The sequence below is a fragment of the Labrus bergylta genome, chromosome 8 (assembly GCF_963930695.1).
Source record: "Labrus bergylta chromosome 8, fLabBer1.1, whole genome shotgun sequence".
In the NCBI taxonomy this organism is placed as follows: domain Eukaryota; kingdom Metazoa; phylum Chordata; class Actinopteri; order Labriformes; family Labridae; genus Labrus; species Labrus bergylta.
In genome coordinates this window covers 29,314,412-29,383,190 of record NC_089202.1, presented here as the reverse complement: position 1 = coordinate 29,383,190, position 68,779 = coordinate 29,314,412, and the positions used below count along the sequence as shown (strand labels likewise).

General features: G+C 40.8%; 3 protein-coding genes across 4 annotated transcripts in view; 1 reads left to right on the top strand and 2 right to left on the bottom strand.

Moving 5' to 3' along the window:
• Positions 1 to 7,921, bottom strand: part of LOC110002388 (blood vessel epicardial substance) — an 18,745-nt gene extending 10,824 nt beyond the window's left edge. Inside the window, exons 1-4 of the mRNA XM_065957954.1 lie at positions 6,717 to 7,921; positions 5,028 to 5,136; positions 3,992 to 4,264; positions 1,549 to 1,649 (exon numbers count right to left, since the gene is read on the bottom strand). Of these exons, the coding sequence (XP_065814026.1) occupies positions 1,549 to 1,649; positions 3,992 to 4,264; positions 5,028 to 5,136; positions 6,717 to 7,222 (989 nt within the window). The 5' untranslated portion in view covers positions 7,223 to 7,921. The remainder of the gene's footprint in view (positions 1 to 1,548; positions 1,650 to 3,991; positions 4,265 to 5,027; positions 5,137 to 6,716) is intronic.
• Positions 7,922 to 16,685: 8,764 nt separating this feature from the next.
• LOC110003475 (syntaxin-12) lies at positions 16,686 to 26,852 on the bottom strand. Of its 2 annotated transcripts, none has more exons than XM_020658983.2 (10): positions 26,657 to 26,852; positions 24,548 to 24,680; positions 24,378 to 24,447; positions 24,136 to 24,235; positions 20,523 to 20,660; positions 20,379 to 20,422; positions 19,227 to 19,332; positions 19,076 to 19,148; positions 18,900 to 18,982; positions 16,686 to 17,826 (listed from the first exon to the last, which is right to left on the bottom strand). In XM_020658983.2, exons 2-10 carry the CDS (start codon positions 24,645 to 24,647, stop codon positions 17,734 to 17,736), a joined length of 807 nt encoding a protein of 268 aa, XP_020514639.1. In that variant the 5' UTR covers positions 24,648 to 24,680; positions 26,657 to 26,852; the 3' UTR covers positions 16,686 to 17,733. The 2 variants fall into 2 exon arrangements, with proteins under 2 accessions (XP_020514639.1, XP_020514638.1); XM_020658982.3 differs by having other exon boundaries at positions 26,662 to 26,847.
• Positions 26,853 to 34,085: 7,233 nt separating this feature from the next.
• On the top strand, positions 34,086 to 68,561 carry LOC110003474 (IgGFc-binding protein). The gene is made up of 36 exons (XM_065957870.1): positions 34,086 to 34,141; positions 36,029 to 36,079; positions 36,175 to 36,311; positions 37,365 to 38,023; positions 39,330 to 39,766; positions 39,942 to 40,105; positions 41,534 to 41,710; positions 41,897 to 42,122; positions 42,813 to 43,058; positions 44,105 to 44,206; positions 44,553 to 44,700; positions 45,464 to 45,584; positions 45,920 to 46,252; positions 47,155 to 47,326; positions 47,463 to 47,560; positions 49,212 to 49,342; positions 50,159 to 50,328; positions 51,050 to 51,264; positions 51,563 to 51,754; positions 51,868 to 52,056; positions 53,274 to 53,713; positions 54,811 to 54,929; positions 55,967 to 56,163; positions 56,961 to 57,099; positions 57,285 to 57,467; positions 57,988 to 58,133; positions 59,376 to 59,722; positions 61,093 to 61,316; positions 62,356 to 62,497; positions 63,396 to 63,732; positions 64,568 to 64,684; positions 65,264 to 65,365; positions 65,811 to 66,006; positions 66,217 to 66,480; positions 67,371 to 67,513; positions 67,703 to 68,561. Exons 2-36 carry the CDS (start codon positions 36,031 to 36,033, stop codon positions 67,892 to 67,894), a joined length of 7,254 nt encoding a protein of 2,417 aa, XP_065813942.1. The 5' UTR covers positions 34,086 to 34,141; positions 36,029 to 36,030; the 3' UTR covers positions 67,895 to 68,561.
• The last annotated feature ends 218 nt before the right edge of the window (positions 68,562 to 68,779 follow it).

The following is a 68,779-nucleotide window of genomic DNA, read 5'->3' as shown; positions in this document are numbered from 1 at the left end:
ATTTATCTATCCCTACAGATAGAATATAGATCTATAAAAAGATATCGGCCGATATATTGGTATCTGATTTTTTCCCCTAACATCGGTATCGGACCCAAAAATCACATATCGGTCGGCCCTCGTACACATCGTAATATAGCCATGATCAGACTGTAAAGTGACATAACTTATTGTTACATAACGTATGGAACTTATATTTTCTTAAACAGCGGGGTTGTCACGTCTGATATACGACCTACAGCAGCAGCATTAGCATTAATTAAGCGCTGTGTTTGTGTCTGACCCGTGCATGAAACTCATTCTTCTTTTTTAACCATCATGCTTTTTTACTACACCAAAAAATATCTGGCTGTTAAGTTGCAAATTTCCTATTTTTGCAGCATTTATGCAAAAGTCAGAAACACCAAAAGGATGGGAAATTATCTCCCTTCCAAGATTATAATGTTTTGTAAAGATGTTAAAGCTTTTTCAAACAGACGGCAGCATTCTTATTATTTAGATAAATGGATTAAACTGGAGTTAAAACTGCAGCCACAGGTTTGTTCCCACACTGATGCTTTTGTTACACACAGGTGAGAGACATTATAAGGTGTCTTGCCACTTAAATTCTAGCTACACGGCTGCTGTTTACAACTCCTACATTTATGATTATTAATTAGAAGAATGTTACATCTGTCTGCATGATGTAACTGTCTGTCTGTCAGTGTTGTTTGCTGCAGAAAACGATAACTTACCAGCGACTTAACATCTCTGCAGAGTAGACAGAAAGTGCAAGAAACTTTTATAATTCTATCACATAAATAGCAGCTTCACCTTTTCTTTTTAACCCTTTTTAAAACAACCTTTATGCTGATGGAAAAGTCAAAGATGGGCTCAAGTTAAACAGTCAATCTTTCAAATTAAGTGCAGGAAATGCACAAAAAGTAATATGCAGATTTGCAATGAAAGAAAATAAAAAAGACTTGAAAATGTCAACGATTTTTCTGTATGAGCACACCACTGTTTGGATCTTTATTAGCTTGTAGCTTTATAGATACGCTCTCTACTGCACTCTCTACCCTTAAAAGATCTTAAACTTTTACATGTTTTTGTTTTTCTCTGTGATTTCAGATTTCTATGTTTTTCCACATTACAGTTCTGAGTATAATCTGTGTGCTTGTCACAAGTTGCACGTAAAAAATCAGAGTTTAATCAGAGCTTGTTTTCATGTTTGTCAAGTTGTGTTTCTGGAGAGCAGCTGATGTTAAAATGTCACAGAACATCCTGTGTCATGTCACATCAGGCAGCACAGGAAATATCCAGTATAAATATTAGACTGGATCTGTTCTTCAGAGATGAATTACAGCATAAGGACAATATTCACATGTAATAAAGGACATGATACCAGTATGAGGTGTGAGAGCTTCTCTGTCAGCCTGATGTTGTGCAGCTCTGAGGGGCTCTCATGTAAAAATAGAAAGAAGGGGACACATGCAGGAATCTCTCACTGCTGCCCAACTTTCTAACTGCTCGTCAAAGTATACCGAGAGGAAACATGCCGGTACTCACCGATCAGCAGCGGCAGAAGGCGGAATGAACTCAGACCGGCGAGGAAGAAGAAGAAGAAGAAGAAGAAGAAGAGGAAGAGGAGGAGTGATTCCAGTGAAAGACTTCAGGCAACAGAGGAGACCGTAAACTGGACCCTCTGATGGAGGGGGGGCTGCACAATATGCGTCGCACATTCCTCACAGCTGACAGGGACAGACTAAAATGGGCAGGAAGGCGTGAGCAGATCAACCTGCAGTGACGCAGAGCTCCGACAGGGGGAGACAGAGCACAGAGTACCACCCGGGCGTTATGAAGAGCCTGTTCTTTGGGGATATTTGAGTGAATATCAACAAAGTTATTTAATTATAATACTTTAAGATTCCCAGAAGTTTTTTTTTTCTCTTGTGAGCAGAATTTATCAATCAAACTAATAACTTGTTTCTTTATAAAGGCTTTATATGTGATTATTTTACACTTAAATGTAATATAAATCAAGTATATCCTCTGAAAATCACTCTGTGAGTCATGACTGTCTACAATGGGCGTAACACCCGAGTCCCACTGTCTGTGATGTTTTCAGAGTTTCTATCTGTCTGTGATGTTTTCAGAGTTCTGAGTCCTATCTTCACTTTGTTTACATCGCCCCGACGGCCGGCTGACTCCTCCCCTCGTGTATAAAAGTTGTTTAATTGAGGGACTAGAGAAAAGAAGAATAACATACTGTACTCACTGCTTAACTGTGTTTCTAGATCACGCTCATTTCAGGTAAATTTACATGCAGTGTGAAGATATCAGCATAATAAAGATCACTAGCATTAGCATGCTAACACAACAATGCAGCGCGAGTTGTTTTGGTTTCATGCTGGTGCTCAAGGGCGACATCTGCTGGATCAAAAAATCACATATAAAGCCTTTAAGCTGAAACAATAACTGTGCTAGCTTACGCCCTGAAGTTAAGACTATTTTCAGACTTCATGGTTCATAACTATACTGTAGTTGATTTATCATTTATCAGTTTTACAACAGCTGGTGTCATATTGTTCTTTAATGAGACATTTCACAAAGAAATCACGACTTCACTGATGCACAGAATAGTAGAAAAACAACAACTAGCCAATTAAATCAGTTCTGATTTATTATAGCACAGTATTGACATATTAGCGTATTTACATTTGAATTTTACATTTGCACAATGTTACATTCACAAGAGGCACTGATCTAATCTGACATCTTAACGATGCACATTTAGAAAAAAGACATCTGCAACAACCTTCACCTTTTACATTCATTATATATAAATACATTCAAGCATCACATCACCATGTTTCTCTAACTCTAACATGTGTCTCTAGTCCGTCTATAAACCCCCCAATGATGAGAAAAGTCCATCCTCTCCGTCTTTCACCTGCTCCACTTTTCAGAAAATGTGTGCTCAAACAGGCAGTTTGGAGATTTTCCCTTCATGACATCACAAAGGGCAGTAGCCCCTCCCCCAGGTGGGTGACACTCCCACAGCTAGGTGTTTGTTCTGCCCTCTGATAGGGCAGAACAATAGGACATGGAGCGAGAAATCCTGAGTACACCCGAGCCCTTCCAGAGAGGGGGCGTGGTCAGACACAGCTCATTTACATATTTAAAGGTACAGAAACAGCCTGTTCTGAGCAGGGCTGACATAGAGGGGTTTATAGACATGATCAAATACAGGATCAGAGTGGATTTAGAACAAGAAACTTCACACACATGTTTTGAGGAGCTCTGAGACTTATTTCAACTGGTTGAAGAGGAGGAGGATATGTGACCTTAAAATGAAAGCATGATCTAATATTTAATAAAAGTCATAACAGTTTAAGAGCACATTAGTAACTGTCATGAGTGGACAGCTGTTTGCACACACACAGAACTTTTTCAGACGCATCAGCTCCTCAGTCAAAGTACGACTGTGATGTTTGAAAGGTAGACTCACAGTACCGAGGTAGACAAACACAAACATGGCAAAAAGACGCCCATCTGTGAAGTAGTGAACAGCTCCTTAATGAAATGACAACATCTTTCCTCCGTTTTTTACTCCGCCTGGCAACCAGCAAGCTCATGTTTTATTTGACGGACAGATTTCAGGTCGAGCCAATCACCAATATGTCTCTACTGAGGGAAGTTTAAGCGCACCTTTAAGGCGTTTACTAAACAGATCAAGTTGGAGGCTGTTCCCGTGGAATCATGTTTGGTGACAAGTCTGTTATCTCCTCTTAAATCCATATTCGGTGATAATTCAGGCAGATTTAGTACTTGTTATGACAGATTTATTCACTGCTTGGATCAGATCGTGGCTTACTTTGCCCCTAACTGCTGCATGAAGTGAGTCGGTCCAGCTTGAAGTAGGGCAGCCAGTGTGTGTGTGTGTGTGTGTGTGTGTGTGTGTGTGTGTGTATGTGTGTGTGTGTGTGTGTGTGTGTGTGTGTGTTCAGGCCGTCCTTTCTCCCTGCGTCGGGACTTGCAAGAAGACATCTGTTTTTTCTAAGTCCGTCGTGGCCATATGACAGAAGCTGGGTAAGCGGAGATCGTAGCGGTGTCCCGAGCTGTCGAAGGCTTTGTCGTTCAGAGAGAACAACTTCTCTGCAATGTCGTTACGCACAACCAGGGCGAAGATCTTCGCTATGTAGCGATGCTTCGCAAACAGCAGATAAAGTTTCTTCCTCCTCCACGACACGTATCTGCAGGGGTTATCAGCACGCAGGGTCACCTGAGGAGGACAGAAGATTAGAAGCTTTGAGGGAACAAAGTGGCATTCATGATGTCAGTTAAAATATTATTACAGTTTATTACAACTTTAGGATAATCATGAAGGTTTAACACATTAAATATAGGTGCTGATTTCCAGAGCGGAGGAACAAAAAACTTAAAGGAGCAAACAAGTAAGATATCTATTGACTGAAATGATAAAGTGATCTTACTATCTGATCAGAGATTAAGGAAACATGCTATGGCTTCTCTGACAACAATGCAGCAGCCACTATGTCCTCCTTCAGCTCTCTATGATGTTAAGAATTTAGACTGCAGTACCCATTTTAAACACTGTCAGAGTTACATACTGCTCCTTTAAGTTAAAAACTAAATACCTACTTTAGTTTTTTTTTTTATGTCTGATAGGTTAGCAACTTAGCTTTGAAGTCTGAAATTAATGTTTGCATTTCAGACGTTAAACGCACCGTGATAAGGAATGAAGATAATATATCAAACATGGTGATGATGAAAAAATATATTTTCTCGTTTTTAAGATTTATGATTTATGGATGCTGTGTTGATGCAGGGTTCAGTGAATTCCTCCTGAGGTATTACAGTCTAAAAGGTTTTTTTTTTTTTGCAATTCTCTTTTTATTGAGACAGACTTGAAACATACATACATGACATTTTAGCATCTCTACATGTTATCAAACCTGTTCTCCCTTTTTTTTTTTTTTTTTAAGTCTGAAAGGTTTTTGAACATGCAGGTGAGATGGAGCCACCTGGAATATTCCCTCCTCTGACGGTCTGAGGGAGTCCCACTCAGGTGAGTCCAGGAACTGGAACGGGTAGATGTAATGAAGAAACTCTCCGTTTACCGTCACACTGATTCTGAAGGAGAACGAAGGGAAACATTTGAGACTTATGTTGGCTCCTGAGGGTTTACACAATCACTAAAGTAGAAAAAAAAAATAAAGAAATGAATCTGCACCACAGCCGGTGTTCAGTGTATAGTCAAACATCAGCTGTGACATCATGGCTTGGGGCGTGGCTTAAAGGAGACTTCCAGTAAGGGACCATATTTTATCATATTTTGGGCTGTAAACTCATAAGAATAAAAAGATAGCAACAAATGTTCTTAATCTGTTAGCCTTGTTCCACCTGTTCTTTGTAGAAAGCCCTGATAAAAAAATGACCCACATCAAAGCGGTAATAAAAGTGCAAACGAGACAAATCCAAACCAAGGAGCAGGGCGGAGAAGACCACATTTCCTGTCTGCCACTATCACAAGATCTCAAAGCAGCTGTGATGTCTAACAATGTTTTTAAAGACGATGATAGAAAACAACGACCAAGGAAACAGCAACCACCGTGCAAAAACATACGAAGCAAAGTAGCTAATGCGTTCAAAAAGAAATCGCTACAAGCGTTACAACGTTTGTATTCCAGGCCAGCAGGGGGCCGTGATTCATATTTATTTGATGTATCAGTTATTTAACCAGGAGAGAAACTCGTTGAGACTAAAAATATATTTTTCAGGAGCGTCCAAGCCGAGACTAACAACGTTTCTGACAGACAATTTGAAGCAGTACAAACTTACAAAGATAATCAAAGATACATTAATACTTTAAAAGACATGAAACAGCAAATACATCTCAAAACTGACAACAATAGTAAAAATATCAGACAGAACATCTACAGCCAGGTGTGACGGCCTCCGAGTAGTTATACATCCTCTTGTCCATCGAGAGAGGCCAGGCAGGAAATGTGATTCATTTCATCACTTATTAGGGAAAAAAAAGATGGACCCACTGAAGCAGAAAGTTTTTGGGGTCCATGTCTAACTGACTGAAAAGCATGGTCCTTCATGTCTGCACCTGCGCGTGGACCACTGAATAAACAGAACATGTAATGATGTGTTTCAACTACTAAAGACAATAAATCCTCTCCGCACTTAGGTGGAAAAATACATGTGAGTATTTTGGTTTCAACTGTCTGAATAAAATAGTTATCAGCATATCGGATATCAGCAAATATCTAATATGGTGCATGATGCGTCCTGTCAATTTGTCTTCACACAGGTGTTGCAGCAGTTTTCAAAGAAGGTACGGACTTCCAATATGACTGCTGCATCCTCGAACAGACTAGAGTTATATTAAGCAATAATTTCATCTCACACTTTCATGAAGCAGCTGTTGGACCATCCCTACAGGGGTCAAATGTGGACAATGACAGTTACACTAAAGTTAGGTGCACAAACGTCACCCTCTTACGTTGTGTTAAAGCCTAATTATAACTATCTTAGTTGTGTTTCAGTAAATGTTATTGGTGCCGAATTATCAAGAATTTGCAGAAAGTCATGTGTTTATTAGTTTCTTTAAACTTGGTTTCACATTTGAGCCTTTAGCAGAACAATTACCAGATTTCAACATGAGGTTTGGTGTGAGACGCTGTCGGAGCTGCTGTATTCACCTGCCTGACAGGAGCACGGACAGCTTGTCTATGGCCGTTTTCCCCTCCACGGCGAAGCAGTGGTCCTTCTCTAAGCTCTGGACCTCTGCGTCACAGCAGGCCACGATCTTCCCGAAGTGCGTGAGCGACACCCCGAGCTTTTTGAACACGCAGGCGTACAGCTCCTGGAAGTCCTTCTCGAAGGAGACGCTCCTCAGCCGGTAGGAGACGTGCAGCAGCTGACCCAAACACGCACCGAACAGCGCGAAGGTCCACAGGAACGAGTCCGTGGTGCAGGAGTCGGACCAAGCCCACAGCGTGGAGCAGAAGAAGCCCACGGTCAGGAAGCTGAACAGGTACAGGACTCCGTAGAAGCCGCTGCCCCCCATGAAGCCGAGGAAGAGGAGGATGTTGGAGAGGTGGAACACGGCACCCTCCGCGCCCTCCTTCCACCCCTCACACAGAGGGTAACCCGGCGGACCCGGATCCACCGTGAAGTTCATAGCCTCAAAGTCCGGAGGCTCCATGTTTCTCTACACAGCGTTAAATGAAGCAGAAGACCATGACACATAAAATCCTGCAGAGTCCTTCAGAGTGTGAGGGAGGAGGACTCACTGAGATCATGAGAGAGAGGAACTGACACCTGAGAGAGTGAAGGGGATCACATTCATCACCGGAAATAGACTGAATATAAACACAAAACCCCAAAGAGGTTATTTGAGTTAAGAGCAGCTTCAGACGTGGAATTTAATCAGTAGATTATAAATACATCCAAAAAGTATTTTTATTACATTTTTTAAATCAGATTCAGATTCGTGTTTCTGCGAAGTTCCTTTCTACGGAAGTCCCAAGAGGACATTCATCCATACATTTTATTTTACTCTGTTTTCCTGAAATAATGAGTAAGCCTACATTTCAGTTTTTTTCTTGAGATCTTTTTTAAGTGAATTTCTCAAGATCTCGAGAACACGAATGAAATGAAATGAAATTAACCAGAGCAGTAAAAGATTCTTCAAAATGAATCAAGATAAAACCCCTAAAAAAATCAATACTTTATTACGACGAATCACATTTTTAATCACGTTTGACGTTTCATTATTTTGCATTTCATGAAATGTATGACAACGGTCTTAAGACAAGTGCACTTAACTTCCTGTTTGGACACAACCTGCTTTTATTTTGAAAAAAAAGAAAGAGACTTGTGTTACAGGAAGCCCTACATGTATGTGGTGATAATTCCAATTAAAATATAATTGGAGCAGCTTGTGGTGTGCGGTCTTTCTCTGTCTTTGGATGTCTTATGTCCAGCACCCAGTACTCAACTTTTTGGATGTGACTGCTGTTTGATATTTTTGTATATTATTAAATTGACCACAGAAAAAAAGGAACTTGTTATGGATCGAAAAGTACCGTAAATGAAAACAGCCTAAGAGGTAAAAAAGTTACGAGATAGATTTGACTTTTGACTCGTTGACTAATGGAGTCTGGGAGTTTTTTTTTTTAAGGTGTCATTCTTTTCCATCACTCTGTACCTACTGGGAGATACGGCTGTCTGGGCAGTGGCTTGCCACGTTGCGCCTAAATGCACAAAATAGCACACAATCATTGCGATTTAAAAAGATCAATGTATTTATTCGGGAACTTTAATTGCAAAAAAAAGTGAAATGACCTCATTATTGCAGGAAAACCATCGCCGTTATCCTGAGTTAACAAGATAAAAGAGTGGTCAGCAGGAAAACAGTAAATTAAATATATAAAATATGTAATAAATAAAATACAATGTATTGATGAATGTCCTTTTAGTGCTTCCGTACATAACAATTAAAAACATGACGTAACAAAATAGGAAACAGTGGTTGGTGGTACTCCTTCTGCTACAAAATAAAATAAGATAAATAAACACTAGAAAAAAATAAATAAATACATGTGTTGACCTAAAGATAAAATGTTACATTAGATGTTCTGTAGTGAAGTGCAAATCTAAACATATAAAAGTGAGAGATGAACGCTTTTGGAGTGAATCTATAAAGAAAGTTTTACTCCCTCAGTAATCAGAGCGTTGAAGGTTATGAAGGTGTGAGATCTTTGCAGACCAGAATAGCTGCAGCTCTCCCCCTTAAAGAGTGTGTGTGTGTGTGTGTGTGTGTGTGTGTGTGTGTGTGTGTGTGTGTGTGTGTGTGTGTGTGTGTGTGTGTGTGTGTGTGTGTGTGTGTGTTTGTGTGTGTGTGTGTGTGTGTGTGTGTGCTGAAGGTGACTTTGTCTGTTTCCTGGATGGCAAAATGTGTGTGTGTGTGTGTGTTTGTGATGTATCTGGGGCAGCAGTGACAGACGCAGACCCCCGGGTGTATTTCACATCTTTTCTGACATACTGAGCGTGTGCAGGAACATTTTCACCGAGTCTGTCCCTGGATTTTTTTTTAGAAAGCTTAATGAAGAAGAAGAAGAAGAAGAAGAAGAGAAATCAGACTTAGTGATGGAACATGTTGTGTATGTGTGCATGCATGAGGTTCACATTAAAGAATTTATCTCCCTGCAGATACCCAACACCTGCTATTTTTAGAGACCCTGGACAGTGTGTGTGTGTGTGTGTGTGTGTGTGTGTGTGCATACCTGCTTTAAGAGTGTAAAACTGAGAGCTCAGATAGCCACACATGAAAAAGAGCCAATTAACACAAATTATGCAAGGAATCAAATCTGCATGGACGGAGCAGATGTGTCCAATCAGACGTCCGAGACACACAACAATAATTAATCTCCTTCAGCAGAGCTGTGGTGTTATCTGAACAGTTGGCGTGCCCTTATTTTTAGACCGCCCCGGGGTACTCTAACTCCTCGCCAGGACGAGGAGAAAGAATCTGCAGGGAGGTTTCGATTTCAATCTCACAAATATCAACTGTCAGTGTGGGAAACTGAACATCAAGTTTGACTTTATCATTCTTACTGTAGCACCAAAAGTACTTTTTGTTCGCATTTTTGGGGTCAAGGTGACTAATATATAAAAATAAAACATAAAAATATGTTTGAATTTCTCCAGTATGACTCTTTAGCCTATACACGTTTTAATATTTAGGTTGAAGTTGTCTTTAGGTCCTGACAGAAATTAATAACTCAGTTTCTCTGAAAAAGGAACAAAGAAAATCTATCATCTGTATCAGTTTGTAAGTCTGTAAAAACTTCGACCAATGTCTGCTACGAGGTACCAATCTGATGAACCAATCGCACGCCTCCCTGTCTCCCTGCTCGTTCTCTACCTCTTGCATGCTCTAGCTCACACTCAAAGCATGAGCTGAGGTCCGCTTCTGGACCAATGGGGTGGGTGCAGACGGAGCACTGAGGGAATTCTTCTTTCTAAATCAAGCTAATTTTCAAAATTAACAACCCTGCCTTTAAGTTCTTGTTTCTGTCACTGACAGGTTCAGATTGTTATTCTAAGTGTCTGACAACATTACAGAGAGGATCCTTCAGAGATAGAGACTGCTATATTCATCTTTTCAAAGACACCAGACTCCATTACAGCCTGTGTCACTCAGTAGGGTTACATGGCGCTAGATATTCAAATTTCTGATCGAATCAGATGCTGTTTGGACTTTTTAAATGCATGTAAACATCTTAGTCTGACCTACATCGGACCAAAACGGACATCTCATAATCGGAAAAGAACACCTCAATGAGTCGTTCATAGTCGGCAAACTAACGGCGTGTAAACTCAGCCATCGTATCGTAAACGGATTTCTTGTTCTGCGCATGCTCGAGAATTTCCGCCGGGGCTTTCACCCGGAAGTGGAACGAGATGACATAATAAATAGTAGTGTTGTTGCCGGAAACGGCGTCCTTCTGCTGTGATCGCCGTAGCCAAAAGATCCGTAGTTCTTCTAGTATGCATTGTTAGAATGTAAATAATGTACGTAGCTGTAGCGTCGTCCATCTCCTCGTGCGCCATCTTTGTTTGAATGCCGCCAGATAGTTTGTTGTTGCTGTGACGTTTAGGTCAACAGGAAGTGGCTCTGTAACCACGTGTTGAAAGGGGTACAGCGCCACATAGCGTAGCGGAGTCAGCCATGCCCCGGCCATTTATACGATTCTCTGATCGGCGTATATACTCAGACAAGTGGCGGCTGTCCGTTCGAGTAGCAAATCGGTATCTGGCTTAATCCTATCAAGCTATCCCATGTAAACACACTGACTGCTGCAGGCTGAAGAATCAAAAACTTTGTTCCTATCAGTCATGTTGACCCCGCAATCATTTGACCTCACAGAGCACATGGTGTTCCTGTTCCCGCTTCTTAGTTTGCTGTTTGATTGTGTTATTGTTTGATTTGTCATTCAAAACACAAAAGACGAGTAATAACACACACACACAAACCTCGGTTAAATTACTGTTTTTGTCGATGAAGTGTGGTGACTTTGGAGCGAGTGATGTAACAACTGTTTTTAGATCTGCAGCTAAAAGGTTTGTCTGTGTGGGATGAGCTCTACATGAATGTTCCCATAGACCACCGTGGAGTACTTCTCTCGCTGCTGCCTTCCTACAAACATGAAACAATTCGTCAAGATTATGTCAAGTTTTACTGAGTGTGCTGGTTTGTGGGAAACTTCTTGACTAATTGGTTTACCTTGAAATAAGACAACCAGGTTTCTACTATCAAACATTTTTACAGAGGTGGTCGGCCATGTTTGGTGTCGTCAACCTTAAGCAGAGAGATAATGAGCTGTCCTGCTGTGGTGTTTGGTATCCTGCATGGCTACACTTAGGGGAATTCACTGAGAATAAATAGTAGTCGCAGGTCGCCGGTAGCATGTAGCGGTTTTGTTGCGCACCCCGTGTACGGAGGCTAAAGTCGTCATTGCAGCGGCCTTGGGTTTGAATCTGACCTCTGCCCTTTGCTGCATCTCATCCCCGTACTCTCTCTTCTCCCAACATTTCCTTATCCAATAAAGGCAAAAATTACCCAACAATATTGGATGCAAATAGCACAAATATCTCCGCATCATTTTCTCCCTCTAACTGCTCCATCTGAAGGTCAAAATCACAAAGCGTATTGCACATTAAGACATTCAAACATACCAATAAAGTTGTCCAGCGCCGCGCAGTTTGCTTCTTCTTTTTGTGACTGCATGAAAGGAGCATTCAGCACCTTCATTCTCTGTGCAGCGCTGCGCTCTCATGCTGACAGAGCTTGATTACGTCCACTTAGACGATGAGCTGGGAGAGGAGGAGACACTTTATACATTTGATTGTGAGGCCAGACTCGAAAAAAAAAAGTAAACCACTGTTTAAAACAGCTGGGATAAAAGCTTTCCCCTTGGATGTTTCCGGCAAGGACAACAAAAACACTCTGACCCCAATCATGTGCAGCAGCTCCAGACTGTCTCCTCTGATGAGTGTGTGTATGTGCCGGCACAAGCTGCTGACAACCACAAACTGACTTTACCCCATATTTCATTTAGCATAGTAATGTCAAAGTTACTGATTATTTTTGTTAAACGTAGGAGGAATGCTGTCCTGATCCCTGGAAAGTTTACCCATAACATCCCTTAAAATATTGCGGTTCAGTTACCACCAACTCTGCGAACACTGTTGTTTATTCTCTCTTAATACATGTGGTTATAAGTTGGACTGGGAATCTTTGGGTGCTTAACGATTGGATTAGATTTTTATTCTCGGGGTCCCGATTTGATTTGAGAATCTATTTTTGATTCAAAACGTATTCTGGATTTATTTGATTTATTCAAAGTCTATTTTTGAATTGGTCCATACTTTAGGATCTACTCTGGTCATCTGTGAGACTGGCTGAATTTCTTGATGCTCCATTTGTCATTCTACTGATTGAAGGCGCTAGCATTAGCAGTTAGCAGGGAGTTGCTGATTAGCCGAAATCTTTGGATTTTTGGAAGTTATGAATCTATTTAAAATCTCAGAAGACAAGAATCTCGATTTTTACATGAATCAATTTTTTTCCCACCTCTTAATATATATATTTTTGGACAATTTACCCTCAGGTCGTCATTTTAGAGCGCCTGTGAGGAAGACTAAAAGACTCCAGGTCTCATTTTTACCAAGTGCAATTAATATGTTAAACAACAATTAGGTATTTGTTGCTCTTTTTGCACTTGAATTGCACATTTGCACACCTCCACTTTGCACTTTAATAACTTGAATTTTCATTCTGGTATGGGCTTTTGACTGATTTTATTGCGTTGTTTTTATATTTTGCTGTGTTGTCTGAGTTTTTAAATTCATTTTGGTCCATGTTTTATGGTGATGTTGTCCTTGTGTTTCTTGTCTTCTGTGTGCTCCTGTTGCAACGCAAATTTCCCCTTGTGGGACAATAAAAAATCTGAATCTGAATTGTGTTTGCTTTGTAACTGATGTGCATTGCAAGGGGACAATATTTCCCCCAAATGAATGCATAAAAGCTCATTTAAATACACACAAACAGCCGTGGAGCACAGAGACGCTGTTTGCTCAGCAGCAGAGTAAGGGGTGAATTTAACCCTTTGTGTGTGTTTTGGTGAATTAAATGGTGTCTGTTTCTCATTTGCACGGGTTTAAAGAGGGAAAAGCCACTCAATTGTTTTGTGAATCAGGCTCCCGGTGCGAGAATGACTTCATTTTCTCCATCTTGAGCTGCCTTCATTCAGAACAGTGAACAGATGGTTTTAATGGAATATTTTCAATGGTGTCCAAACTCAGGAATCAATTGACACCCAGCAGCCAATCAGAATCGAGTTATCGCTAAGACTGTGGTATAAGAAAGTAGATGAATCATGTGAGTAATCTTTAGGCTTGTCTTCTTGCTTCTTTGCTCATTAAATGACAGAATGGACGGAGTCGTCTGCAGGCTCGAATCTGCTCCTCTGCTCCTCTGTTACAGATTCACATCGCTGGAATACCAAAATGGGACACACATGGTGGTCTCTCCAGTCCACAGATGCAGTTTGACAGACCTGTTGTTGCTTATTAGAGCATCAGGGACTCGCACAGGGAGCCACAGAGTGACGTGCAGGGTGACAGAGGAGGGGCTGTGAGTGCACTCGATGGCGAGACATTAGGGTGAATCAGAGTGTAGGAGGCAGGTGACAGGAAGGCGGAGGTAGACTCACCATCTTTCTGTCTTCTCACAATGTAAGAAAAATGTAAATGTCCAGGGTGAGCGCACAGAAATAATCCCACTCAGTTGTTCCCTACTTTGTTCATTAAAACATCCATGAAGAAGTGTGAAATCAAGCCCCTGTGTGAAGACAAAAGAAACTCATTTACTCTATGTTGCACATTATTGGAGCCTCTCCTGTTACAATCATGGTTTCTGTGTGTCTATCAGACGGGCCGATCAGCCCTGATTATGTGTCAGAAACTCATTTTTAACAATGAATGAAAGGAGAGCACAGACGATGGTTTCCAACCCCGACAAAAGAGAATATGGAAAGCAGACTCACCCTCCCTTTGTCCTCTCCATGAGCTGACAGGTGATTTCTATCAGACTCTTTTTTTACCCCGTTGGGTTTCCCCAGAGACATTCTTTTTATTCAGGGAACATGGACGCTGTCTGCTCTAAAGGCCAGAGGAGGAGAGGATGAAGAAGAGATTGGCTCATAAAGATGATAGAAGCTGCACAGAGGGAGCTGCCAGGGAACACATTTTATCCAGATTTTATTCAGAGACATAAAAACGTACCAGGCTTTTTATTCACTTCAGTCAAAGAAGTGACCCTGCCTTTTTTTTTTTGGAACAGTCAAAGTCCACACTGAGCATGCTCAGTGAGATCACAGCGTCAAGTCAAGTGTTGAATCACCTTTCTGACCTTCCAGCCGACGCTGAGGACCACTCACTTCTCCTCGACGGGAAAAACAAGGCGGCCGTAACCACGACAACCCTGATGTTAGCATCCTTACATCCCACCATGCTCCCGTCTCTCACCTGTTAAAAGATTTTTCTGACCACACTCAGATTTAAGGGTCTCGTTCAGACGTCTGAGCACCGTCTGCTGATTGAACCATCTCGACTTTCACTCTGCAGCAGCGATGTAAACTGGAGAGCGATCTGAAGGATGTACAGCGTAACGCGCAGGACAAATACAGGACAAGCATCAGAACACACCAACACTTAGATACTGCAGCTTACATGCAGAGTATTTGTACTGTAGAAGATTGTGTTTTATCTGTTGAGCATCACTTTAGCTGCTCATCAGCCCTGATTTCATCGGTTATCAAACCATCCAGGTGATCAGCCGACCTCAGAGATGAGAGGCTGGTGGTTAAGTGTGCTCCACTTACAGTCCCCTAAAACTCTTACCAATGAAAACAGTATGAAATGAACAGGCATAACTCAGTTTTATGTGCAGTGAAAACACGGCCATCATTGTTCCATAAAATGTATAAAAAAACAAGTCCAGAAAAAAGGAGGTTGGGGTCTCATTTCATTCAGAGGTGACATGACAGTTGTGTTTTTGGGTCATGTTTAAGACTTCCATTGACCTTAAGATCCATTTAGATTTCAGCATGGACACATTTAAAAAACACAAATAACTAAACTCTTTAAGTACACTTCGCACTGTCCTTGTTAATTTAAATGATCAATCAGTGAGATGTGTAGTGAGTGAAATGATAAAGTGACCTTACTATCTGATCAGACATTAAGGAAACATGCTATGCTGAAGTGCTGGCTTCTCTGACAACAATGCAGCAGCCAGTATGTCCTCCTTCTAACTTTAGATTCTGCTCCTGAATGCTCTGGATTTGTTTGGACCAGAGAAGGTAGGCGCTTTTAAGGCGACCCCCCACACGGCCGTTTTGGACGCCCCTCGGTTTGCCAGATATGAAAGCAGTTATCAGGTCAAACCAACAAGAGAAGTGGTTCTGATAGAAGTGATTGTACCCGACCTAAAAAGCCTCTGCATGTTTCTAATAAGCTCCACGAGCAGAAACGTGCTCAAACTAGGATCAATATTGGAGATGCTTTTGAAAAATGGAGAGAGGTTAGAACACAGAAAGGTTTACAGACCCATGCAGAGCTGGATAAACACTGAAGCTTCAGAGTCCACCACATGGTGACCTGTGTGAGCATGGAGGAGGGGGGTGGGGAGAGACAGCTCTCTATAATGTTTTCAATTTGTAATTTTAGGTGTCATCGCTCCATATTGCTCTTTTAATAGCTGCACATTGTGATCTAACAGCAGTCACCAAAATATCACATTTCTGACTTTTAAGAGCTTTTCATGTAAATGTGATGCTCTGATTTATTATTTTCTCATTTTTTATGAAATCATTCTGAAACAATCTGCCTCTAAAATGTCCTTTTAGATGAATAAAGTTCTGCCTTATGGTTTCTGGAACACATCATTACTCCTTATCAAGATGTATGTTTTGAAAAACAGCTTCATCAATTAATTAGTATGTTGTGCAATTTAACTTAAACTGTCTTAACTTGCAAACAATCATTTATTGGGAACTTTTCGGTACAAGACCTTCATCTGGCAAACCTTTATGTTGTGTATTTAAAAGTAAAATTGATGTCTTTAAAAAACACTTTTAGCCTTATCTTTGATAAAAGTCTGTCAGTGTGGAAATATTGAAAAAAAACTGAATACATGTACCGTCTATTTTCATGTATGTATCATCATAATGTTAGTTTAAAACTTTAAATGTCACTCTATTATAGTCTTTTTCTTGCATTTTGAAATAAATAAATGTTGTTGTTGTACCTTTTAGGACCTGTGTGACGTTAGAAAGGTTTTCATGGATTTGGAGCTGTAGATAGAGTCTTGGTATGAATCTGTTTAACCTTCAAATATAATAAAACCGGCCCATTTCTTATTTTTTAAATAAGAAATGGGCCGGAATATTTAGGAATATATCTGTGGACCAGCAGCACTTAAATGTGACAACTAAAGTGCTCTTGCACAGTGGTTGCTCATTTGAATGTCTTCTACTTTTCTCTCATCGTGCTAAGATCTCCCCCTGGTGGACAGAATGACACATTACACCAGCAGATCTTCATCACGTGTGTCTGTATTGAACTCTGCAGATCCAGTGAAACAAGAACACTTTACACAGACACTTCTTATTAAACAGACAGTGTTGGAAAGGACTACATACAAAATTGTGCAACATTGCATTTCATAAGACACAGAACTAGAGGAGTGATAAAAGTTACTCTATACTCTAATATAGGAATGTGAGATTTATGTCGACATAGGACCAATCCAAATCTCCCACCTGAGTCCTGAACATCAAACTCTCACGGACGCAGCAGACATCAGGTGTGTGGTGCTGTAGTCTTTATTTAAATTAATCTATACTCAACTTAAAGGAAGAATGTGCGACATGTTCCACATAAATATATGTGTGTGAGGGAGAAGCTCGAGTCCCGCTGGCTGTGTTGTTGTCAGAGCCGTGTTTACATGGACGGGACGGCCGGCTCCTCCCCTTGTGTATAAAAGCTGTTTTAGTCAAGAACTAGAGAGAAGAAGAAGAACATACTCACTGATTATTTGGATGTTAGTAAGAGTTTTTAGATCACTGTCACTCTGTGTCAATTTATGAGCAATATGAAGCTACAAGCTAACTAAAGAGTGCTAACAATAGCATGCTAACACAACAATGCAGGACACAGGTGACTGCAGGTTGTGCAAAGGACAATTTTGTCCGCCTCTTACGATTAATGGTGCTTAATTATGGTGCGTTCTAATTCATAACTCCTTTGTGTGAACACGAGTGGAGAGGGGTTGGAGGTGCGTCTCTGGAGGAGAGCGGAGGTGTCTCCAAACAGCAGTTTGTTTTGGTTTAATGCTGGTGCTCAAGGGCGACACCTACTGGATCAAAACATCGCACATTCTTCCTTTAATTTTCAAAAGGCAAGAATTATGGATCTCTCCTCAAAAGAGGGCAGTGGAGGAGGAGGTTAGGATTGGGCTGACTAAAGAGCATGCATGCACACATACATAAAAAGGTCTCTCTCTCTTTCTCTTACACACACACACACACACACACACACACATGCTGGAAGTCATCTGAAGGTGTCAGTGGGCGGGGCTTCTCCTCATTTGATGGCCTGCCAGATGATGATGATGATGATGAGGAGCAGCAGCGACAGCACCATGGCCAGTATGCACATCCTCTTACGGGACTTCTTCTGCAAAAAAACACAACGCATCGCAGAAACCTGATTTACTGCAGCGTGTTCGATGTAACAACAGGCAGGAGCAACACACAACTTCATCAACAACATCAACAATCACAGGAAAAAAAACAGCTCTGCATCACAGATTGCACGTCTTCTCTTTTAACTAGACTACTTGGTGCAGCTGTCCTTACAGTGAACGCCTTTTGTATTCTTAGCAATTCAAACAACTCAGGCATAATGTGTGCAGTGGCGATTCGAGTCTACTGCGGCCCCAGTCAAGAAATAATTGGGGGCCCTACAAACCGCATTTATTACCATCATGTCTGCCATTGTCTCCTATGGACGAATAAATCCTCTTCATTTTTCTTTGTTGACTTTTATTGATAAGGCATGTGACGCTTAGCAAGGCAATGAGAGTGAGTGCTGTCAGATGGGGCCCCCTTAAGGAGGTTTCTAACCGTCATTGCTAAATTTGTACATTTTGGGCCACTGCTGTGGCTTAAAGGCTTTATATGTGATTTTTTTATCCAGCAGATGTCGCCCTTGAGCACCAGCATGAAACCAAAACAACTCTCGCTGCATTGCTGTGTTAGCATGCTAATGCTAGCGATCTTTATTATGCTCATATCTTCACACTGCATGTAAATTTACCTGAAATGAGCGTGATCTAGAAACACAGTTAAGCAGTGAGTACAGTATGTTATTCTTCTTTTCTCTAGTCCCTCAATTAAACAACTTTTATACATGAGGGGAGGAGTCAGCCGGCCGTCCCGGCGATGTAAACAAACTGAAGATAGGACTCTGAAAACTCTGAAAACATCACAGACAGTGGGACTCGGGTGTTACACCCATTGTAGACAGTCATGACTCACAGAGTTATTTTCAGAGGATATACTTGATTTATATTATATTTAAGTGTGAAAAATCACATATAAAGACTTTAAAGTTTGTGAGCCCTCAGGGGCCCCCTACTGGTCTGGGGCCCCAAACCATTGCCCGCCTTGCCTGTTGATAAAGCAGCGCCTCTGCATGTGTGTAACTATGAGTCCTAACATGTGAGGTTTGCATCATTAGTGTCTCACCTGGTAGTAGGAGGCCTTCTGCAGCTGGGCGGCTCCTCGGTCTACATGAGACTCCGCTCCCTCCACGTTCGCCTCGATGCTGTCTGTGAATCCAAACACAAGAGGAGCTTCACATGCACGCTCACATCCAAAGGAATCGATCAAATCTATTCATCTGAGATTCCTGTGTGACCTACCGATGGTCTCTCCCTGATCGTGGATCATCAGCGCCAGGTCCTTGAAGATCTGATTCACGTCCATGATGTCAGCCTGAGGAGAACAGAGTGAACTTAAGAACAGAACTAAATGTGTGTTTTTTTTTACAGTGTGCAGGATAACCTCTGATACCTCCAGCTGTTTGATGTTGGTCTCTCTCTCCTTGATGGTCTCCAGGTCCTCCTCTGTGATCGGGGGCTCCTCTGTCTGAGTCTGGGTCTGACCCCACTCACCTCCTCTGCACAATCACACACAACAAAACAACTTCATTTAACTTAGTCTACGAGTCAAAGAAAGCACCCAAAGGAGGGATGCTAAAGACAACACCCATCCTACAAGCAGCTTGTTCTACATCCAATAACTGCGCACTGTAACATCCAGAACCAAATACCAAACCGCTTGGTGGAAACGGTGCTAAACAAGCAGTATGTTTCTTCTGTCTATCAGTAGGCTTTACATTTACTTTGCCAATATAGTGGTCACCTCCACTGGAAATAAATGTTTGATGTTACAAAAAAGGCTTTTTATCACCTCAAGAACATTGTCACGAGTCCGACAGTTTCTCTCTCAAGCCAATGCAGAGACACTTATTCATGCTTTTATCACCTGTAGAATTGATTACTGTAATGCTCTTCTTTCTGGTCTTCCGAAAAAGAATATTTCGCAGTTACAGCTTCTCCAAAATTCAGCTGCAAGACTGCTGACGAAGACCAGAAAGAGAGCACACATTACACTGCACCCGTTTGTTTTAGAATTGATTTTAGGATTATCTTAATGGCCTTGCGCCCCCCCTATCCAATTTGCTTTTAACTGATGAGCCCACCAGAGCCAGGTTTTCTGGTAGTGGTCTTTTAATTGTTCCAAATGTCCAAACTAAAACCTACGGTGAGGCTTCTTTTTATTACAATGGCCCCCGTCTGTGGAACAATTTACCAGGAGACCTGAGGGCAGAACACAATGTAAACTTTTTTAAAAGACTTACCTTTTTAGTAGAGCTTTTAACTGAATCTCATTTCATCTACTTTTATTACATTTTGAACTTCCTGTGGTTCCTCATTTAGAATAAATGACAGTGTTTCCTCAGTTCCTGTTCGTATCAAAGTATTTTTACCTTAGTTTTTGGATTGTGGGATAGGGGTGGGGGTGGGAGTCATGTTGTTGCTGTTGATGTAAAGCACTTTGTGATACATTTTTTGTATGAAAAGTGCTATACAAATAAAGTTTGATTGATTGATTGATTGATTGATTGATAAGGAGCAGATTAAAGACCAAGAGGATGCTTACTTTTCAAATGTGACCAGCTGCTCGTTCACGTTTCCTCCATCCCCCTGCAGACGAGAACAAAAAACAATTCAGTCAGCTCACATCACTTCTCCCTTAACATTCACTGTGTTTTTAAATCTTATATCATCAAGCTCTGCTGCTCACTGTGACTCTGGATCCGGCTCGAGCCCGGACCACAGACTCCTTCTCCTTCTCGGCGGCACTCCTCTGAACCAGCTGGAAGTTGTTGAGAGCTGCGGAGAAGTCGTTCATCAAACGCTCCCTCCTCAGCTTCTGCTGCCTCTAAAGGAGAGAGGAGGGGGAAAGAGAACGAAAACATCACCGACAGCCAGACGCACATTTAACTGGATTTTTTTAGCGCTGTGTTGCTCAAAGCAAACAGAACTGTAAGAATCGCGAAATAAAGAGTACGTACTTTACTGTTTGAAAAATAATTTGTGCTTTTATCTGGCGGTCTTTTAAGCTTTTACAGCAGCAGCATGTTTTTTTTTCCAATAAAGTGCCGCCTCGTCGAGTCCTGCTGTGCTGTGATTGGCTAAGGCATTCAAAAGATCAAACACAGAGGATATTCAACCATGGCAACTTTTTATTATCAAAACTTTTATCTAAAAAAAACCAAAAAAAAAACATCAGTGACTACCAAGCAGCAACCTCTGGGGCTGAGAAGTGCCAAAAGCTCTAGTTCCTTGAGCGTCCACTTGAGGCTGTCACAGAGTGAGTCAAGCCCCATAAAGCCCCATGTTAAAATGTTTTAGTCTCTCTCAGCTCATTTCTCTAAACATGACAACTCTACAGGCTGTTTAAATTACATTAAGGTGTTAAGTTATGCGTCACTATGGGTGCTGCCTCTTTGATTGACATTCCGGTGGTGGAATGAACTTTCAAACTCCATTGGATCTGCAGAGTCCCTCTGCACCTTTAAGAAAAAGCTAAAGACCCAGCTCTTTATGAATACCTACTAACTTAATGATGATGGTCTCCATATTATTGATGATGATGATGGTAATGACGATGGTTTTTGTTTGATAACGACGACTTATAAGATGGTTTCTATACTGATTAGAGCTCTCAAGAACTGCCCTCAATGTTGTGCTTTGCCTCTGGTCACTTCCTGTCAGCACCTGTGTGTCCAATCAGACTCAAAGCTGATCGTTTGCTCTTACTGACATTGTTCCCTTTTTTCTAGATCCTTGCTTGTGTTGTTCTTACTCTCTGATGTACGTCGCTTTGGATAAAAGCGTCTGCTAAGTGAATTGTAGAACTGTAGAATTGTAGGTGGGAGTTGCTAGCTGTTTGCTAGGTGTCAACTTAGCTAAACTTACTCTCACTGAACTTCACCTCTGGGCCGTGTTTGTGGAGTTGGAGCCTTTTTATTTACATTTAAATATCAGACAAATAATCTGTGGCTTTGTAACCACTCAGTAGAAAGATATATATTCATAGAGGGTGTCTTAGTGTCAACCATGAAGAATAAATATTCTACAAAGCAGTCATAAAAGTTTAAGCAATGCATGAGAAAGGAAATTAGCTTCAGCTTTTCATGAATGTGAATACTACGTACTCATGATGTTAAATGTGAGCTATCAGAGGAATGCAGAGAAAATCATGTTACTGACATGTTTCTGTCATGTGAAGTGCATGTGCACAGGACACCATTTTCCATTACTATTAATCTTTGCCTTTGAGCTTCCTCACTTTGATCTGGTTCATGTTTCAGTTACAGAATGATGCATGAAAATCCTTTTTATAGTCTTTATTTTAAACAAATGATTTGCCTTGTTAGTCTATAAAAAAGCAGCAAAGGAGTGGAACGATGGATTGATAAGGAACTGAGATGTAAACTGACTCAAAACCTCTCTGTGATGTCTTTATTTGTTGAGCTTCTACGATTTCAGCCTGACATAGGACTGATTTTTCGTACAACTTATTTTCAAGTCGGGCCCAATTTCAGCGCAATAGCCTGGTTGTGTAAAGTACACTAAGGCACGACGTTTGATCACAGCTGCTCGCTAACAGTCGGATGAACTTATGGCATGTTTGAAATTTTGGTCGTACGACTGTACACACTCACACAGTGAGAGCAGAGCCAGATATAAAGACTCCCCCTCTGATCATGAAAGAAACGTTGGCAGGAAATATCTGCAGACCTGCAGCTGATGGGGATATTTGTTTTGATTTAGCTACAAGTTAGCTTGTGTTTATCGGTGATGCAGATCATGTGTTGGTGAGAGTGTTTTTGCCGGTGTGTGTATTTGAGCCGTGCAACTGAGGGCGCGGTCACACTGGCCATCCGTACCGTGCCCAAGCGCGCTTCAACGCTAAAGTCCAGTTCGTTTGGCCAGTGTGACCGCTCCGTATCGTGCGCAGGCACGGTACACTTCCTTGGCTTTGGCACACTTCGGAGAGGTGTGCTTCAGCACGGTACACTTCATGCACCAGCACAAGCACGCGAGTACACAACGCTGACAGCCTTCATTATGGAGAAATCCAGAGTTTCATGTCTGTATCTGACTAACATGACTCAATATAAGACACAAAGTATCTGTCATGTTCTCTGAGTTGTTCTCTGATGTGCAGACGCGGACTCGACTGCGCGTCTCTTTCTCTCTCTCTCTCTCTCTCTCTCTCTCTTTCTCTCTCTCTCTCTCGTCCGCCTGTTTGTAAACAGAGCATGCTTCATAATAACATAAAGCGTGCATGTGTTGTATTACGACGTTATGTACAAGAGGTAATCGTGCTTTTAGGCCAGTGTGACCACGGGCCGTGCCAGCCTCGTGCTTGAGTACAGCACGGTGCAGATGACCAGTGTGACCGCGCCCTGAGACAACTCAAACACACATAGATCTGACTTCAACCTCCGTCTGTTGGAGTTTTCTTAGGATGATTGTGAACGCTTTGTCCTGATGAGCAAACATTAGTGTATTCCTTCTGTTGAAGGAGTGTGATTTTGATTGACTGTTCCAGTTGTATTTTTCCTGTAAGTTTTGACTTTTTTATATTATTGGATTGGCTCCACAATTTCCCAGTTTGGGATCAATAAAGTAATTCTATTCTATTCTATTCTCTTTTGTTTGTTTTGTGGAAGAAGCTTGTTTTGAGTTGAACGTTTTGTCTTAAGCGTGTCAATAAATCATTTAAAACTTTGCTTATATTTAGTTCCTATTCGCTGGGTTTTATTTAATTGTTACATCTCAGGGAACGTAACAGTCATTGGTTGTTGGTTGGTTGTGTCCTGTGAGTTAAAATCCCAATTTCTGTCAGTTTAGTCGGACATCTTTAAAGACTGTGATGTAACAGCTGTTTCTAGTCTAAAAACATCTTCTTTAACAATAAGAGCTATCTATGTAGGGATTCTTTCTGTGAAGTTGTCAGACACTAAGAATAACAATCTGAGCCTGTCAGAGACAAAAGCAAGAACGTTTAGTGGAGGCACTTTGGTGAATCAATGTTGCAGCCATCACAGCCTGTTTTACAGCTGCAGGTTGAAGCAATCGTCTGAAGGAATTTCAAAACTGTTGTACCTATAAGTTACCTTCAAGTACCTATAGGACCACAAAAATATTTTGTTAGAGAATCAGGGTCTAATTGTTTTTTTTTGTATGTATGTGTTTATCTTGTTCTTGTTGGGAAAAATAAATACACATTCTGTACAGACATTACTAAATGGAAATATTGTTAATATGTAAAGCAATAAAGAAAGTAAAAAAAAAAAAAAGAGTTAGAGAATCAAAAAAGCAATGTATAAAAATAGACAGACCTGTTCTGATGGAGAAGGAGGCGGAGGCAGAGTCCCGAGCTCCTTCAGGTGTCTGTTTGTCTCTTTAGCCAGCTGGTTGGTGTAGTGCTGGAGCTGCTGGCTGCACACACACACACACACACACACACACACACACACACACACACACACACACACACTGTGAGATTTAGACACACACACTTCACACTTCAGAGACATTAAAACACAACATGGGACCACAGTGAACCCAGACGAGGACTCACAGCTTCTCCTGTAGCTCCGACGTCTCCTGACGAGTCTCCAGCTGGTAGAGCAGATTCTTGATCTGACCGGCTGCACAGAGAGAGAGTTGCAGATTCAGAAAACATAGAATCCTGTGTGTGTGTGAGGTGTTACATTGTGTGTCGTACACACAGTTACACTGCTCACTCACAGTTGTGGCTGATCTTCTGGATATTGGAGCTGCACGTCTGGACGAGGCCGTTAAAGTCCCCGGGCTGGGACCAGCCGCTGTCTGCTCGCATGTACGACATCCTGACCGGAGGCAGACACGCTCACAACACAAACTACACACACACACACACACACACACACACACACACACATACAGGGAGGAGGAAAGGACTGAGTGAGAATCAGAGGAAAGAGCAAACAAACTAAAAAGTCACACAAATACACAAATCCTGTTTGTCGCTTTTTTGTCTATATCCTTTACTGCTTTTGTTGCTTATTTATTTTATTTGTTAGACAAACTAGATTCAACTACTTCAACTTCAAACTAGATGCCCTCAAATATCAGATCAATAATAAAAGAGAATACATAGATTAAACTAAAACACGTAAGTCAAATTAGACAGGAAGTGACTGAACTTATGGGATAAATAAAAATGTTTGACGACCATGATCACATCTTTTATTTTTTACTGTGTACAAAGTGATTATACTTTTCTTTTTTGTTATCAAAAGTTAGATATTTCTTATTAATCTTATTTTATTTATTATTTATGTATTATTGGGGGGTGGGAGGTGGGGGGGGGAGAAAAGAGAAAAGAAAAGGAAATGCTTGTTGTCAAATGTTTATGTCCAATGCTTTTTTTAAATTTTCTTACTTCTTTTTTCTTAAATAAAAATATGCTTAAAAAATAATAATCTTATTTTATACTTTTGCTTGATTTCATTTCACTGTAACTTTGACTCCTTGATTTTTGAAGCCTGTCTCGTATTTGATTCTTGTTTTTGCTTTAATATTTGAATTAATTATTAACAATTAAATGAAGACTTTACTGCAAGCAAGCTTCATTGGGGGGGGGTATCTGTAGGTCTGGACCAGCCTGTGAGCTGCGACTCGACACGGACTGAGCAAACTGTGAGCCTGAATCCTCAGGAAGACGTTCTGAAGGTGGATTGTTAAACAGAATCCATTTTGATTGGGTGAGACCCGTTGGGACAGTCTCTGTGGTCAGCGACTTTAGAGCAGTGGTTTTTAATTGGTCTAGCCAAAGGACCAACCACCAACCCAAATTTGTGGTATTTCGTTTAACCAATCGGATTTATTGAATGAAAAATACTGTAGAGCAGTTTGGATAAGAAAAGGAACAAAGAACCAGCATGTTTTAAGAAGCGCTTCATCGACTTTTTGACACTTTTTTTTTCACGGTCACAAGTTCGCGACCCCCTGAAAACGGCTCTGCGACCCACTTTTGGGTCCCGACCCACCAGTTGAGAACCACTGCTTTACAGTACCACACAGAGCTGATTTCTGAAAGTAATCATTTACTATTATTAACAGACCCAACACACAATTAATGGTACTTAATAATTTGCTTAAATAATAGCAAAACGACCTGTTATCATGAATATGCAAATAAATATAATTTTGACGTTTTTCTTCCATCTCTCTTGGATCTTTTCGAATCGCCTTGTTGATGTAATGTACTTTATAAATAAAGTGTCCTTGCCTTATTTATTACCTGGTTACTGTTTTTTTCCCCTACTTTGTTGTGTAGCTGAAACCAGAGTCTGACATGATGGGGCTCAGAGATACAACAACAACAACAACAACAACAACAACAACAACAACAACAACAACGACAGAATAAATCACTGCCCTCCACTCCTTCTTTAACCGTCTGAGGATGAAGATGTTTGTGTTTGTACAGATCCTTACAGACTTTTATATTTATGTGAAGGACGCAGGTAAAAACAGAGAAAACAGAAAACAGGCGCACAGCCCGAGCCATCACGTGGATTAATCTTCTGACTGATCTGAGAAAAAATACACCAACGAACCGGGAGCTTAAAATTCACATCAATAAAACATCTCAACCTTGAATTCAAAGCAAACTGTCATCGACATTAAATGATACAGAACAGCGATCATTGGTTATTAAATCTAATTACAGGCCGTTATTAGTCGTTCATAACATGCTCATCATAACTTGTCCAATCACTGCCAACCCTTCAGATTTGCTCCACAGGTTTTCCACAGCAGGTGAACTCGCCACTGTCAGAGTCTTGATTAAATAATAAAAGCATTGGATACCTTACTTTTAGAGTGAAGCTGCTCCCACACTGTCTGCTGCCTCTCAAGTATTCCTGGACCACAATAAACCCAGCCCGTATGACGTCACACGCTCGCAGCACTAATCCGACGTCAGCGTGCACGCCGAGAAAAAAAAAAGAAAAAAAAAAAGAATAATAATCAAACTGTGCGTCGGGTGAAAAAAGGTGTCAAAAGCGTGTTTTCAGTGAGTTCACTTGTTCATATCTTTATTACTACACATGAACTATCCGGTGTCTTTTCTCTGCGTGACGCTCCCGGTCTCCTCTCTGTGGAAATATTTCAGCCACATGACTTTCACGCAGGCTTTAATAATAAGCCAGCATTGTGCAGCCGAGCACGTGACAGCAGGGAGAATTAACTCATTATCCGGCCGTAACCATGGTTACCAGCAAGAAAGGAGGATGAGACCCCTCCTTTAGAGGTTTGAAGCCCATGACTTAAAAAACAAATGATGACATATTTTAGGAAAGTTTGCACAGTTTGAGGACTAAATCCATCATTTGATTTATCTTTTGAAGCAGGGGTCCCTAAACTTTTCAGAGAGTGGGGACCCCCACCATCCCTGCAGGTGGTTGAGGCATATACTATTATCGATAACTATATATAATGAGCACCTTTAAAAACACAGGTTTACATAAGCATAAAAAAGAACAAATCAGGAGAACCCCAAACACAGAAGAACCCAAACAGCAAAATGCCCGAGAAAGATATTTAAGCAATCACAAGACCCATCATAAGAACCCAGGAAACACAAGAAGCCGACAACATGAGCTGAGGCCGAGAGAACCAAAGATTTAAGAGGATGTAAGCATCTAAAAGATTTTAAATGAAATAAAATCATATAACAGAGATTTACAAAACATATAAGCATGTTTCAATAATTTGATATCCATATTGTAGGAGCCAAAATGCTTGTTTTATTTGATCCTTGCAAGAAACCTAACAGAACACTATGAATTTGTATTTGAGTGTAATTCTGACACCGAACACTAGGTGGAGCCTTGACTTATGCTGTGCATAAAGTCAAGGCTCCAGGTAATTGGATTCAGGTGTGTGTTTGGAAGCATATAGTTTTTTGACAGTGTCGGCGTGTCGGGTTGACTTGGATGTAACAGTTTATGCTTTATGATGAGTTGGACAGAGTGAGACATTTATGTTCATTAGTGAACCCGATCATGAACTATAATAAACAGATTGAAGACTCTATTGGAAAAGAGAATCAGACATTTGTTTGTTGTAACGCCAGGTGCACAGGTGGAAATAGTTCCACAACTCACATCTCAGTGGTTACTGCTTTGGACAATTTAGGGTTTCTTTTAAAATGGTTACCACACATATCATGTGAGGATATACTCCCCCCCCCCCACCCCCCACTATGGTAGTAGCTATATTATATTGTCAGTTTTAAAAGGTCAAAGGTTCAATGGGAGTCTGACTGACCAGTATAGGGCGACAGTGCACCTCAATTATGTCCAAAGCAAGCAGCAACCTCTGGTGTTGAAACATTAAGACAATGTGGAAGTGCAAAATCCTGCAGTTTGTCGAGTGTCCACTTGAGGCTGGATTCGGTAACACAGGAAGTCACATACACACATTTAAAAAAAAGCATGTATAAACATGTGTACAGCCTGGTACAGAAAACCAAATATGATTAGTTATGGTCATCATGTGCACACACTGCACGGGGTGATTTTTTAATAATGCTTCCTTTTTCATTTTATGAAGGACACATGTTATAGGTAGTTAGGTGCATCACTGATATGATTGACAGGCGGGCACGATGTAACATTTTATCAAGAAGCTTAAAACCCACCTTAGCTCCAGCTCTCAGTCTGTCGTTAGGTTGACTGAAAGTTAGACTAGTAGTAGTAATCATTTATTTCGGTTACAAGAAAAAACCGAAACATTTTGACTGAAAAGGTGTAGGCTGAAGCTTTAGCTTATTACACCTACCCTACAAATCTCATTATTTAAGACACTACAAGTTTGGTTACAAAAAAACAAAACGTATCAGAACAAAATTTGTCCCAAGAATTTCTTTCAAAACAAAACAAATGAAACAAACAAAAAACAAAACAGAAGTCACACTCACAAAAAATAATCAAACCGACATTTTATATTTGTTAAACACCATTTTTTAAACAAAAAATTTAATCTTGAAAGACTGAGACGGAATTATCAGTATGGAGACTGCTGATGATGAGCCTCCAGAGCCTGTGCAGGCTCCAGTTACAGATGGGCAACGACATTCAGGCTTCTTCCATTTATATTTACAGTCTGTGGTCCAAAGCACTAAAACTAGAAGACTGAAAGCAAACATGATGCCACCTCAAGCACTCACAGCAGATAAAAAGTTAGACACTTTAAATTAAGGTCCCAGCTTTCACCATTAACTAGTTGCTTATGAGCATGCTAATAAGTAGTACTACATACTACGACTTTATTTTATTCTTTAAAGACTTTAAGAGTTCTACTTTCATCATTTTGAACAGGCTGGTCTCGAACTCGTTAATTTACAAGATTATTCTCGTAAATTTACGACTTTATTCTGGTATATTTACAAGTAATTTAATCCCGAAAGTAAAAAAAAATAATAATAATAATTTAACGTGGCCTCCATCATAGAACACTGGGCACTGTGGGTCAAAATAAGATGTGAAACACTTTTACAAGCACTGAGACAAATTTGCAAATGACAGAATCTTGACAGAAAGGGAATGTAGTGTTTCAGACTTTGTGATCTTGCTTTGCACTTCCCAGCCACCGTAGCACACAGAAAGCTGCCTTAGAAAATATAATGTTGTAAAATGCAACACTGAATATTTTCTGCAACCTCATTTTGTCCACAGTCGGACTCTTTCCAAACCTCGATGCTCTATCAGTTGATGTAATCTTTATGTAAATATAATTCTTCCGCTTACATGAGCGCGTGTTCACCTTACAATAACTTTGGGTTTCTTCAGAAGAAATTCAAAGTAAAGGTGTGGACATTAAAGGTAAACAGTGACCTGTCATCCATGTGACACAGACATAATAGTGAGCTTACTTTGTCATTTAAAGTACATTTAGAGGATCAGCGTGTGTAAAGGTGTTATTATGTACATCCTTGTGTGTAGAAGCAGTGGGCTTACCGGGCTCCTCCTTTCACACATAAGTTTTGCACACACTCAAACAACGGACAGGTCAGAAGATAAAATAATTAAATGGACTGTCACACCTCCACCTGTGGACTGTCACTTTGACATCCAGAGAGCGGGCTCATTTATTATAATTATAAAACTTTTTTAACACTTCTCTCTTAGCACATTTCTCCAACAACACTCAAGTTCACCTGCAAAAGGCTCAAACTCAACCATGATGTCAAAATGAACAACATGAAACAGGAAATGTTGGGAGGAGAGAGAGGGGGGGATGACATGCAGAAAAAGGGCAGAGGTCGGATTTAAACACTAAGCTGCTCCGCTGATGAGGACTATAACCTCTGCACACGGGGCGTGCAAAATATCTGCACCCCACCACGTCTCATACCTGAAATTATGTGTAAAGCCATGTGTGTAAATGTTTTTTTTTTGTGGGGTTCTTATGCCTTTATAGACACAGAGTCATTGCATTTAAAGAGACACACACACCAAAACGGAGCGTTCTCAGAGAGCTGGTTTATACAGGGTCACAAACCTCATCTGGTGTTTTAACAAGTGTGCAAACCTGGAAATTTCCTGAACATTTTCGGGGTGAGCGGCAGGTGTGAACACAAACGGATGGTTAACTTCACCCCCTGACTTTTTCTTGCCAGCCTCCAATTGGAGGGAACTCAGTAAGATTTCAGGGGCCGCCTGTCCTGGAACTTTACAAATAAAGTAAACTGAACCAGATACATTTTTTTAATTCTGATGGGTAGAAAAACTAAAATGAACAGACTTTTTTTTTTTTTTTTAAATGAACCTGAAAGTCAATTTAACATACCTTGTAAATCAGTGAAAGTCAAGGAGTTACCCATTCGAAACTCTCGGACTTCTCTAACACAAACTTCGACAGTGACTTGTAGTATGAGTTTTTGAGTGGACACTGGAGGTATGAACACTGATTACAAATAATGACAGTCTGTCTGAGAGTTAATCCCTCTGAATTGTGATCCCTGTCTGCATAATCCTTTTTAATTTGATCGGAAATATTAACCCAGAGTAACATCAGCCTTTTCTTTCCCTGCAGAGGAAACGCTTGGATGTCTGACACTGGCTGACGCATCAAGTAGTATTTGTCCCAAGCCCGTCTGCAGATGAACGAATTATGAGAATGGTGTCATGAATGGTTGGAAAACAAGGAGTGGTGGACCCAAGTGTAGAATAAACTAAGTATTTAACAAGCAAAAAAGGCAAACAAAAACTTACTATCAAAATCCCAAGACGAAAAAACATGGAGACACTAGTAGACTGACAAACAACACTGAACTGACACAGAGGGCAAGAAACACAGAGACTAAATAGACAAGGTAATCAGACACAGGTGAGACTAATGACACAGGTGAAGACAATGAGGGTAATCAAGGCAGGGCGAAACACAAGACCAGAAACACTGAGGACAATACAAAATAAATCATGAAACACTAAAGACACACAGAACTCAAGATTCTAACAAAACACACTAGAACACAGAGATACACGAGGATAAGAAATGACAAAATAAAACAGAAAACACTGAAGACAAAACTAGGAAACCATCAACACTAGGAAACATTAACACACAAGGGAAACAAGCAAAACTGGGATAAAACAGGAAACTCAAATACAAAACCAAATCATGACAAATAGTCCATCCTCTCCGTCCACTTTTCAGAAAATGTGTGCGCAAACAAAACGATAACTCATCCGTTTTTATTTTATGAAGGATCTGAGTTATACACAATAAGGCCCGTAGCTGACATGATTGACAGGTGGTCGCAATGTTTTGTCAGGAGGCTTAAAACCCGCCTCAGCTCCAGCTCTCAGTCTGTTGTTAGGTTGACTGAAAGTTAGGATGAGACAGCATTTCCAACATGGCGGCTGCTGCTGATGAGCCTCCGGAAACCCCTGCAGGAACAGATGGCTGACGTCACTCAGGCTTCAAACATATATTATATTTACAGTCTGCGGTTTATAGGCATGATCAAATACAGGGTCAGAGTGGATTTAAAACATAAAACTCCACATGTTTTTGGGAGCTCTACCCACTTATTACTTGAACTATACTTCAAAGAAGTGAAAAACACAATAAGCTGAAATACAAATACAGAAACTGTATTTTTCAAAAACGACCAAAATGTTTCAATACCTAACCATCCATCGTCTTCTGCTTTTCCCAGGCCTAGTCCCAGGCAGCAGGCTAAAGCTGGCTCCACACAAGACAGCTTAACCGATTTTTTTAAACATGTGGGAGACCACAGACATGAGGACAGTTTTAACTGACTTTTAACATTAGAATCCTTTGAATGCAAACACCAGGCGACTCGGATGCTGTTTGTAGTAACGATCTTTCAGTGGCAATTCTACAGAAATTACAGAAATCTCATTCTTTCTGTCATTATCCACAAATCACGACCACAGGTGGAGGTTGGACCGTAGAGCTTGAAAAGTGAATTGAAAGCCACGACAGTCGGGTACAACATTACAACGTCCGCTGTAGCAATCCATCTGTCAATCTCTTGATCCTGTTTAAGCTCCACACTGTGAATAAGACCCGGAGATACTTGAACTCGTTCACTCAGGGCAAAGACTCGTGCCCCATCCTGTGGGAGCAATCAATTTTCATTCAGACCCTCGTCCCAACCCCTTCGCACTCGGCTGCATTATGACGCAATTTCAACGCTTTCAATAAATATTTTGGGGCTATTGAATTACACAACCTCCTAGCTTACAAAACCCCCACAGTAATGGAGGCCATATATCCTTGTAAGTAGTTCTGGATTAATGTATTTAGTGTATGTATTAAACATATGTGAACGAAAAGAGCTCATTTTAGTTTTTTCTAAAGACACATTTTGAATACTTTTATTTCATTTTAATTTGTATGCTTCTATTTTAGAGTACAATGGATAGAGAGTCAGAGATCAAGGAGAGAGAGAGAGAGTGGGGAATGATATTCAGGAAGGGAGCCACAGGTCGGATTTGAAGCCTGAGTGATGTCAGCCATCTTCCGGCTTTGGAGTCCCATCTGCAGCAGCCGCCATGTTGGAAATGCTGTCTCAGCCTAACTTTCAGTCAACCTAACGACAGACTGAGAGCTGAAGCTGAGGCGGATTTTAAGCCTCCTGACAAAACCTTGAGCCTTGACCAAGGCCTCTTGATCAACCGTTACATCGCGCCCACCTGTCAATCATGTCAGCTACGCGCCTAACTATGCATAACAAGTATCGTCTTTAAAATCAAAACGGAGCCGTTTAAAAAAATTCACCCCTTACAGTGTACCAGTGATGACAAATAACTAATCAGACCTATTTTGTTTTTTTTGTACCAGGCTGTAGACATGTTTATTTATTCTGTAAAAAAACAGCTTTTTTGCCTGTTGTGTGTATGTGACTTCCAGCGTTCCTGCAGCCAGCCTCTAGTGGACACTCGCAGAACTGCAGCATTTTGCACTTCCGCATCGGCTTCAGTTTTCAACACTGGAGTTTGCCGCTTGGTTAGAGCACACATTTTCTGAAACGTGGAGCAGGCAAAAGACAGAAAAGATGGACTTTTCTGATGATTTGGGCGTCTGCAGACGGGCTTGGTACACATATGGCCTCGATACATGGGGCCGTGCACACAAACCACGAGGCTACCAGTACCCACTTGAATAACTTTTAATATTTTATTTGAGTGACATCCATGACCTGTTAGCGTAGGTTGTGCACATTCTAAAACTTAACTTAAGATAACCTGACATGAAACCAGGCAAAAATACCCACGTGTCAGGTATATTTTTTTTGCTCAGTTAAAGAAGAAATATTTTGTTTATGTCTCTACCTGCAGAACACTTCTGGATCAATATGTTGTTCTAGGAAATGTTGATGCTTGTATATGTAATTGTTTGACATGCATTACCATTTTGCTTTTCAACGTGCAGATTCTAGGAATAAAGAAACTCAAGAAATGACTTCACAAAAAGTAAAAAATAAAAACGTAGACGCTGAAACGACAGAAGAGAGGAAATTACTCAGAAGTAAGACAGGATGAAATGAAAGTGTGCAGAGGAATGGCGAGACGTGTGTCCTCTCCTTTGTTTTCATTACTTTACATGTCTCAGACACTGTTCAAACACCTTTCCACCTCTCCCATGCTCTCTGTTAATCCTGCAGAAACCACACCTCAAACACGCCTATATTCAATATGCTTTTCAGTCGGCCGATAAAGAACAGTAACGCATGATTTCTCCCCCTCTCTCTATTCCCCTCGTATAAAAGTGTCCCTTTCTGCCTCCACCTGCAGCCCCCTCCACAGTCATCCGCAGGTAGGCATGATTTATTCATACACGCTCAATTTAAGGATTATGCTTACTCTGTATAAAATGTTAGATTCATAATATGTGTTAAACAGACGTAAGGATTGATATTAATTTGATTTAAATTATCAGCGTAGCTGTAGTTTAGATTTGATGAAAGTTTGAGAACTTAGTCTGAAAACGAAAGGGTTAACTCTTTGTGTTAGAGTCATAATTATATCTCCATTATTGGGGCTTTACTACGCTGCTTTTGTGATTAGTTAGAGTTCTTCTAAGTACAGGAATTTTTTTTTTTTTTCTACATCTTTTGACCAAATTTGCAGCATTCTCAAGCAACAATATCTAAGAAAAAAAATCAACAATATAAATAACACCTGTTCAAAATCAGTCTGCAGCGATATGTGACGTTTAGCTCCCATCATTTTGCACGCAGTCTGAATCAATTGGATTAGTTTGGTTTTTAGCTGAACAGACAAACCGCGCTGTGACACCATTTTAAGTTAATGCGCGCAGGGGGCGGCTGTATCCTCGATAAATCAAACATATTTATTTAAAACATTCTCAACTTGATGCATTCTTGAAATTAATAATCCGGATTTATTTTCCTTGCGTCACTGTCCAGTTGGTGTTGTGCTCTAGATTGAGATTTTTTTTTCTTACTCATTTAGTTTGTTTGCGGTTTTCTTCATCCTCCTGCTTAAATTTGGAAAAAAAATAATTATTATACTCCAAGATTCACAAAGTGTTTTGCTGGGACTCAGTGAAGGTTTAGGGAAATCTCTTTCTACATTATGTCCTTGTGAGTGTTAAATGTATAACATGCAAGTATTTTGAAATTTGTACGATATACATAGATATGTATAATTTTCCCCTTCAACCTTAGATTGGCTAATTGAAGATGTACTGCAACAGGCTGCAGGCCAATTTTTCATGTTGTCTTTTATGTTGGGCCTTTACGAATGACTGTTTGAGAGACATTTTAATTCCTTTGAAAATTAAGCATGGAAGATTATTAATATTTGTATTTATCTATTTATTGAATTAGTACAGTGCACATTTAGGCATATCAGCAAATATGCTGGACTTAGCACGAGCGCTAACAGACACCACTTTTGGACTAAATTCAGTTCTATGCCTTGGTACATTACAGTCTCCTCTAACAGAGATATATAACGTCTGTATGATATTATTAGTGGTGAAAGATAAGGTAAATTGATGCTATTTGGACATCTCTTAGAGGGCTTTCACACTTCACACAGAAAACCCCTGATATTTCCAGGAGGAGCTGTATGTGAAAACGCAAACAGATGCATTATTCGCTCGGACTTTACCCAGAGTTTTTCCTGCCACAAACCTAGTATTTATCTGGGCTGATGTGAGAACGCAACAGGATATTCTCCGGAGAGTTCAACATGAGCCTGTGGAAGGGGGGAGTGATGTTCATATCCCCGGTGCATAGAGTGTTTGCACGCGACCGCTACAATCTTGGTGCACATAATTAAACGGCTGAATTATGCTTCTTATTCTCCAGTGTGTTTCCTCTCCCCTTTTGTTGATAGTGTGATTCTGTAGCATTGATGTAAAGGCAAATATTCTCATCATAGCGTCTTGCGGACTCTGCTCCTCGTCCGCTACTTCTGTGTTTGTTTTTTTTACGTCATGTCTTACCTCTACCTCTTTTTTATTGAGTCTACTGTGGAGGCAGCTATATGTGTTAGTCTGAGATACATTTCCTCAAGGACACAACAGCTTATTGTGACGAGTTGTATAAAGTATTTCAAGGGTGGGATAGAAAACAAGAAGGGAGCTGCAGAATGTGTGTGTGTCAAAATGAATTCTTATCTCTAAGATTATTTTATTAAAATCGTGTTGTCATCTCTCTCTCTTTTCCTTCAGCTATGGAAATGAGGCCTCTCACGCTGTGTTTGGCTGCTGCACTCTTTGCAGGTATTAATGTGTTATCGCAGCATCATCCATTTTGAGTACTGAAAATGTTTTGGGTCATGACTAATACATTAAGTAAAATCTCTTCTTCTCCGCAGTATGTCACAGCTGTTCTTCAGGAAAAGAGTTTATCACAGGTTTTCTTCCAAACTACCAAAAACAAGGAAAATCCACAGACCACAGACTCCACTTGGTCCTGACTGCTCAGGAATCTGAGGCCAAAGTCCACATTCAGGTATGATCCAGCATCTAAAAGTTAATGTGGTGCTCATGCACAGGTAAAATTAAGGTTCTATAGTAGTACCAAAGCTTTTGAAAAACCTACATCTGTTCATGAGACAGGAGCGCAGGAAAGGAATAAATCCATCATACCACATGGACTTTATGTCCCTACTAAAATTAATATAAAACAAAGAACACCAAGTGCAGCAAAGGAAACAGCTACTTTACTGACTTTGTGTCTTATTTTGAGTCATTTGAGTCAGATACAGCCAGAACAGTCCACACTGTGTCCCTGTGATTGTGCTCATGCATGAACTTTAGCGTACCGAAGAACACCTCTTTGAAGCATGCCAGGAACCAAGGAAGTGTTCCGTGTTTGAGCTCGGATCAGAGCACTCACACTTCTCAAACAAACTGGGATTTGAGGGGAAGCGTGCCTAAGAAGAAGAATTGGACACAGTAAACAAAAGGGACCCTTTAGGGTAACCTTGGCACCTCAACAGAAGGGTACCAAAAAAGTAGGACGGTACGGATCTCTTATTTTGGTACCATTCCCAACTTCTGACGCTGGAAACGGCAATAAATGGGTAGCGTCCCAAACGGAACCAGACCGCTTGGTGGAAACGGGGCTATAGTTCGAGAGCACCCTCAAAGTCCTGTTCGTTTGACTATTTGCAGTTTTGTTCTCTGTGTTATTCTCCGATATGCAGACACTTATGCGTCCCTTTTTCATTTTTTTGAGTCCGCTTGTCTTGTAAACTAAGCACGCTTCATGATCATGTTATGTATAAGAGGTAACCATGCTCAGGCCCGGTTAGTCCTGGAGCAGTGTGAGTGCAGGCAGGCGGGGGAATGGGGAGGGGACAACTGGGCCTAGTGTGAGTGTGCCCTAAGTGTTTTATCTGGTTTTAAAACTGATACTGACACAGATTCCTTCTAAAGACCTTCAAAAGCAAACCATTCATTTGATTGTATTTGTCACTGCTTTAATGTCCTCTGAGAACACCATCTAACACCAGCCAGTCTGATTTTATTGTAGTTTCTGAAAGTTCTCATTGATCTGCAGGTGGCTTCAGTCAAGTTCTCCAAGCAGCTGACCCTACGTGCAGGGGAAACTCGTTGGGTTTCTTTACCATGTGGAACTGAGCTGCAGAAACTATACGTCAGTCCAAAATCTGCAGTTCGAATCTCATCGAGCACTGGAATCTCTGTGGTCACCTTCAACCGCCGCACTAACACGGGAGACGGCGCAGTGGTTTCCCCAATTCAAGATCTAGGCACTGAGCACTATGTATACACACCCCCACCTGGGAGACATGGCTTCGACAGGCTAGTTGGTATCGTAAACGGGGACAGCCAGAACATGATCACCATATTGCCAGCCAGTGATGCAAAACTCAGAGGGGGAGCGAAGTGGAATAAAGGGAAAGCGGTGACCGTCACCCTGCAGCCCTACGAGTCCTATCTGATACGAAGTCATACCTGTTTGTCAGGCACTCAGATTAAATCCCAGAAGCCCGTGGCGGTGTTAACTGGTCACCAGTGTCTGGACCTCAAATTTGCGTGTGAACATGTGTATGAGCAGCTCCCCCCTGTGGCTAAAATGGGTAAGGAGTACATTGTGCCCTTCACTGGGAACTCCAAAACAACTAACGTAGCTGTGGTTATGACTGGTGAAGACGACGCTGAATTGACGGTGTGCCAAGGCCAACAACCAATGAAACAGTTGAGTCAAATATTCATTATTATTCTGTTGATGCTACATACATCGGGTTTATTAACACTTTCTGGATGCTTGATCATTTGTTCACCCATTTGTCAAAAAGATTGTTTTTGGTGTTTGTCACTCGACCTTAATGGAATCCAGGTTCTTTGACGTTTCTGTGGTTTTGTGACTTTTTTTGAATATACAAATGACTTTATAAGCCAGAGAGTCACAGCATTAGTTCAAGGTTTAAGGAAAAATATGAATCAAGAGACAAGACAATGTCAAGGGAAAATCCAGAATAAAGAGGCAATGTTGAGAAACAATGATAATGGGGAAGTTTAAACATTGAGAACACAAGTCTTTGACTGGAGACTGAAGTCAAAATGTCAGGTATTGTCACAGCTATGGAGGGACAAGGAACTGGACCCAATTTCAGATGAAAAAAAAATGTCTTAAGTCCAAATTCCAAAAATTAAAAAGGTCCAATATAAAAGTCCAAACACAGGGAGTAACAAAATGTCACCAAGGACACACGGAGAAGATTTTGATGTGACGATCTGACAAGGAAGAGAAAGCACACAGACACTAAATAGAAACCAAACCAAATAATATTGTTTACCTGCTAGGGCCCGATCGATATGGAATTTTTGGGGCTGATACCGATTTCAATATTTGGGAGAGAAAAAAATCCAAAACCAATATATCGGCCAATATCTTTCTAAGATATATCTTTGATCTGTAGACATAGATTCATACCTTTATTGCCTTGATCCCTCAAATGCAGTTACCAAACCCTTGTAAAAAGATATATGACATAGACAAGATGGTCACTCAACAGGGAAGTAACTACGAATGAAGGCGCATCACCGCTTGACACGCTGGAGAATGACAGTGCTTGTTGTAATCAACTCTGCTGGTGACAGATAACTGCTAGAGTAAAACACTGAAAGTCAAATAAATGCTACTCTACAGACGACTAAATCTTGAAATATCGGCACATATCTGCGATAAAAGTAACTGATACCGGTAGTCACTACATACGCTAATATCGGCCGATATTGGCTGGCTGATTAATTGGTTGGGCGCTTTTACCTGCTGACATTTTTAAAAGAAATTGTGCACAGTTTTGACTTTTTTCTGGGTGTTTTCTTACCTTTGGACTAGTCAGTTAAACTGAATTCGAATTTCCGTTTAACCGACTAGAAAATTAGTCGGCTGAGAACATTCCTACTTTTGAACTGTGTTATGATGTTAAATCTCTTTAAAATTACGATGACTTTTTATATTGAAATACTAAAAAAAAAAAATCCTTTTCATTTACAGTATTCTGAAGAAAGCGGGACAAATGTTGGCCATTCCGATGAAAATGAAGCGTCCTCTGATGGTTAAGAGCAACAAGAAGGTGATGGTGCTGCTGCTTAGCGACAACAAACCAAGGGACCCCTTCTTGATAACTCTGATTCCGACATGCAAGCTGTCCACTGATTGGACGGTGGAGACAGTGAACGGGTTCAATAGCTGGGTTTCCATTGTGTCACGGAGGGAGGGGGCAAGCAGTGTGAAGGTGTGTAATAAGGGGCAGTGCTTCTCAAAACTCGAGTGGTCCAGCGTCGGCTCAGATAATGTATGGGTGTCGACAAATGTCAAAGTGGGAAAACAGCAGAGTCATTTCACAGTGGAAGGAGATGTTCGTATGGCGGTCTATGCCTATGGTGGAAATAGAGCCCATGGGTTTGGAATCGCTGGAGTCTGTTCTGGAGGTACAATCACTCACATATATACTGTAAATTCACATATTCACACACACACACACACACACACACACACACACACACACACACACACACACACACGCACACACAACAAAACTGCTGATTCAATGTTGTGCTGTATTTGTTCACTTATATGCATTTACATGTTGTGTATATTTTGAAGGTAACACTCCACCACCACCACCCAAAGATCCCTGTGAAGACGTTACATGTCGGTCAAAGGAGAGTTGTGTGAATGGAGAATGTGTCCCTGTTTCCACGGCAACTTGCACAGCCATGGGTGACCCCCACTACACATCGTTTGATGGACGTCGCTTTGACTTCCAGGTATGATTGAACAAGGCAAGCTATCAGAAGGCTTTCACCATATCTATACTAAGGTGGTGAATAGAAAGTATTTTCTCAAATCAACAAATATAGAAGTGTGCTTCTATCACGGAAATGTTAGAAGCACATGTACCATGGACCGTAGACTGTATATATACATGTATATATATCGCACGGCTCCACCTCCCCTCCTTATACAAAGTGAAGTAAAAACATCGCTAACATCTTGGCCCGGTGACATAATTTAGAGCCAGAGTCTGAACAGTATGGATCAACTGGTGGAGCCACAGAATTGAATAAGTCCTTTTAAGTCCTTGACACACCAAAAAGTTGCTCTAGACCACATCGCAAAGACTACAGCCAACGGCCAACCACCACGTAAGTTCTGCGAATGTGTGAGAGGAAATAACTCTCCATGCTAGCAGGCGGCGGTAGTCCGTTGTCATGATACGAGAAGACCATCTTCACACCGTGCGCCATTCGTATTACAGTTAGCCTACTAATCAAGAATAATGTTTGATAACAAGTTGAAAATGGTGCTGGCGTTGTCAGCCCTTGGTCTTTTAGTGGAAAAAGAAAAGAAAAGGCGGAGGCAACAAATAAAGAGAAACCGCACTAATGGGTGAAAGCATGGATACTACAGCAGCATGCGCAAGGGGCTTTACAGAAACTGTGTAGAGAGCTGGAGATAAATGAAACCTCCGAACAGCCAATCAGAGAGATTCCTCTAACCGACCGCCAATGCGGATTCAACCATGTCGAATTGGCCAAAAAAAGGCCGATGGTGGCCGATGGGTAGCAATGGAGCCGGTCCAACTAAGACCAACTAAGACCGATGGCCAATGATCTCCTTGGTGTGTCAGGGCCTTAACAGCAAGCACACATTAAACTTACAAATAAATCATCAAAGATCTCTTGTGTTGGTTTGAAGCAGACACACACAGTTATAGGAAGTTCAGTGACTCGTGTGTTATGCTTCCCATCAGCAGGGGAACTCCTCCTCTACTCTGATAATCTGGTGCACACAGCATCACAAGAGCCTAATTGGTCAACAGAGCCTTCAACCATGGGGTTATACCCCATTTAATAGCATCACATAACTAATTAGAACTAAGCTTCTCAGAGAAATGATCACTTGGAAATAATTAAGCATGATAAGGACTAACAATGATAAAAAAAACATGTTTAAGAAAAATGTATTTGACATGTATTTTGGTTTTTAAAGTTTGATAAATGTCCCATCTGTTAGCATGGAGGAGGTGGGATTTATGACTGCAGCCAGTCAGTAGGGGGAGCTCTAAATGCTCTGGCGTCACATTAAGGGAGCTGTCATGTTGTTGGTCTGTTTTTATAATTTGAGCTCACTGTCTCAGGTTGTCTTACAAGCTGCAGAAAATGTTTATAATGGGCGTAAATTATTCTTTTTAGGGCACCTGTACCTACATTATGGCAACAGTGTCAGAAAAAGATCCTACCCTTACTCAATTCACTGTAACAACAAAGAACAACCATCGAGGAAGCCGCCGAGTTTCCTACGTGAGGACTGTGACCGTGACTGTATACGAGCAGACGATAGTCATCAGCAGACATGGAGGACGAGTAGAGGTAACACACTCACATGTGGAATGTAATTATCAATAAAGACACAGTTAAAACGGGCTTAGCTGCGACTCAGTTACAGAAGATATTTGTAGTCAGCAACACAGCTGCTGGATTGCATGGCTCAGCTTTTAGCCAGGAGAGATACAGACTTACGGGAAGTTGTGATTAATGGTCTGTTGTTACCTCCAGGTGAACGGGGAGCTTCAGTACCTGCCTGTCAGTCTGTTGAAGGATAAGGTCACTGTGAGTAGGAGTGGGTCCTACGCTGTCCTGAGCACTGACTTTGGCCTGGTTGTAAAATACGACTGGAACATGAGGCTGTTGATTACAGTTCCCTCCTCATACTATGAACACATGGGAGGACTTTGTGGGAACTACAACGGAGAAAGGAAGGACGATCTGCCGGACCCCAAAGGTGAGGAGGGGTGTACAAGATGAAAGAGCACAGAGAGGTGGAAATTCAATTTTTAATGTGAACAAAATGTTCAGATAAAATAATTTTATTCACATTTAAAGAAAAAAATGCTTTCTGTAAACACTTCAACTGGACGACAATGATCCGATCTGGCCCTTTCTGTGAAATATTTCACTCTAAATGAGATGGATGGTTTATGCCATTCTTCATTACGATCAATATTCATGAAAACATTTGTTCGGATTGTTTCTTGCTGGTTGGGATGAATCTATTCTATCTGCATGTGTTACTCCACTCAAGTTGAAATCACAAATCAAAGGGGATCCTTGAGCTACATTTTATTAGCATCTCCAAGCCATCAATCATGCTGTGAGAATTATAACTACTCAAAGTAGAGAGAGCATGCTCAAAGAGAATAATCAGCAAAAATCCTACCAAATCACATTCACTGCAATGTTAGGCTGTCATGTGAATCATGCTATCATGATAGCCATTAGCTTAGCCTGTTAGCATTTTAACCATTAGCTGCAAGTAGGCTATAATATAGAACAACAAAAAACAACAACAGTTAACCTCATTGGCCGCATTAATCGAAGGGTTCATGGTCACAGCGGAGGTTTGCCAGGTTTTGATTTGGGGTTATAGAGGTACTTTCACTTCAAACAGCTGTTTGTTTTATGTCTCTTCTAGGCAACAGTATCCCAATAGTTCTGGAGATGATCAAAAAGTGGAAGGTGAAGGATCCAGATCTGTTCTGTAACGACAACTGTGGCGGTCGCTGTCCTCACTGTTCCCCAAAACAACAGATTCACTTCAGAAAACCCACACTGTGTGGGCTCATGACCAAAGAGGACGGCCCTTTCTCCGCCTGCCACAAAACCGTCCAACCCTACCCATTCCTGGACAACTGTGTCTATGACGTCTGTGTCACTAAAGGTAAAACAACCAGTGAAATATAAGAGGCTACTGTTGTAATAACCTAACTGCAATATAAATACATACACAGTATTTTCATCCAAATCCCTTTTTTTTTTTTTTGATAATCTGATGATTCTCTATAACCTTTGATAACATATAACATTGTTAATACCTGTAGTAAATTAATTTATTAAGATATGAATATATCCTTGTACGCCAAGTGGGCACCACCTTCAAAAGAAGGAAGTTAACTGTAATAATTAATTAATCAATCAATCAATCTCAAATCAGAATAGTGAATCCTTTGGGAGAATTTTAATCATTAAGCAAACACAGACAAAGTTCTAAATGATTACATGTGATTTTATAACAGTTTTTATACAATAATGCAGATAAATAAAGTAAATATCAAAGATGATAATTTTTATGATTTTAATAATGGTTTTATACAGCCTTTTGACATTGAAATGAAATAGTTTGAGTCTGAGTTTTAACATTGTGAGAGTAATCTCTGAACATTTAGGAAAATATTCTTCTCTTGCGATCTGTAATTTGAGAAAAAATGTGTTAAGTACTTTATATATGATAACAAGCAAATATCATTATAACAGTCTAAATATATGTTTAAAAGTCTTATGTGTCTAAGACGATACTAACCACAAGGTGGAAGTAATACTTCACCTTAGAATATTCAGTGGAAAATCCATTTAAACAGTTCTTATTTAACTCGAGTATTGTAGCTCGTATGAAAATGGGAATTGGATCAAAATGTCTGACACTGGCTGACACTCAATCGTAATTCTCTATACATACCTAACCTGCGTTTATGGGGGCGCTAAACACAGCTCTGCTGGAGCTCAGGATTTATTAGGAGGAAACACTGACTCAGATTTAAAATTCATTAAATTCCAGAGGGGCGCTGTTTCTCTCTTTGATTGTCCACTCAGTGGTCCATGGTTGTTTCAATGTGAAAATTCAATATGTTGTGATTTAAAGATGTATGTTATAATCTGAGTTTTCATGTACAACTGTAAATAATGTATTGTGTGTATTTTTCTGTCCAGGTGCCAAACAGATTCGTTGTGATAACCTGAAGAGTTATTATGACACCTGTTTGTCACAAGGAGTGAAAATGACCGCCGAGTGGAGAGAGCACTCCGGATGCAGTAAGTCACGAAGCATGTAAAAACCACTTTACATCTTGTTCACGATGTGAACAAAAACTGAGTTAACGGTCCTCAGTCACTCTTTGTTTTATCACGTATAACTAAAGAGGTCAGAACATTGAGCTGTCCAATTATTTAAGTTTTAATATAAAGAAATCTAATAAGTCTGATGTAAAATGTTGATATCTTTATGTAAAGTTTCCCAAGATTTCTTTTGGGGGGATTGAGTGCTATGTAAATACGTAATTTGTGGTTTTGTTACATTGGTAGAAATGGTACCGTTTCTCACATATTATAAGATTGAGCTTTAACAGGACTACCAATGCTCTCCTCTCTCTCTCTGCAGCCCCCTCGTGTCCAGCTGGAAGCCACTATGAGGCGTGTGGTACAGCGTGTCCTAACACTTGCTCGTCCCCAGACATTGCAACGCGCTGTAAGTCTCCCTGTGTGGAGGGATGTCAGTGCGATAAAGGAAGGGTGCTCAGCGGAGACAGGTAACTTAGCAATGATGCTACTGATGTAAATGCAAGCACATCAAGAAAACACAAACTCTGTGGACAAAAATCATTATACTCGCTGCTATTTGTAGACTTTAAGCATAAAAAATGTTGCACATTTATAAAATAAGTTCCCATAATCACACACACAAAGGCCACTGACCTGAATGGTTTAAATAGTTTTTTTTACCCATCATCCCCTTTGATTAATCAAACCATGTGTCCCTGACAGAATAAAGCACTTTGTAACCTTGGTATAACCCAATATGCCTTCAAGTGTGCTGTTAATTAGATAAAATTACACACTGTTCCTGAGTTTGTGGCGTCCCTCAGGGTTCTTTTCTTATGCCTCTTCTTTTTAGTTACCCCAGGAAAATTTTTTTTTTCTTTTCTCTGTCGAAGAAGGATGTATTTACACCTCACAAAGATGCATGCCAATTCACTTGACAAAAATGCCAGAGAAACAGAGTAGGGACGGTCCCAACAGTTGTTTTTTTCCTATAGTGTGTGGAGGTGCAACAATATGATTAAAACAGCACACTATACACAAACAGATTCCATTCACAAACAACTAGAGTCCCATCACTCAAACTGGAAATCTCTTGCGGTCAAACCAGGATTGTAGCAATTTAACAATGACAGGCAGGGCGTCCCTGCCATCTTTCCGAGCAGATCGGATCAGTCTTTACACACCTCACATCACAGGAAGGCAAGATAATCTTTAGGACATGATAATGTGATCTTTGGCTTTCTGTTTCAGATGTGTCCCTAAATCTCAGTGTGGATGTCAGCATGATGGCAAATATTACCCAGCAGGCACCAAGTTTTGGGGGGATAACACCTGCTCCACCAGGTGTAAATGTGTCAATGGTAAAACAAAGGTAGGTGTGTGTGTTTGTGTAAGAATGTCATATTGGTGCCATCATCTCTGCGGGTCTTTTAAATACCAGAATCCAAGTCTGATATCACTTTTAAACACTACACGACAGCTACTGTATGATTCACTTTATACATTTTTTTCGTTCATTCCTACTCTTCAGATGCTGTAACATGTAATTTCTCACACAGGTTGATTAGTTTCTCTTCAGACCGCCATATCTGAATTTTTGATATAAAAGTATTTTATAAACATATTTTAAACAGATGTTTGTCGATTTTATGCTGTTTCTGTTTATTTTCCTATGTAATCCATCTTTGTTTTCTTTTCTTTATGAAGTGTGATAAAGTCAGCTGCAGGAAGAATGAGCACTGTGGGCTTAAGAAGGGAGTCAGGGACTGTTACGCAACATCCTTTGCATCATGTCAGTGCACCGGAGACCCCCACTGCATAAGCCTGGACAACCGGCGCTTTGATTTCCAGGGTACATGTACCTACGTCCTCTCTCAGCTGGTCAAGGGGTCCGACAAGGGACTGGAGCCGTTCCAGTGTCTGGTCCAGAATGAGAACAGGGGACGGAACAAGGCGGTGGCCTACACTAAGTCTGTGTCTCTCACCGTGTTCGGTAACGTCACTGTCAGCTTGAGTAGCACCAACCCGAGAAAGATAATAGTAAGACGACTCTGTTTATATGTGACTTGAATATATTTTGGTTCTTTCAAGGGCAACGTGCAGCTTTATTTTTTACAATATCAAAAAATGTGTGCACAGCAAATTATTAAATATACAATTGTAGATTTACACCAAAAAGAATATAATCTGTGTTAAAAATTTAAGCTATGCGATAAAGAAAAATGAACTATGAATCTGTAGTATGGTCTTGCTTTCTAATAGAGCACGGCCAGCATTCTCAAGTTTTTTCCGCCTTTCTTGGACAGATGTTGAAGTCATTAAATAATTATTTTAACACATCACAGCATCAGGGCTTCTAATTGAGACCTGTGTTCATTTTTCAAAACGTGGTACAAGGCCAGGCTAGTAAAGGGGACTACGCCTTAAATTATGATGGGCTTTTACAAAATTTTTACAGTATACATATTATTTTGAGTCCTGGAAGAATTAAGCTAAGAAGATGTATATGTTGCCATTATCCTGTGTACTTAAAATAAATAGGGTAAATAGATGCTCTGCATTTATGTGTGCATATAAACTTGAGGCCACCCCTGCAAAAGTGAGAGCACCAGTTGGGCCACCCCAGTCCAAGAAGTCTGGACACGCCCCTTATTTAAATCACATGGGGGTTTATGTTCTCTGGCTCGGTCTTAGCTCAACTAGTAGTAATCTTTGGAAATAAGAACAAAGACACTGCGTCGATGTTTGACTGCATGTTGTGACGTCAAATGTCAGCATGGCTTTTTGTGAAAAGTGGAAAGCTCATATTTCTTTCACCTGTTGCGCCCTCTCATTAATAAAGCCAGTTTGTCATTGATGCTTCTCAGCAAGATGTCAAATACATAAATAGTCACAAAATAAAGCCTGTCTTTTTTCTGTGTCTAACCTTCCCTCTCCCCCAGGTGAACGGTCAGTCAGTCAACCTGCCGTTCTCGTTTGAAGACGGAAAACTTACCGCACACAAAGGGGGAAGGTTCGGCGTTGTGAAAACATCATTTGGTTTGACGCTCAGATTCGACTGGCGCAGTTACGTCAAGGTGACTCTCCCCAGCTCGTACAACGGGGAAACTGCCGGTGAGTCTGATGTGACTTGCTGAAAGCTTATGTTCTTGATTCAGATTGTTTTCTTGCTCCCAAACATCATCAGGAATGAGTATGAAGTATTTTCTTTATGTTTGACGCTGTTGTTTATCCTGTTTCTCTGTTTCAGGTTTGTGTGGAAACTACAACGGAAAACCTGGCGACGACTTCACCAAATCTGACGGCACCCTGGCCAAAAATCCCAATCAATTTGGTGACAGCTGGAAGGTTTGTGATGCTTTTGACTGAAGGGTGGAAAAACACAAAGAGAAAAATATTCAGCCAAATACTGTAAAAAAAATTGAAAAATACAAAACAGGGCTTAAAGGAGTCAGTAGCATTTGAATAAATAAAATGTATGGACTCAAACAACAGTAATCCTGCTCAGTCGTCACTTATGGGCCTCCATAGTTGGCTGTGGCTCAGTTGGTAGAGCCGGTTGCCTCTCAACTGAAGGGTCTGGGGTTTCATCCCCAGCTCCTGCAGCCACATGTCCGATGTTTCCCTGTGCAAGAATTGTAACCCCAAGTTGCTCCCTTTCATTCATCTATGACCTATGAATGTGTATGAATTGGGTTAGCTAATACTGATGGACACTGTACAACACAGCCTCTGCCATCAGTGTGTGAATGTGTAGGTGTGACCGGCGGTGTAAAAGTGCTTTGACTAGTCAGAAGACTAGAAAAGAAATATACAAGCAGAAGTCCATTTTGTATACATATGAATGTCTGCAGTGACCCTGTGGTCTGCCAGATGTTTCTGTTGACTCGGGAACGTTTCTGAATGGGGAGTGGGTGTGTTTCCCCCAGCCAATGAAAGCGCCCTGCTGAGTTTGGGAGCGAATACATTTTATTGGCTGGGCGGGATTCAGGCTGGACAAATACTGCAGAGCAATAGTGGCAAAGATGAGAATAGATAATCAAAGAGAGGCGAAAAAACAAGTGGATAAAGCTCGTTCCAAAACAAGGGTGAACATTGGATTGGATTTCAGTTCAACTTCTTGCTGTTGAACAGACAGGTGCCAATCACCAAGGGTTAGCTTGTACGAGTTTACTAAATTGTCTCTATACAAATGTAATATGCGCAGAAGAGAGACGCTGTAGGCAACCCAATTTAACAAACATTTCCACTGACTCTACATTTAACGATTAATGTCTTCGTTTTAGTTGGAAGGTTTTGCATGTTAGGAAGCACTTCAAACACCCCATTGTGAAGATCTGCACCTTTAAGAAAAAGCTAAAGACCCAGCTCTTTCATGAATACCTACTAACTTAATGATGATGGTCTCCATATCATTGATGATGATGATGGTTGTGACGATGGTTTTTGTTTGATAACGATGACTTATAAGATGGTTTCTATACTGATTAGAGCTCTCAAGAACTGCCCTCAATGTTGTCGCTTTGCCTCTGGTCACTTCCTGTCAGCACCTGTGTGTCCAATCAGACTCAAAGCTGATCGTTTGCTCTTACTGACATTGTTCCCTTTTTTCTAGATCCTTGCTTGTGTTGTACTTACTCTCTGATGTACGTCGCTTTGGATGAAAGCGTCTGCTAAGTGAATTGTAGAATTGTAGAAGATTAAAAACCAAAACTTAAAACCAAAAGTCGATCGAAAGAATCTAAAAGAGACAAATTTCTCGCTGCACAACGTGAATACTGAAACTTGCTTTAATCATGTATTAAAACCAGTCTGGACCATTTTGGTTTCTACACACAATACCCTGAAACCATACCCACATCACTCCCAGCTTTATTTTCAGGAGGAAGCATTATTAGTGAACATGCACATGTTAATCTCCCCTTCAAACCCAAATCTGCAAACTACACTCTGTCGTACTGTGAAGATAGTTTACTCTACTGTGTATATCTGATTCCAGGCCGGAGGAGACGTGGGCTGCACCAGTGACTGTCCTGGAGGTAAATGTCCAGAGTGCGAACCTGCACTGGTACTTCGCTACCAGGAGGGGCGCTACTGTGGCATCATCTCTGACAAGGAAGGACCATTCGGGTGCGTACTTCTCCTGTGCTTCTTATAATTTAATTAATACCTAATGTTTTTGTTTTTAGAAGAAAAATAACCATAGTTGTGTAAAAGAAATGAAATATTATCACTTTAGTGATTTTGGACATGTTGTGGTTCTCTACCCGTTTAGTCTGATTCTAAAGTTACTCGGTAACACTTTATAATAACCATCATCTATAAAGGGTAAATAAGGGTAAGTACATAAGTTTATTAACCATTAGTTAGTAGTTATTTACTGTTGAAACAATGAGTAAACCATAAACCATTTCATAAACCATCTCTTAAAGGTTTATAAATCATTTGGTCATCATTAAGAAACACTTTATAAAGTGTATGAAATGTTATAATGTGTTCATCAATAAACTGTTAACATAACATAAATTATAGTATTACAAATCATTAGCAAACCATATTAACTATAATTTCATTGTTTGTTAACAGTGAATAACTATTAACTAATGGTTAATTAACTATCTATTTACCCTTGTTTAGCCTTTATAGATGATGGTTATTATAAAGTGTTAGTGTGTTATAAAGCAGTTACTCTTGTATAATGGTATAAGGTCAACAACAGGGTCAGATTTAGCTTTAGAAACATCAACCGGATCAGATCACATTGTTATTTTTTCCAGGGCGATGGATTCCCATGGCCTCGCATATTTAACATTAAAGCCAGTAACCAATCAGCATAGGAGATGTTCTTCACGCCTGACAAACAACAAATGAAAGATCGGTGAATGAACTCTATATTTCGTCAACTACAGTTTGTCATCTCACCTTCGACTCTTTGTTTCTCTGCAGTCAGTGTCACAGCAAACTGGACCACAAGACCTTCCTCAACGACTGTGTCTTTGATATGTGTGCATACAAGGGCCACGCCTCCGCTCTGTGCAGCAGCCTATCAGCTTTCAGCACGTCTTGTCAGGCGGCGGGAGCTAAAATTGAGAGTTGGAGGACCAAAAAGTTCTGTCGTAAGAAATACACACACACACACACACACACACACACACACACACACACACATCTATTTCAGTCATCAGACCAAAAATGGCATTTAAAGGCTTTATATGTAGACATATTCTACTGGATGTAGACATCCAGCAGATGTCGCCCTTGAGCACCAGCATGAAACCAAAACAACTCGCGCTGCATTGTTGTGTTAGCATGCTAATGGTAGCGATCTTTATTATGCTCGTATCTTCACACTGCATGTAAATTTACCTGAAATGAGCGTGATCTAGAAACACAGTTAAGCAGTGAGTACAGTATGTTATTCTCCTTTTCTCTAGTCCCTCAATTAAACAACTTTTATACGCGAGGGGAGGAGTCAGCCGGCCGTCCGGGCGATGTAAACAAAGTGAAGATAAGGCTCTGAAAACTCGGAAAGCATCACAGACAGACATTGTTATTTTCAGAATATATACTTGATTTCTATTATATTTAAGTGTGAAAAATCACATATAAAGCTTTTAATAAGAACTTAAATTGAAAAAGCAAAATGATGTCTGGACATTTAGAGATTTGTCAAAAGTGAACAGCGTCCATTTTGTCTGGTTGTAATCTTTGGATCTTTGGAGAACTCTGATATCTATTTTGATGCATATTTCCAACTTGTCACTTTTCATTTGTTTTACTTTTTCCCACTCAGTATTTAATTTGAAGGTGTCGCTGACTGTGTTTGTCTCCTTGCAGCTCTGCCATGTGGTGCAAACAGTCACTATGAGGTGTGTGCCTCCCCCTGCCAGCCCACCTGCAGCGGCCTCAGCATACCTGATGACTGTGACGAAGACGACCCCTGCACAGAGGACTGTGTGTGTGACGACGGCTATATACTGAGCAACGACAAGTGTGTTCCTGTGGCCGAGTGCGGATGTCAAGACGGAGGGCAGTACTATCAGGATGGACAGGTAACACACCTGGGCAGAACACACACACCTCCCCTTTCATACCTGCAGATATATAACACACACACCTCCTCTGTGACACACGTGCAGATTTATAACACACACCTCCTCTGTGACACACCTCCTGATATATAACACACACACCTCCTCTCTAACACACCTGCACAGAACACACACACCTCCTCTGTGACACACCTGCAGATTTATAACACACACACCTCCTCTGTGACACACCTGCACACACATCAATCACTCTGCTCCCTGTACATCTTCCCTCGCTCACCTGTCTCTCTGTTCCCAGGTGTTCTACCGCGGACAGTCCTGTAACACTCAGTGTGTGTGTTCAGAAGGACAGATAAAGTGTGACGCCACCTTCCACTGTTCACAACACGAGAAGTGCGTTCTGAAAGACGGCGCCGTCTCCTGTCAACCCAAAAGTATTGGTTCCTGTTCGGTCAGCGGAGTCAGAAACATCCGCTCCTTCGATGGAAAGGTAGAGTACATTTTGTTCTACATGAGGTCAAAGCTGTCTGAATTGAAATAATAAATGTAAGCTGTGAGACGCTGACAGTAGACGTTATGACATACATCTGTCCCCTCCTGCAGGAGTATCCTCTGTTGGGAGACTGTCTCTTCACGCTGTCAGCGGTGCAGAAGAACGATGGGGGGAAGACGCCCTTCTCCGTGTTGGTGCAGCAGAAAACAGATAAAGACGGCTCTGTCACTCGCCGCGTTGAGGTTCAGGTGTATGACTCTGAAATCTCCATGGAGACAGGGGTCAATTGGGAAGTTAAGGTATGACATTTTGTATTTATTATGTATTTAAAGGCTTCATATGTGATTTTTCACACTTAAATATAATAGAAATCAAGTACTGTATATCCTCTGAAAATAACTCTGTGAGTCATGACTGTCTACAATGGGTGTAACACCCGAGTCCCGATGTCTGTAATTTTTTCCGAGTTTTCTGAGTCCTATCTTCAGTTTGTTTACATCGCCAAGATGGCCGGCCGACTCCTGCCCTCGCGTATAAAAGTTGTTTAATTGAGGGACTAGAGAAAAGAAGAATAACATACTGTACTCACTGCTTAACTGTGTTTCTAGATCACGCTCATTTCGGGTAAATTTACATGCAGTGTGAAGATATGAGCATAATAATGATCGCTAGCGTTAGCATGCTAACACAACAATGCACCGCGAGTTGTTTTGGTTTCATGCTGGTGCTCAAGGGCGACATCTGCTGGATCAAAAAATCGCATATAAAGGTTCAGTAGTGAAATGTTGGCAAAATATTTGTGCAATCTAGACGTTCCACCTCTTCTCCGAAGGACTTCCTCAGTTTTAAACTATCTGGTGGATAAAGCTAGAAATGTAAGCCTCTGTGGATCATAGGCAGGCTGATGATCAAGGATAACTCACAGAGAGTCATTAGCTGAGTCATTGGTCCTTGGGGTCACGTTCCAAGGTGGGACTGGGGCTTCACTTGTTTTAAGAGACAATTCAAAACAGCTCTGTTGGTTGGTGAAAGATGGTGCCTCAGACCACCACCCCCCTGGTACCTTCAGTCAGTTAGTTTAGAACTGAAAAAGCAGAAGAGAAGGGAAAGGTCTTCAAGGTCTTCAACCTGTCCAGCTGCCTTTGGATCAAGCTTCAAATTTACCAAATACGCCTGTTTGTGGCCGCATGAGTAAGTCGACCCCCAAAGCATTATCTAGGTGTGCTAATCCTACTTTGAGAAATCCTTTAGTATGATTTCAGTCGGACAAATGGCTTAATTTGTGTTTTGAAAGTCCAATTTTAGTCGACCAACACAATCAATTAACTTTTTTAACATCATGTAATTGACTGAGACAGGCCTCTGTAAAATGCAGTCCAGTCTGAGAAGGACCAAGACCAACCTTTAGTTCTACAACACAACATGGACAAACTTCAATGATCTGCCGTATTCCTTAGGATGGGAGGTTGAATATTTGAACAGCTCACCTGAAAATGGTTTTGTTTTTGTGTCTCAGGTCGACGACATCAAAGTCACCCTTCCCGTGTCACTGGCTAAGGAAAGGGTTCAAATACAACAAAACGGTGTCAACATCATTGTCGAAACTGACTTTGGTCTAAAGGTGACCTATGACACTCAGTCGGGTGTGGTCGTGCATCTCCCGTCGACCTATCACAGCGCAACCAGTGGCCTCTGCGGGAACTACAACGGCGACGTGTCTGACGACCTGGTGGGGGAGATCGGAAATCCGGAGGACACAGCTGCGGCCTCAGTTGTTGAGGAGGACGAAGACGTCAAGTGTGACACAAGCTGTCAGGAAGCTTCCTGTCCTAAGACTGATAAAGAGAAGGACCCTGACGCTGAGAAAAACTGTGACATCATCAAATCAGCACAGGGCCCATTTGAAGGATGCCACTCTACAGTTAAACCTACTCCGTACTATGATGCCTGCGTCAGGTAAGGAAGTACTCCTAACTAGACTGTGTAAACAATGATCAAACATATTAAAGGTGACATATCCTCCTCTTCTTCAACCAATAAGTCTCAGAGCTCCTCAAAACATGTGTGTGAAGTTTCTTGTTCTAAATCCACTCTGATGCTGTATTTGATCATGTCTATAAACCCCTCTATTTCAGCCCTGCTCAGAACAGGCTGTTTCTGTGTCTGTACCTTTAAATATGTAAATGAGCTGTGACTGACCACACCCCCTCTCTGGAAGGGCTTGGGTGGCTAGGGGTGTCTTGCTCCATGCCGTATTGTTTACGGTGAGAAGGCAGACTCAGAGGGCAGGACAAACACCTAACTGTGGGAGTGTCACCCACCTGGGGGAGGGGCTACTGCCCTTTGTGATGTCATGAAGGGAAAATCTCCAAACTGCCTGTTTGAGCACACATTTTCTGAAAAGTGGAGCAGGTAAAAGACAGAGAGGATGGACTTTTCTCATCATTGGTGGCTTTGTAAACAGACTAGAGACACATTTTAGAGTTAGAAAAAGTGTATTTTCCATAATATGTGACCTTTAAAATAATAACTGTGTAATTACACTCACAGAAGAAGTTTGGGCTGTGACTTCTTGAATGACTGGCTAATGCAAAAAACCAATCCAATTTTTTAATGAAACAATCCCACCAACACCAAAAACACGGCCCAGAGGTTTAAATTCAGTGACTTAATTAGCTGAATTGACACCTAGCAGAGGCCACGCCCCTTATTGTGCATAACTGTAAGCTTTAATATAATTTATTCAGGTTAGTTATATAAAAACTCAGCCCGGACAGTTTTCATTTATAAAGGAATTAGCTAAAGAGACCAAATCTGTTATTTTGAACCAGGATGTAAACACCCTCTATGGGGATTGACTCATTTTTGAAGACAGCCTCAAGTGGACACTGGAGGAACTGCAGTTCTTGGGACTTCTGTTTTCTGCGTCATTTTTCAACACCAGAGGGCGTCACTTGGTCCCTGTCTGGAAAAATTAGATCCAAGTTAAACCAGATCGATGATTTATTTTGAGTTCCGATGTTGAGATTCTGTTGTGTGTTCATCTTTTTCAGGGAGATGACGTCACGCAAAGGGGACAACGTCCTCCTGTGCAGTCACATCCAGAGTTACGTCACCGCCTGTCAGCTCGCCGGTGCAAAGATAAAGGAGTGGAGGAGTGACAAGTTCTGTCGTAAGTCTGATTTCTTTTCTGCTGCTGAATGTGGATGAACTCATCTGGATTTGATTTATTAGGACTGCACAGTTAATCTAAATATTACAACAAAAACTGCAACACATCACAGAAAGTGCAGATGTTGGATGTATGAAAAGTGCATGATTAAAAACAACAGAACAATGAAGAACTTTAGAGCTGCAGAGATACCCTGACCTTAAAAAAAAAAAATTCTAGAAGCAACCATGAAAAGTAATTAAGGTAGTTAGCTGGTGGCACAGTGGTTAGTGCGCCACCAGTCTTCCAATCAGGCGGCCCAGGTTCGAATCCAACCTGTCGCTCCTTTCCCGCATGTCATTGCCTGTTGTCTCTCTCCCAGATTTTTGACTCCATCCACTACCCTATCTCTCCATTAAAGGCACAAAAAGCCCCAAAATAAATCTAAAAAAATAAGCTTCTTAGATACTTCATTGTAAAAACTCTCAATTTTTTAATCATCCATCGTATTGAAAAGTACAGAAGCTTTAAAAATGTAATAGCTTCAGTCATGTTTTTAACCAAAAGCCACTGCAGGAGAAGGAGCATTGTCTTAAATTGCACAAATATGTTGGCAACACTTCAGTACTGAAATAATCTCAATGCATCTGTGCAATTTAGACAGTTTGCTGCAACTTCTGGTAATGAAAAACAAGGAATTACCCTGCATTGAGTGATTGGATTTTCTATTTTTGATGTTTTGGTATCGAACCAGGTATAACTCCAGAATCACTCCTGATATTTCCAGGAAGAGCTGCATGTGTGAACGCAAACAGACACATTTTTCTCCCGGAGTTTCTCCCGGGGACAAGAACTACAAAATAAAACAGGAAACAGTAAAGACACACAGAGATCTTAAGTATGTAATAGCAAAAATACACACAGGAGAAAAAAAACATGAAGATAAGAAATGACAAAATAAAACAGGAAACACTGAAGACTAAACTTGGAATAAATAAAGCAACAACAGGTCAAACTTCTTCAGTTCTGAGTCTCTGTGTCTGGTTTTGTCCCTGCAGCATTGAAGTGTCCCGCTGGTAGTCACTATGAGTTGTGTGCCTCCTCCTGGCCCTCCACCTGCTCCTCCCTGCAGAGCTCAGCTCCCGCCTCAGCTTGTCAAGAGGGTTGCCAGTGTGACGACGGCCTCATGTCCGACGGAGCCAACTGTGTGTCTGTGGAGAAGTGTGGCTGTGTGGTGGATGGACAGTATTATAAAGTAAGAACCATCATCTTAGTGGATTTTCTTTATCTGTTGAACTTAAAGATGGCCGTGTTAAAGGAGGTCAATCAAGTACCAAACTACTGACATGCCTGATCCAGGAATGACCTGGCTTGCGTTGCCACTGACGCATTTCAACAAACGATTGGCCCCTTTGACTAGATTGCAGTTAAAACACTTTCCATATTAATCCAAAGGCACAACGTGGTCAATAAGAGTCCAAAAAAATGCCAAACAAACAACACCTTACAGTGACAGACATCCTCGCTCTCAAGCAGTCAAAAACCTTTTGACAGAGTGCAGAATTTTGCTGGCAATTTCTGGTAATTTAAGAAAAAAGATTAACACATATTGGGTGCATTGGACATCTAATGTTGTTGCCATGGTAATGAAACAGGTATTGATGGTTTGACTTTTGAATCAAAGTTTAAAACTCTGTCACTGTGACAACCCTAGTCTGCAAAACATTGGGAATAAATTTGTGTTGTGACCTCGTGCTAAGAGAATATTTCTAGAAGCACTTTCAGAGGACAAGATTTGATCGTGCACATTTTCTACAAAGAATAATTACAGCTGGTCTCATTACTGAAGGCTGAAGCCATCTACTCGAGTGACTTTTGTACCTGTTTGACCCCGAAAAACTGCAATAAAAAGTTCCCACATTTAACGAACATTATGACCCTTTAAGGCACAAAAACCAAACCAAATGCTTTGTTTGCATAACCTAGCGTATGTCTCAACGTATCAGTGGCCATTGATTGTTTCTTTTCTAATGCTTGTGGGACTCTTTTCAGTCGGGCTCATCAGTAAGAGCAGGCGACTGTTCAGAGATCTGTTCCTGTGAGGCCGGAGAGTTCAGCTGTAAAGCCTCAAGCTGCCAGCAGGGGGAGGATTGTCGCAACAAGGACGGAGTCACTGGCTGCTTCCCGAAAGGTCAAATGCTCACTGAGTGATTTTTCTCCTTTCTGCTCTTCTCTAAAGTGTTTCCATCTCTACCTGTATGTCTCTTTGTTTCCATCCTGATTTAGGAGTCATACTGTATCTATTTGTGGAAACTTTTAGAACCAAATTCCTGCATAATGTGTGTGTGTGTGTGTGTGTGTGTGTGTGTGTTTCAGACCCCTGTGCAAAGACCAATTGCAGGGTGAAGGAGCGCTGCGAGGTGAAAGAGGGTCAGGGAGTGTGTGTGCCGGAGTCTCGCGCCATCTGCTGGGGATCTGGGGACCCTCACTACAGGACGTTCGACGCCAAGAGTTACTCATTCCAAGGAACCTGCAGCTACGTCCTCGTCAACACCACAGGTGTGATTTTAACTGACAGTGAAAATGTCAATACTTTTTCGTTGCACATATTTTAAATGTTAAAATCCTTGTTATTTTACAAAAAACATTAGCAACATTTCTGTAATCCCCTTTTGTACGATTATTAAAAAGAACAGAGACACAGGGTTGGGGCGGCAGTAGCTCAGTCTGTAGGGACTTGGGTTGGGAACCGGAGGGTCGCCGGCTCAAGTCCCGGTGCGGACCAAGCATGGAAGTTGGCTTGGAGAGGTGCCAGATCACCTCCTGAGCACTGCCGAGGTGCAGCAAGGCACCAAACCCCCTCCCCATCACCAGCTCAGGAACACCCACTGTGGGCTGCTCCGTCACTTTGACATCTCTCCCTTAATGCATGTCCATAGGATCCTGTTTGTGTGCATGTGTGTATATACTTCAGCCTATGTGTGTGTGAGTGTAAATACTGAAGTTTCCCCTTCAATCAATAAAAGTAAATCTTAAAAAAAATCAATGTTTGCGAACATAAATTATTCTGATCCCTCAGGAGCTGATTCATCCCTGCCAGCGGTAACGGTGACCGTGAAGAACGAGCTGCGAGGGAACTCTGAGGGCTCCTTTGTGCAGTCATTCACTGTGGAGATGTTGGGCCACAGTATTTACATCCCCAGTGGTCCAGAAGATATCGTAGTGGTGGGTTATACTAGAGAGTATGTCAGCAAATACAAATATTAAGGCTACCATTTTGTGCTAATGTAACCCTCAGGGGGGTCATCTTAAATGTTGTAATATAGTGAAGTCAGTATACTGTTGACACATTGTTAGCAACGATACTGTAAGTAAAGAATTTAAACCGTTTCTACGACATCGTCACTTTCCACATCCGGCTAGATAACATAGCTAAATTACCATCATCAAGGGCAATAGGAAATTAGTCTGACAAAAAGTAAGCATGCTAGCTTATCTCTCTTTCTAACCAGCGAGGAAAATACAATTAGCCTTAAATTAATTCAAACAAGAGCATGGTAGCCTATATTAGCTAGTTTATACTAGCTTACTTGTTTAAACTGGTTCATAAGTTAGCTAGTTAAAGGCTTTAAATGTTATTTTTGACACTTAAAAATGTGATTTTTCACACTTAAATATAATAGAAATCAAGTATTTCCTCTGAAAATAGGATAAAATAAGTGAGTCATGACTGTCTGCAATGGGTGTAACACCTGAGTCCCACTGTCTGTGATGCTTTCCGAGTTTTTTTGAGTCATATCTTCAGTTTGTTTACATCGCCGGGACGGCGTATAAAAGTTGTTTAATTGAGGGACTAGTGAAAAGAAGAATAACATACTGTACTCACTGCTTAACTGTGTTTCTAGATCACGCTTATTTCAGGTAAATTTACATGCAGTGTGAAGATACGAGCATAATAAAGATCTCTAGCATTAGCATGCTAACACAACAGTGCAGCGCAAGTTGTTTTGGTTTCATGCTGGTGCTCAAGGGCGACATCTGCTGGATCAAAAAATCGCACATAAAGCCTTTAATAATAGAAAAAAAAATTAGGTGAGAAATTATTTCTAAGCGGTCAGTATGTTAGCTAGTTTGTTTCTTAGCTAACATAGTTTATCTTACATGTTTTTAGCCAAGATTTATTTTTTTATTTTTTTATTGAGACTATCACACATTAGCTTGGGCGGGGCTAAAAGCTAACATTAGCTGTAGAATATTTTCTATTACTAAAAATTTGGTTACAGATGATTCTGTAATCAATGATCTTTGATTGATTTTTCCGACTCCCTGTGATTACAGGTTGCAGTTGTAACACAGCCCTCTAAAATGAACCCTGGAAGAACAGCATTGAGCATCCCACCCTAAGTGTGATGTCAGAGTAAAATGAAAACTGTAAGAATGGTGAATAACTGTAATGTCCCCATGTAGGTGGATGGTATTAGGGAAGAACTTCCCATCGAGCTTGATGTAGGAGCCATCTCCATAACACAAAGTGGAATAAGAGGAACAATCGGGACTCAAATTGGTGTGGAGGTCAGTTTTGATTGGTCTAGTTTCGTCTCGGTTATCCTCAGCAGCAGTTACTTTGGTAACGTTGCTGGGCTCTGTGGCAACTACAATGGTGACATGGAGGACGAATTGACCACCGCTGGAGGCAAGATTGCTGCTAATGTGACATCTTGGGCGGCGTCATGGAGCATCCCTGATGGAGACCGGTTCTGTTACCATCACTGTCAGGGGAAGTGTCCTCAGTGCTCCAAGGAAGACCGCAAGAAGTAAAGTCACAAAATGTTTAAATGTTTAAAACTTAAGAGTACCACAGCCCAATTTGAAATGCAGAATCACTCTGGGGTCTCCTCAATTTTTAGCTTTATCTTCATTCATGTCTGTCATGAGAGGGGCCACGGGATGAGAAGGTTTGTTAAGAATGACAGTGTTTTGAGTCGATCAAAATTACAGTACATTGAGACCAACCAGATGCAGCTAAAGCTAGTCTTTTTGAAGCCTACTAAATTACAGTGGCAGATTATTCCAAAGGAGTCTGGACTGATAACTGAAAGCTCGACCTCCCATACTACCGCAAAAGACGATAGGTACCACAGGCAGACCTGCATTCTGGGAGCAGAATTTTCTCGAGGGGTAATACAGCACAATTAGCGCTTTAAGATATGATGGTGTCTGACCATTAAGAGCTTGTCGATGAGGAATCCCGATTTTATAAGGACCTGTGCAGAGAATCTAATACAGAAATGTCTTTAGAGACTTAATTGGGCAGCCCGATTAAGGGAATTGTATTAATCCAAGCTAGAATTAACAAAGGCATTGATTAGTTTTTCTGCATCGTTTTGAGACATAATGTGTGGACATAAGGCTCTCCTTGAAAAGTGTTGTATATGGAAGTTGAAGGACATAAACTGATCTAATACAACTCCTAGATTCCTAACACATGTGGTGCTACATGCCAGGCTGATGTCATCTCAGGCAGTTACATCATTAGACAATGTCCCTCTGAGTTGTTTGATGCCAATAACTGTAACTTCAATTTTATTTGAATTAAGCAACAAAATAATTCTAGTCATCCAGGTCCTTAAGGCATGCATCTAGTTTAGCTAGCTAATTGGTTTCATCTGGCTTCATTGATAAGAATAACTGAGTATCATCTGCATAGCAGGTTACCTAGAGGAAGCATATATAAGGTGAAAAGACTCTGCCCGAGTACAGGACCTTGTGGAATTCCATGACTAAATTGAATGTGCATGTACAAACTGAGATCCACAGATATACAGATGAATAGTATAATTAACATAAAATGCATGTGGCATTAAGTCGAAAGTCTTAAAACAACTACTTGAAAAACGAAAAATCTGAAGTGAATGACTTACTGTTGACAGAGGACTGTGAAATGCTGATGTTTGAATCTTGATTTCTTTTTGTGAACTAGCTCTTTTACTAATCATTTGAAGAAGCAGTAACTTTCAGTTCAGCTCAGAAATGTTTTACTTTTCCATTGTGAAGAAACTAGCAACCTTTTAATACAATTTGTAATACCATCCCTAGAGCCATCTTAATTGTTGCTGTTTTCATGACCATAGCCATTTTGTGACCATAGCCTAAAAATGTTACATTTCTCTCTGCACTCTTTCAGGTACCTTGGGCCACAGTTCTGTGGGTTCCTGAGTAATAAGAACGGACCGTTCGCTAGCTGTCACGCTAAGGTTTCAGTTGAAGAGTTTGTGTCTGACTGTCTCTACGACGTCTGCATCAATGAAGGACGACAGAAGGTGCTGTGTGAGGCTCTGAGCACCTACATGGCAGAGTGCCAGGAAAATGACGCATCAGTAGCGCCATGGAGACAACTGGCAGGCTGTCGTAAGTTAGATGTATTATGTTTTACACAACATAGACAACGCATACAACCCATGTTGTTCCTTTGGAGCGAGTAATGACCGTATTTGGATCAGACGCTGGTTAGAAAACGATTTGTGAGAACCTCCAGTTTTTCAACTTGGGAGTAATTTTGGCAACAACGGGAAAAGTGTAGTTGAAATTTAAAAACTTTTTTGACCAATTAAGTCTCAGCATCTGTGTATGCAGGACAAACTGTTTATGGAAAGTAAAAACAAGCGGAATACAATCAGAAAATTGTATTTCTATAAATGGAAATGCACGTAGGAGCAGCAGCTAACAGCCTGTTGTAGATCAAACATTTACACTTAAGACACAAATCTGCTTGAGGGTATGTTTGACAGCCAATCAGCATTTAGATTTCCAAAATTCCTTGAGAAACGATCCAACCTGCATGCAACAAGCATTTAACATAAAACTAATCTTCTACTCTTGAGGACAGAACCGGACAAAGCTTGACTTTGACATTTTTACAAATCTGCATCAAGATGTTATTTCAGCAAATTAAAGCTCTATTAATGCAAATAAATCCCATTTACAGTTAAAGTAAGACTTGCTAGAAACAGTTGAAACCGCGTTCCTTTGGGGGATGTAATGAACCAGGAGTTTATTTTGCAGACAAATCCGGAGGGTGAAGTTCTCCTTGCTTTTGATCGTAACACAAAGTTGCTTCGTAAATTGATAATTTGACTGTAAACAATGCAGAGCACAGAAAAGGAAGTCAACTAAATGAACATCCTGCTAAACTGAAAAAGACTTGAAACTAGAGGCTGAGACCATAAACTGAAATTTTCCTGATAAGTACAACCATTTTCTCAAAAACTTCTATACAATCCGACTTAATTTTGCAACCAGTGGAGTTGCCCCCTACTGGACATTATAAAGAATGCAGGTTTGAGATACTTCAGCTTTAGGTACACCTTTCAGACCTGCAGGTTACGTTCACTTACATGCAGTCTTTGTTCCAACCAATAACATGACCTCCCCTCTGTTATTCCTCCAGCTCCTCCGTGTCCTGAAAACAGTCACTACGAGCCGTGCGGCTCAGCGTGTCCGCCCGGCTGTGGACCTCAGCCTGAGTTCTGCACTAAGATCTGTGTGGAGGGCTGTTTCTGTGACGAAGGATATGTGAAAAGTGGAACAGAGTAAGTGTACGACACCAATGTAGATAGTATAAAGAATCCAGTGTAGTGTAATTAATTTATTAAGATGTTATTTCCTAATTATTCCTCGGGCACCATCCTTAAAAGTAACGAAATTAATATTACTTGTAGTAATTAATTAATCAATCAATTTCATATCAGAAGAGTAAGTTCTCGAGATGTTTAAACCATTAAACAATTATAACGTATATGACACCATGATACGATATCTTGGAATTCTAGTTCTTAATTCTTATGGTGAAATTTATGTTTAGTAAAGATATTAGACACGGTACTGTTTTGAATGACTTAATCAGCAAATGATCAAAGGGGGAAAAAGTTGATAAATTATTATTATTATTATTATTATTACTATTAGGAAATTGTAGATTGATAGCGCTGGCTTTCTCATTTGATGACCTATTTGTCTGTTGAACTGTTGTTACTGACATGTGAATGTAACTGTTTGAATGCTGTAGTGATGTGTTTGTTTCCTTTTATGTTGTCTTTGCGTTTTTCAATGGCTCGGTAGGTTGTGAAACGGAATTGCCCTTCTGGGATAAATAAAGTTTTCTGAATCTGAATCTGAATCTGAATAAATTTTGGGATTAAATTTGGACTCGGATTCTGAATGCGACACGACCAATCTGATCTCTCAACACCCGCTGCCAAATTGATTTTATTGTTTTCTACAAGCATGCAATTTCAGTGGTACCAGGACATATCCATCAGCAAAGTGAGGAAAGCCCCCATGTGGTTTATTCTCTTGGCTGGATGATAGTGCAGTGATGGTTTGCAGATTTCTAAAAAGAAAACCAAAAATGTAAACAATGAAGTATGACTTGCAACCTCTCATTATTTCACCTGGGATGAGTTATTTCTCTGCCCTCCTGTCTGCCAGGTGTGTGACCAAGGAGAAGGGCTGCGGCTGTGAACATAACGGACATTATTACAAGCCAGATGAGGAGTTCTGGGGCGACTCTGAATGCAACGACAAGTGCGTGTGTGACGCAGCAACAAAACAGGTGACGTGTAAGTCAGTGGGATGTCAGGCCGGAGAGATGTGCAGCGTCGTAGACGGAGTCCGGGACTGTTATCCAATCAGCTTTAAGACGTGCACAGCACGCGGAGACCCACACTACTCCTCCTTCGATGGACGCAAGTTTGACTTCCAGGGAAACTGTGTCTACAAGCTGGCTGGTGTGTGTGGAGACACTAAAGGACTGAAGGACTTTGAGGTGAGCAGCAGAGAGACAGTCAGTGATGTTTTCTTTTTTTTTTTTTCTTTTCTTTTCTTTTCTTTTTTTCTTTTCTTTTTTTGGGCTTTATTGGAGGGAAAGGAGAGTGGATAGAGTCGGAAATCAGAGAGAGAATAGGGAATGACATGCGGGAAAGGAGCCACAGGTCGGAACTGAACCCGGACCGCCCGCTTGGAGAACTACAGCCTCCATACATGGGGCGCGCGCTCTAACCACTGCGCCGCCAGCGCCCCAACAGTCAGTGATGTTTGACTCGAAAACAAAACATGTCAGATGTGAAGTCCTTTCAGATTTATACAGTTGTTCCTCGAACACACAAGGCTGGTTTGTGATGAGTTTTAGCAGTTGGGATGTATAACGCTTATCCCTTTGGGGTCGCAGGTATGCTGGAGCCAATCACAGCTGTAATTGTTTGGTAGGCAGTGCTGCACCTCGCTCACAGGACTGACACTCAGATATAACTTGGCAACTGGAGACATTTTTAGTCCAGTTAGTTTCACCTCAGCTGTAAGCCAGAGAGCTAAGTTAATGGTGTCAAGATTCAGAGTGGATAACAATGTGTAGAGTTTACATACAGTGAACACAATGTAACAAGAAGACTGGCTAGCTAAGCAGAAAACATCTCGTGTAGCCAGCCTGAGTTCACAGGAGCAGAGTAACTCCTGCTGCTTGTGTGCTACAGTTTACAGACTGATGTGGCCAGCATTACATGTTTAACTCTTTATCATCCCAGTGTAGTTGTTTCATGAATGTGTCCTCCTCTCTTCTGTCCATCAATCATCCCTGCTCTTATTTATGTATTTTTTGATTGTAGGTAACTCTGGAGAACAACAACCGCGGCAACAAAAAAGTGTCCTACGCCAAAGTGGTGACACTTAATGTCTTCGGCAAAAAGTTCACACTCTCACAGGAAAACAAAGGCAAAGTGATGGTGAGAAACATGCGAATACACACACACACACACACACACACACACACACACACACACACACACACACACACACACACACAATGGGTTTTAAAGGGTCAGCCTACATATATGATGAGGCTTGAAAAAGTGCACAGCCATTGATGAACATATTCATAACATTTTTGGAGTTAGCATCCCTTTTAGGTTAGGAACAGTATATATGGACTACAGTTCATCTGGTTGGTGGCAATTTTACAAAAATTAACATTGAATCAAAGGAGTTCTCCTGTTTTCAAAATTGAGACGCTTCACACGCTTTCATTTCATTGCACCTCTATTTTTATCATCTCTTCTTGTTGCTTCCACCCTTCAGGTCCCTTTCCTTCAGTCTTTTTTTTCAACCAAAAAAGTTGACAATGAAAATGAAAATGGCGTTTATATTTCTTCCCTAGAGCCGTCACTTCACCCATGTCTCCTCTCACACTGTCTGTGTTTCCCCCTTCACCTTGATCCGCCTCTCTCCCTCTCTGAACAAAACTCAAATAACAAACCAAAATGCATTTTAAAGCATGTCTCTGTGTGTGTGTGTGTTTTCCACAGGTGGATGGAGTGATAGAATCTCTGCCATTCCTGTGGAATAAATCACAGGTGCAGGTTCATCGCAGACACAGAGAGGCCGTCATCGAAACACACTTTTTAAAGGTATTTATGAGCACACACACACGATTTATTCAGTTTGTTGAAGAGGCTGAAATGTGTGTTTACCTGCACGCTCGTCATGAGACGTCTTGTTTGTGTGTCGTGATGATGTTGCAGAATGACTTTGAATCGGGCAAATGGCATCATAAAATAAAAAAATCTGATTAATAGCAGGTGTGTGGCAGGTTTGTGCTTTTTTAAAGAGAGGACGGTGGATAGAGTCAGAAATCAGAGAGAATACATTTTTCTTTGACTCTCAAGTTCAAGTTCAAGTTATCTTTATTAGTGAAATGCACAACATAACACGCAAAGCAGTCATAGATGGCAATTACATTTTTGTGTTCCAAGCTCTCTTTAACAAAGCAAAAAAATAAATAAAAAAATAAACAATAATAATGATAATAATAATAATAATAAATAAATTAATAAAAACTCCTTCATGTTACAGGTCTCCTTTGACTATGTGAGTTCAGTGAGGGTGGAGCTGGCTTCTAACTATAAAAATGCAGCCTGTGGTCTTTGTGGAAACATGAACGGAGACCCAGCGGACGACCTGATGCTGCTCGACGGGAAGCAGGCCAACAGCGCCACGGTGTTTGGAATGAGCCATTGGGTGGCTGATGTGAAGGGATGCTCTCATGAGTGTAAGAAGCTCATTGGCTCTCGCTTTTACTTAAATCTAGATTTTAAATGTAAATTGCTTTGCATCACCCTGCATTCATGTGATGTTGGAAACATTGGAAAAACAAGTTTCAGAGCTGGACAGTAGACGTTAAAATGTCTGATGGATATCTTCTTTCATATAAAAACAAATAAATCAATAATAATATTGCTGATGCTTTTTGTGTTTTCAGGTAAAGACTGTCCTCCACCCCTCCCCGTTGACTTCAAACTGCCTGACTACACTAAGGCGTGTGACGTGATAACAGAAAAGGACGGACCCCTGGCTGAATGTTCAGAGCTCCTGGATTCCAAACAGTACCACCAAGACTGTGTCTACGACATTTATCTAAATGAAGGCAAACAGGAGGCAGCCTGTGACATCATCAGAGACTACGTGGAGGAGTGTCAGAGGAAACAAGGCAACGTCAAACCGTGGAGGACAGAGAACTCCTGCCGTGAGTGTTTTCAATTACGTTTTCTCACTTTTATGACGATTGTTTCTTGATTGTTATCGATTTTGGTTGTAAAAAATAAATAAATAAATACCACTCATTCTAAAACAATACAAACCCTGTTTATTTTAAGTTCAATAGAAAGAAAAGTAGTAAAGCTTCATAAAAAAAAGAAAAAAACTGCTGCAAAAAAAAGACAGAGCCACAGCAGACAAGTGACAGAGAAAAAAAAATGAAAAAAAACAAAGAAACAGAAGAATGAAGACGTCCTGTTGTTTCACAGTCTTGAGACTCTTAAAGTCATATTGACACCCTGCATGAAACCAAAACAATTCGCGCTGCATTGTTGTGTTAGCATGCTAATGCTAGCGATCTTTATTATGCTCGTATCTTCACACTGCATGTAAATTTACCTGAAATGAGTGTGATCTAGAAACACAGTTAAGCAGTGAGTACAGTATGTTATTCTTCTTTTCTCTAGTCCCTCAATTAAACAACTTTTACACACGAGGGGAGGAGTCAGCCGGCCGTCCCAACGATGTAAACAAACTTAAGATAGGACTCTGAAAACTCTGAAAACATCACAGACAGTGGGACTCTGACATTGTAGACAGTCATGACTCACAGAGTTATTTTCAGAGGATATACTTGATTTCTATTACATTTAAGTGTGAAAAATCACAGATAAAGCCTTTAAGTTAAAATGTGGGAATCATGGCAATTCTTACTGGATGTTTCTGTAGATAAAACAACAAACTTCTTCTGCTCCAAACTTCTGAAAAGGTGTACTAAACGTGTTTTCCGGACTCCATTCTTTCATGATTAATTATTTTTTGTATCTGTAATGTATTTAATATTATGTGTGTTTGTGTGTGTGTGTGTGTGTCTGTCAGCGATGGACTGTCAAGCCAATAGTGATTACAGTCTCAGTGCTCCTGGCTGTCCAATCACCTGCGACTCCTTATCTCAACGTGCCAACTGTAAAGTCGCACCAAGTGAGGGCTGTGTGTGTCAACATGGATACGTGCTGAATAAGGTAATATCCTCATCCATGCCCCGCCCACTGAAGTAATAGACTAGATTAAACTGATCACTTAAGACATAAATCAGTGCGATAAAAACTTACTATAATGACAGGATTGTTTGAGAAACATTTATTTGACGTGTGTTTGAATCACACACTCCTGATTTAATTTTCCTGACTGTTGAATCGTTTCCTCTGCAGGATCGCTGTGTGAAACTGGCTGAATGTGGCTGTTTCCTTGGTGGTCGTTACCTCGAGATCGGTGAGGGGCACTACGACGATCACTGCGGTTTATACTGTAAGTGTTTGCTCGGGATAAGGATATGCACACTAAAACCCTGCGGCCCCCAGCAGAAATGTGGTGTGGTGAACGGAGTGAGGGGCTGCTACTAATCAGGGAATCATCAAATCAAGTTATTTAGGAGAGAATATATCTATCTATGTTGTGTTTATACCTTGGACTATCAGCTATAATAAAGATTCTTCTGCGGTAACAGAATTAATGTTGTTCAGGAGCCCTTATCCTTAATCAGGTTGACTTATATGACATATTTGAAAATTGATTTAATCATTTTTGTTTTTTTCTGTCACTTTCGTTCCTCTGTTTAAAATTAAGCAGTATGGTATGGTTTTGATTACATAATTACCTTTGAATACTGCAGCTAAAACCTCATCAGGTACTCATGGATAATAATATTCATATCAAAGGAATGCTGTCCATTACATCAACCCTGCAGTACATCCTACTCACATGGCGGCTGTAATGATCGTTTGTAAACCCTGTGTGAAATGATGCTAAACATTATAATCACCATGTAGGAAGCAGGATATTGATTGCACTGAGTGTTTAATTATGTTACACAAAGCCTTTACCATCACTAGAGAAACTCTTGATGATTCTTACCTTGTTATAACTCACAGTAAAAAATCACAGTAATCATCTTTCCCTATGATATTTCCTTCCATGCACACATTTATCTGCAGTGAACTGTACAATCAATAGATGTCAGTCTTTACTAATCAAGTATTTCTAATGACCATTAAATATAATTCAGCAACATGATGGTCTGTTGTGTCTTTTTTATTTACAAATGACATTTATTGGCGACATTAAATGTATAAGCAAAAATCATGATAAGTCTTCGATCGCTGTTTATGGGGGCCCTTAAATTAGATGCAAAGGTGTTATACAAAAGCATGTTTATAGACATTTCTACATAGAGATTGTTGGGTCACGCAGGCTTAGGACAGTCAAACAATGGACTTGGGCCTGCACCT

Bases quoted from the DNA above. Each gene is read 5' to 3' on its own strand.
- LOC110003475 (XM_020658983.2), bottom strand. From the start codon at position 24,647: ATGTCGTACATGCGAGCAGACAGCGGCTGGTCCCAGCCCGGGGACTTT. The intron at 20,423-20,522 runs GTGAGCAGCAGA...TCTCGTCTGCAG, and splicing joins GAGCCGGATCCAGAGTCACA to GGGGATGGAGGAAACGTGAA. The intron at 19,333-20,378 runs GTAAGCATCCTC...GTGATTGTGCAG, and splicing joins CAGCTGGTCACATTTGAAAA to AGGAGGTGAGTGGGGTCAGA.
- LOC110003474 (XM_065957870.1), top strand. From the start codon at position 36,031: ATGGAAATGAGGCCTCTCACGCTGTGTTTGGCTGCTGCACTCTTTGCA. The intron at 43,059-44,104 runs GTAAAACAACCA...TTTTCTGTCCAG, and splicing joins TGACGTCTGTGTCACTAAAG to GTGCCAAACAGATTCGTTGT. The intron at 47,561-49,211 runs GTTTGTGATGCT...ATCTGATTCCAG, and splicing joins AATTTGGTGACAGCTGGAAG to GCCGGAGGAGACGTGGGCTG.